The sequence below is a fragment of the Pinus tabuliformis genome, chromosome 7 (assembly GCF_031772625.1).
Source record: "Pinus tabuliformis cultivar Carrire ecotype Pingquan chromosome 7, CPIR1, whole genome shotgun sequence".
Taxonomy (NCBI): domain Eukaryota; kingdom Viridiplantae; phylum Streptophyta; class Pinopsida; order Pinales; family Pinaceae; genus Pinus; species Pinus tabuliformis.
In genome coordinates, this window is record NC_142293.1 from 1,689,811,560 (window position 1) to 1,689,880,819 (window position 69,260).

The 69,260-nt window shown below is 35.0% G+C and overlaps 2 protein-coding genes across 2 annotated transcripts; both read right to left on the reverse strand.

Annotated features, from left to right (window-relative positions):
- Nucleotides 1-24,441: 24,441 nt before the first annotated feature.
- Nucleotides 24,442-27,741, reverse strand: LOC149255006 (uncharacterized). Its single transcript, XM_089460283.1, has 5 exons — nt 27,424-27,741; nt 27,193-27,298; nt 26,377-26,442; nt 25,929-26,100; nt 24,442-24,699 (listed from the first exon to the last, which is right to left on the reverse strand). Exons 3-5 carry the CDS (start codon nt 26,437-26,439, stop codon nt 24,578-24,580), a joined length of 357 nt encoding a protein of 118 aa, XP_089316409.1. The 5' UTR covers nt 26,440-26,442; nt 27,193-27,298; nt 27,424-27,741; the 3' UTR covers nt 24,442-24,577.
- Nucleotides 27,742-55,867: 28,126 nt separating this feature from the next.
- LOC149255007 (endoglucanase 8-like) lies at nt 55,868-59,050 on the reverse strand. Its single transcript, XM_089454916.1, has 4 exons — nt 58,832-59,050; nt 58,144-58,356; nt 57,837-58,055; nt 55,868-56,095 (listed from the first exon to the last, which is right to left on the reverse strand). Exons 1-4 carry the CDS (start codon nt 59,048-59,050, stop codon nt 55,868-55,870), a joined length of 879 nt encoding a protein of 292 aa, XP_089311042.1.
- Nucleotides 59,051-69,260: the final 10,210 nt, after the last annotated feature.

Here is a 69,260-nt window from a genome sequence, read left to right on the forward strand (position 1 = left end):
CTAATAGAGACCTAGAGATACCACTTATAGATTCAATGGATCAACAATTGATGGGGTAAACAGAGTTTAAATTGGAAATTTATTGGAAATTTTCAAAACCAATATTCTTAGTATTCTTAGTTCACAATTAGATACATTGAAAATTGAGCAAAAGAAAGAGGAACATAAAACATATTTTTCTATTTTCTATCCAAAATTTAGAAAGAAACATATTTTGATAAAAAATCCTTTAAATAACATGAACATTGTCATATTGGTGTAGGGAAATGTGTAGAAGGGAATTTCCCTTCAATACTGGAACTTAAAGTAGTCTATGAAAAAGACAAAGAAGTTACAGAACAACTTTTTTTTGTTGCACCAAAAATACATTAGTAGTCATGAACATCAAGCATGTCTCAATACCCTACACAACAATTTAATTCTTATTATTCAAACCAACAATACCCTCAAAAAAATTGGATTCATCCTATGCCTTGGGAAACATGGTCACCACGCAAACTCAAAAATGAACTTGGAAATAAGGATGGTGAGGGTTTGCCTATGGGAAAATGCCAAATTGTCCATATTTTCCATAGCAATATCCACAATATCCTCTACAAACCAAACATCCCCAACAAGTTCAAGAATCCTTTCGTACCTAACCTCAATACCCACAAATTCATAATCACAATAATTACATTTACCATCAAACCAAATTCCTCCATGACCTACCGAGTTACTTGCATAACGCATTCCAAACCTCAACAATAAATTAGCTCAACCTGCTTACAATGTTGAGCTACAAAATTTTCCAACTTATATGATTACCCCTCTTGATTTAAATGATATTAATCTTATATTACGAAAAGCAATTCATAAATATTATCCTATTATTATTGAAGAAAAAGTTGAGAAGGAAAGTGTTCATCAATCAAATGATAATGATAGTTCTATTGCATCACCTCAATAAAGAAAGAGTGTTGAAATTCGCCTGGGGCCTAAGGGTATTGACTAACAATCATGCAGTGTATTTTTCACTATGGAAAGGATTGGAATCAATCTTTTCCAACAAAATTCGACAATTGAAGGTGTTTGGGGACTCCAATATTGCCATCCAATAGGTTATCAAGTGTCATGAGAAAGATGACCCATTTATCCCTGCTATCTTGCACTCGATCAAACTATTAATAGAGAAATTTTACATATATTTTTTATCATTTTAAAATGAACCTAAATGAGGAAGCTGACTGCATGGAAAATTATGTAGTGCTATTAAAAACATGGGAATTAAAGGTAGACGATGAGAAAATAATATTTAAGCCACTCCCTTAATGTTGAACAAGCAGTTAGAAATAATTGGGCTTACGATGCACATTAATCTTAGGATCAAGCATCAAATTTCGTTATTAATACAGGACCTATTGAATCAAGCTCCATAATAATTAAGACCCAAAAAGGTGTCATATTAACTTGGAGAATCATGCTTTCATGGCCACATGGAGCAGTGATGTAATCTTGGAGTTGGCACCAAACAAATGGATTAGAAAAGATTTGATTAATGGGGAAATTCAAATGTGTGAAACCATAATCTCTACACCATAGTACATGTTTGACCATGGAAAGTTCTTTGAAATTCAGAGGTTTTGTGCCCAATCCTTAATGGACCCAATGCAAGTGGATTTGATGAATGCATCATGCTTCAATGCAGCAGGTTTCCGGAATGTGGGAATGATGGAATTATCAACACTATATATGGAGAACATGGGAGCTTATGTTATCAATAAGAAGGTAGTTCAATTCCTCATCACATTGATTCATCAATTTCAGGGATTACAAGCAGAAATGGAAAGAATTGAGGGTGAAGTTGGTGAGGAGCTTGATGTTCACATGGTCAAGATAGCAAGGGAATCGGATTTCCTGATCGCAATAATCTCTTGTAATGTAGAGATGAAATTGATAGAAACTAGAGCAATCAATGAGTTGCTCTCCCATTAACCAGAGTTGCAGAAGAAAATTTTGGATTGTCTGCAGTTGGTCGTTGAAACGCCAGAGTTTTAGGTCAACAATTTAAGTAGGAGGATGGAAGAGAATGGCATGGCACACAAATAGGAAAACAACAAAAATCAGGAGTTAGCTATGAATACGGAGCATATGGAGGAGGATATGTTGTGGGGAAAAATATCCAACACGGAATGACCCTATCCCACTCTAAGGGTGATAGTTCCTTAGCAACAGCTGAAAGCAAAGCTATCTAAAGTTTCTTCTTTATGACATGCAAGAGATAAAAGGAAGAGATCCACTTACCGATGTCTTGCGCAAATGGTCGATCCAATCTCCTTTGATTGCCGCTTGCTCCCAGCTCCAAGTCTTTTCACGGGCCCAGCTACACGAGATCCTGCAAATAAGACAAGAGAAGGAAACTACAAGAAGCATGCATTCATAATCGATTCAAGGATTAGCATAAATCAAAGACGCAAGTAAGACAATACACTATTGAAACACATGCGAATAGAAGAAACCTCAAATGCTTTATTAATGTATGGAAGTAAGGTTCAGGCGGTGATACAACCATGAGAGGTCCAATCCAACATCACCTTCCCGACGGAGAGAAATCTCTTCTTCACCTCCCTCAAGCAATCACCCAATACTCTCAACTGTAAACCAACAGCAATTCTCTGCACAAAATTCCGGCCTCCAGATCCCATGGGATGAGATCCTTATATAGAGTTTTGGAGTGAAGATAAGTCAGCTTGATGTGTGACTTGTTGTCCTCTTCAACTCCAGTTGTTCTTCAGTCCTTCACTCAGAGTTTCTACCTTCCACTTGGAGCTTTAGAACCTCTTAACTCATCATTAGGCGAATCTTTTGATCCAAGTGTCAATTTAGAAGCTTCCTGGGCACTGGCACATTGAGAAAAGATTCCTCCACATGTCCAAGTACGCTCAGCGCAGGTAGCCTTTGTCCTACTTGCTATGCAACGCAGGTAGCCTTTGTTGTACCTGCTATGCAGCGCAGATGCCTAGTGGAGCAGCTGCAATGATCCAAAACTGACCTATTTTTGAGTGTTTTTAGTGGAGAACTGAACTGTAGTGCTGTGGTTTGCTGACCTTGTTCCTCTAGGGGTAGGAACAACATGTTTAGGGACTTTGGATCCCTCAGATTATTGACATTTCATGCTCTATGCTGTAAGGCACAAAAATGTCTATAAAAGTTGCCCCCTAAAGTATGAGGTCGTTTATCGGGTGAAATGCTTTATTAGGAGGATCCGAAGTTCATTCAATCGCCAGGAGGTGACCTGTAACAAAATACAATACAATACATTATCTTTTCATACTTTCTTTTCATGATCTAGCTGATGCGGGCATTTCCCATGCTCAGCTTTATAAATACATTTGTTGTACATAAACAGACGATCGTCTGACAATAGACTGATAATTCTTTGCTTTTAATTATCATCCTTTTAGTAGGATGATCATCTGCTGCACATGTCTATGTTTTTATCTCCTGAATATATATCGCAGCCCGGATGGATGAAACTAGATCCGGGGTCTTCAAACTTCCAACCTTCACTCTAAGTACAAGTCGATCCATGTGAGAATTTCTTGAAGTCGAACATGGAAAGACATCGCTTGATTACCAGTCAATAATGTAAACTGTTAACAAGCGCGAGAGGAATCACCGATAATGATGATGACCCTCAAGGTACTGCAGCACAATTCACGTGGCGTGAATATAGGATCTGACGTCGAACACCATGCAAAGTCTTCCGGTCGAAGGTCATTAATGTATACCTATCGCCGAAAGTGAGAAACTTGCCATTGAGGCATGCAAGCTTCAAAGTACTGAGGGGGTGTTCCTAGATCAACTTCTTGGATAATGAGCTGATGTCGACAAGAAGCGATCCGTCAAAGGAGGGCCTTAATGAATCCCACATCAGTGACACGGAACGGAGCTAGTGATGATGGTGAAAACGATCTGTGAAATATGATTCAGGGTGGCGGTCATGGAAGGATGAAAGATGATGTACGGTAGTGGATGGGACCCGGTTGACACTTTCTGAATGACATCTCTTGAACATATAACGACACTGATGTGATGGATCGGTAGCATTACCCCATGTATGGATGGTATGGCGAGACCATGGTGAAGGGACCGGTGAATGATAATAACCCAACCCGATATTTACCGAGGCAAAAGTGTCATGTTCAAGAGCGACCTGCTACCATTAAGCTTTGAGGTTCTTCCCAATTTTTCCCCAGTCATTTCTGACCAGTACCTCTTTATTTTTGTCAAGCTTGAGGAGGATAACATATGCTTGATCTATAACCTGCCCTTCGGGCAAGCCCATCGCTATGTTTTTAATGAGCTTAGCGATAGGGAAACTCGTTCTTGTCTAAAGACAAGTTTGTCGCTATCTAATATTTTTAATGAGCCCAGCGACAACGACAACTCGGTCCTTTTCACTTTTAGAGAGTTTGAAAAGGGTACATAAAGTGGACTCCAGGGGTCCTTTTTCGTCATCTAATCCCTTATGTCCGAAAAATTATAAAACAATACAGAAGGGATGAATGTTCGATATCTTTATCGAGCCGAACTAGACAAGCGCTCGATCTTTTTGTGCAATCATCCCTCAGGTCCAAAAAGATTAAAATCTAGAGGAGGGATAGCTCTTCCGGTCCTTTTAACGAGCTGGAAGGCCAAAACTTGGCAAACTTTTCATATTTTACGAGTGATTGAAAAGAGCTCAAATAAGACTCGTCTTTTGAGGAACGAATGATAAACAGGGATAGCAGCAGATTCCAGGTATAGGTTGGAATTTTCCAATCACGGCAGTATTACAAGGATGGATAAGTGAAATCACTCTTTGCAGCTGTTCCTCAAAATAGGTAAACAGTCAAGTGGATGTGAATGATCGGCCAAATGAAAAGTGGAGGTGACGGTGCACAAACATGACCAAGGCTTTTACGGCGGATGATTTTCAGGTCTCAAATGGTTATTTACCGATTCATTTTTTTCCAGTTTGCTTGAACTCTGGGGGAAGCTTGCTCACATGCTTAACATTTATTTTTTAACGAGCATGAACTTCTGCATTAAAACTGCTCGGATCTTGCGTTTATTTTTTAACGAGCATGAACTTTGCCAAAACTGCTCGTTTGATAAGATCAAATTCATATTTTACCATGACTAGCTTTTTCTTTTTCATAGATAGTACTGTATCATCAATTGCTGCAACAAACTTTGTTAGAAACAGATAATATGAAGTAAAAATACTAATATTTTACTTTGAACTACGTAAAAAGCAATTAAAAGATGTTTTTACCTCTCATTTTACCATTTCATGTGCATTTGGTTTGTTGGAGCTTTGGAGGTGCCTCTTGCTCTCGATTTTTCACCAGATGATTTCGGGAGATTCTGCGGACGATTTTCAGCGCCGTTTCCACCAGGTAGGAGCTAAACCCTAGCTCTATCTTTTCATGGTTCAATTTTTCAGTTTCATGCTTGTTTTCCTGCCCCCATGAGCCCCTGGGGTTTCTCTAGGGCGCTCTGCCATCAACGCAGGTGCCCTATATCGAAACCTGCGTTGGGGCCTTCATTTTCAAAGGCAGTTTGCCTCCCAACGTAGGTGAGGCCCTTCCCTACCTGCGTTGGGTGCAGAGAACATCTTAGTTGCACAATTTTTTCATGATATTTTTGCCATTTTCTTTACTGAGTCAGGGATCTTACTCCTCCTCTTGTTTGTTTTGCAGAGTTTATTGGAGCAGAATGACTCTTACGTGGCGAGAACGAGAGCATGAAGAGGAGGACATGATTGCCCTCCATGATCCTGTTACCATGAGCGCGTTGCAGAACTGTGGCTTTCTAAAATTCTTTCACATATCTAGCATGAGGGCACATATACGTTTACTGCAGTACCTGCTTGATGCTTGGGATACTGTTAACCAAGTGTTCCAGATTAGGGGCAAGTCCATCCCCTTGACCATAGTGGACATTTACTTCTTGACCGGGTTGTCAAGGCGGGGTGCCCCCATTTCCTTGTCCGGTTCGGCCCGAGGGAGTGATTCCGTGAAAGATTATATCCGTCAGTATTGCAGAGAGGGATCCCAGCCGAGCAGAGACGGCAAGATTTCTATCTGTGATATTACTGACAGGTCTCTTAGGTCTATTCTATACACGATTTGTAGGATGGCCGGTAGTGCATCCCCTCATGTTGCCAATAGGTCATATGTGCAACATGCCCTGGAGTGTCTTCAGCCGAAAGTTTTTAACTGGTGTGATGCAGTACTGGTTCAGATGAAAAACCAGTTGACCAAAGTAAAGGACAGGAGACTGAAGAATTTTGGCTTTGGTTCAGTTTTGACTGCCTTCGCTTTGGAGAAGATACCCCTGATGCAACCTCAGTACATTGTCCTCGACTTGCCATCTCCTACTGAGCCACGCATGCAGAGGTGGGTTGACCACATGGCTAGACATGCAGGTCAATCTAAGATTACTTTCACCGATGCTTTCTTTAGGTGGTTCGAGTGGCAGGATATGGCCTTTTCCGAGTATCCATATGTTGGCATGGATTTCCGAGGTGATCCGGATTTGGTGCTACCGGATGGCGAGCAGTGGGGTGATCTTGGTAAAATCTTGACCTTATCACTGTTTACCGTTTTTATTTGTAATGTCCTTGTGCTTTACTCTATCAAGACTCTAATCAAACTCATGTGTGCATGCAGATGTGGGTCCCGTCCGTCCAGCAGTTCGTCCGAGAGTTCCGGCCGCTGCCCCAGTAGGGGAGGCTCCTGGGAGAGCTATTCTACGTGACCTTGACTTGGCCAAGACTCTTACAGCTGTGCAGGAACAGGTCGAAGGTCTTACCCTTGGGATTCCAGATGTACGGATCGACGAGTTGCCTCTACGATTGCAGCGACATACTGCTGGTGTTCCTAGACGATGGTCTCGTCTTCTGCGCATGGTTGCACAGGCCGTGGCATGTTATCATGAGCATCACTAGGCTAGGGTTCCCCCCAGCCATTTTTGAGTTTTGGGGTCATATGACCGATTTTGTCTTGGTTACAGAACATTATATGTAAACCGTAAACAGTTATATATATTTTTGATTTTCGGGGTTTATTCCAGTTTTTATGTGATCCATGTATGAAACATCGATGATGCTTCTCTTTTTATCAATTTTACAAATGTCTATCTAACACATAGTTTGCTAATGAGTCGGTTAATGTGTTTAAGTTTCTGGAAATGTGTTGATATTGGATAAAATCAAACTGTCTTTCCAAGATTTTAACTCTTAGGAACTTGCGATAAATAGCTGGATTTCGGACAGAGTAGGTACCATTGAGCTGTAGTACCACGAGCTGTGAGTCTAGCCTGATGACTAGCCGACGTATGCCACGGGTGATGGAAAAGTATCACCAGTCTGTTGTGGGGAAAAGTATCCAACACGGAATGACCCTATCCCACTCTAAGGGTGATAGTTCCTTAGCAACAGCTGAAAGCAAAGCTATCTAAAGTTTCTTCTTTATGACATGCAAGAGATAAAAGGAAGAGATCCACTTACCGATGTCTTGCGCAAATGATCGATCCAATCTCCTTTGATTGCCGCTTGCTCCCAGCTCCAAGTCTTTTCACGGGCCCAGCTACACGAGATCCTGCAAATAAGACAAGAGAAGGAAACTACAAGAAGCATGCATTCATAATCGATTCAAGGATTAGCATAAATCAAAGACGCAAGTAAGACAATACACTATTGAAACACATGCGAATAGAAGAAACCTCAAATGCTTTATTAATGTATAGAAGTAAGGTTCAGGCGATGATACAACCATGAGAGGTCCAATCCAGTATCACCTTCCCGACGGAGAGAAATCTCTTCTTCACCTCCCTCAAGCAATCACCCAATACTCTCAACTGTAAACCAACATCAATTCTCTGCACAAAATTCCGGCCTCGAGATCCCATGGGATGTGATCCTTATATAGAATTTTGGAGTGAAGATAAGTCAGCTTGATGTGTGACTTGTTGTCCTCTTCAACTCCAGTTGTTCTTCAGTCCTTCACTCAGAGTTTCTGCCTTCCACTTGGAGCTTTAGAACCTCTTAACTCATCATTAGGCGAATCTTTTGATACAAGTGTCAATTTAGAAGCTTCCTGGGCACTGGCACATTGAGAAAAGATTCCTCCACATGTCCAAGTACGCTCAGCGCAGGTAGCCTTTGTCCTACTTGCTATGCAACGCAGGTAGCCTTTGTTGTACCTGCTATGCAGCGCAGATGCCTAGTGGAGCAGCTGCAATGATCCAAAACTGACCTGTTTTTGAGTGTTTTTAGTGGAGAACTGAACTGTAGTGCTGTGGTTTGCTGACCTTGTTCCTCTAGGGGTAGGAACAACATGTTTAGGGACTTTGGATCCCTCAGATTATTGACATTTCATGCTCTATGCTGTAAGGCACAAAAATGTCTATAACAGGATATCAAGAGCAATGATATTCCATGAGAGAGCCACAAGCATCCCATCGAGGATGATGATGAAGTCCAAGTCACTCCAACTAGGGAGGACTTGTAATGTCTTTTAAATTTTAATTTGGTTATATGTTTTGTCATTATGTAGTGTTTAATGGAGTTTTTTGGAGATTTTATGGGAGTAATGTTTTCAGTACAATAGTATGCAGTATAAAAAAAATCTTTGATGTAATGCGGTAGGAATTGTGGAAAACAACTGAAAATATCATGGCACATGTTGTAAAAGGTCTCAGCCTTCAAACCAAATTATTATAATCCAAAATATAGATTTTCCTTTAAAAAAATTGTTCTATAATTTGCAATAAAACAAACTTCTTCTCATGCAAATATCCTCCTTTTCTAGAAAGGTTGAATTTTAATAAGAATATAAAACAATTTGAATATGATTTATTGGGTGAATTAAAGAATGTTTGTATTAAAACTCGTTTAATACAAGAAATAAGAGATATTCTAGTCCATGCTAAACAGTTAGGAAATCATGCCTATGAAAACCAAGAAGAACAAAAAATACCCACAAATAATATAAGGAATTGGCAAATTAAAAGATATAATGTCGAGTAAAATATTTATAGAAAAATGTGTTGATCCTTGTAGCCTTATTATTAAGATTCACAACAATAACATTCTAATTGGAAACATGTTAATCAATCTAGAGTTGCAACTAATGTCATCACAAAGGAACTATGAATTAGTTACAGTTATCTAATCTTCATCACACACCTGCAGTTTTACAATTAGCATATATATGTACAATGAAACATGAAGGAACAATAGAAGATGTTATAGTCTCTTTAAATTATTTCAAATATCCTATGTATTTTAAATCTAATTTGGGTTGTCATCATTTATCCTAGGAAGACCATGGTTAACTAAGTTGAGGTGTTAATAAGTTGTAAATATGAGACATGAAATTTTCATAGGGAGATTTAGATAAGAAATTTATTTTTTATTCACTTACAAAATAATTAACTGAATTAGAAAATACACAATAGCTTGATGATGCAAATAGTGATGAAGAAATAGTACAACCAATCTTAAAAATTAACCAAGCTATGAATTTAAAAGAGGATCTTGAAAAACTTCTAATCACAAACTTTACTAATAATTTTGTGATTTAATACAATATATTTGGGGAAGTTTCTTTTGATAATATCTTAGATAAGAAATTTTAGGAAAATTGTACTATATATACTCTACCAACACTAATCGATTATATGTCTTATTAATTCAATATTAGAATCTGATAGTACCCCTCTTGAGATTAAACAAGGAAAAACTTTAAACATAAATTCTAAATTTGAGGAATCTCATAAAGAAATCTATTTCAAAAACTAAAAAAACATTTTGGTGCATTTGAATGGGAGTATAATGATATGAATGGAATCCATCCTAACACATTTATATTTAGGAAATTTCTCGACCAATCAAACAACCCCAAATATGTATGAATCCACTTCTAAAAAAATTGTAATGGAATTAATGGCCATATATTCTATTTTTTATAATCAATGGGTTTCACCTTTAGTAATTGTTCCTAAAAACAATGGTGAGTGGTGAGTTTGCATAGGTTGTTGTGAATTAAATAAAGTCACCTTAAAATACCATTTTCCTCTTCCATTTATAGATCAAGTTTTATATACCTTATCTAGAAAAAACAAAAACAAAACAAAACTTTTCTTGATGGATTTAGTGGTTATAATCAAATTCAAATCACTCTAGAAGATCAAGATTATACCACATTTACATGTGCATGGGGGATATATTCTTATAGAGTATTACCCTTTGGGTTATGCAATGCTCCTACTACTTTTCAACTAGTTTTAGATATTTTTTCTCACTTGACTCATAATTGTGTGGAGGTTTATAGGGATGATTTTACTGTTTATGGTAATTTTTTTGACAAAGCATTGGAAAATACTAAAAAAAATGATTAGGCATCAAGAAACTAATCTTTCATTAAGTAATGAAAAAATCCATATGTTACTTGCTAAAGGAATTGTTTTTGGTCATTCTATATTGTCTACAGGAATCAAGGTTGGTCCAACAAAGATAGAAGTCATTTCTAAAGTTCTAGTTCCAAAGACTAAAAAATATGTAAGGACTTTCTTAGGACATGCTGGTCATTATAGGAAATTCATAGAAAATTTCACAAAAATAGCATCACCATTTTTTAAATTGCTCATTAAATATAATGCATTTTTTAGAATATTTCTTGTTGAACTGCTTTTGAAATATTGAGAGAAAAACTTTCCACAACACCTATTTTAAGAGGGAGAAATTGTTCTGTCCATTTTCACATATCCATTAGTGCCTTGGATACAACTTTAGGATCAATATTAGGACAAAAAGAAAGCCAAATTTCTTATGCCATTATTTTATTAGCAAAAAATTAAAACATGATAAATTAAACTATACATTATTAGAAAAAATATTTACTGTAGTTGTACATGCCATAAATAAGGTTAGACATTATCATCGTTTATGGGACTTTTATTCAGAATGACCATTCAGCTATTTGATATTAATGAATAATCCAATTATAAATGGTAGAATAACTAGGTGGCTTATATTGCTATAGAAATTTAAGCTAGGTGGCTTATATTGCTATTCCTTACAACACTTATTTGCAATGTCTACTAAATCTCCTTGGTTTGCATATATTTCTAACTACTTGGCCATAAGAATGTTACTGTTACACCCTTGACCTAAAGAAAAGCACAATATTTTCAAAGTAGGATATTCGTGGATTTGACGTGATATTTTTCGTATAGGACTAGGTTTGATTATCCAACAATGTCTATGAAAATATGAAATGTTTGAAATATTAAAATCATTCTACAATGAACCATGTGGAGGTCATTTTGTCAATAAAAGATCTTATTACAAAGTCCTCCACCTAAGATATTATTGGTCTACTCATTTTAGAGATGTTGAGAAGTATGTAAGGAGTTGTTATCACTCTCAACACATGGGCCACCTAGTGCAAATGGTGAAATTCCATTACAACCTTATGTACCTATAGATCCTTTTTAAAATGGGTTTTAGATTTCATGGGATCCATCACTTCAACCTTAAGGAAAAGAAGATATATTTTGGTGTGGACAGATTTTGTTCTCCTCCGAGCTCTTAAATAAACAATTGTAGAATTCTTATTTGAATACATATTCACTCACTTCCTAGTGAAATTGTTTCATATTAAGATTCCCAATTTTACTTAAAAGATTGTCCAAACTATAGTATGGAAGTATTGAATCAAACATCAAAAATCTTCTCCAAACCACACACAAGATAATGGGTTGGTGGAATCCACCAATAAAGTTCTAGAAGCTTGTAAACATAAATTTCATTCATATGGTCAAGGTTGAAGACCACAAAAGAGTAGACTAAAATAGAATTAACGCAATCAAAAAGCCACAAGAATTCTTAATGAATTGTGAAGTGGGGCAAGAAGACTTACCTAGGAGAATGAAGGTTTGTTAATATCTATTAAATGGACCTTCTCCTCCAAACCCACACCTGAAATTTTATGTACAGCCAGCAAACAAGCAAAACATAGCAATATACTCAAAGAAAAATGGAATGCTTAAAATGGAGTAAATGATCAAAACAACTTAGAAAAACATATACTTAATTATAGTAACACCAAATTGGAACAATAGGAAAGAGTTTCTTAGTGATCAAATATAATAGTAATATATAGGTAAAGGTATCACCTAGTTCTCACACAAGGGACTAATTAGAACTATCATTACAATCCCTCTACCCTATGTCATTTACGGTCTCTTCATTGAATATTCCATGTGTTAAGCAGATAGATAAAAAGGCTCCTCTCAGGGATTGAAAGCAATAATAAGGTTTGAAAGCAAGAGTTTCCTTATTGGAAAAAGGGACTTAAAAGGCAAGGGAACTGTAGATAGTCTGTGGAGAAATCCCAAACATAAGGATTATTGATCAATACTTGTGATCTCCTCTTCCCATGGCATGAAACGAAACCCTAAAAAAGTGGTTATATTTGTTGGCATATGGGTTATAGGTGGGTCTTATTCAAACCAATGAACCTTACACATTTAGTCAAACCCATAAACCCTACTCCTTAAAGTGAAATAATGTGCATATTTTATTTTTTTAGTGCATTTTGAACATGTTGGTTGCTTTGAGGAGACTATTATATATACATACTTTTTCCTTTTGGGAAGTCATGTGCATATGCATTATGTAAAAACAAGAAGTGTGTATGTGAACTTAAATAGTGCTTTTTAAAGATTTCTTTTGTAAAAAATATCTGCAATTGGGTTAGGGATAATTAAATCAAGCCAATATGAGCATCTCCATGAAAATGTGGGAAAATATGCTATAAAAAATGCCCCCCAATGTGTGAGGTCAAAAGGGTATTTGATGGTCGATATACATTATACAAAATTGAGAGGAAGCTATCATATTCGCCCAAAATGATTCTCTAGATGATAGACAAAACAATACCTACAAAATGAAACTAAGTTAAGGCAACCCATTTCCCAAGTTGGGCATACCCACACTCAAAGACAGAAAAACATGGCCACCAAATAAAGTACATTGTGGATCCATGAATATATATGAAAAGTGATGATCATGGACATGAAGCGAATACACAATGGACCCATGTCAATAAATCATAGCCATGAAAAACACACAATGGAGATATATCTCAGTGTATAAAGCATGAGGGTATATGGAGCAATTTAAGTACCAAAAGCATGTGAATAGAAGTGGTATTGTCCAACAACTTGAATGTCAACATTGAAGACACCACTGAAGTGGAGAGAAACATAACCAGGAGAGTGTCACTAATAGAAACTAGTGATTTTGTCAGTCGAATAAATATGGTAACATAGCTCGAGGTCTTCATATCAATTGTCTAAGGTACAAAATACACCATGTAGATAGAAGCATTGGGCTCAAACATGGATGAAAAAAATTTGATTGTTGGTTATTGATGTATATTATTCACAAATACAAGAAAAAACCACCATTGATGATAATGGGTGTCAAGGTACCTAGTACATTCTAGCAAGTGTGAATAGATGTGTTGAAGTAGAATGCCTATAAAATCTATTGATCAGTGGATATTGATATATTCCCCCTGTCAATATTAATGGAATCTGCTATTGATGACTTCAAAACCCAAGGTACTAAATGAGACTTTTTTATTTATTTTTTGGTCAAGGAAAAAGTAAACCTTCTAGGGTATTGTTCAAGTTCCCTCGAAATTTTTATAGAGGTGTTACTCCTCTTTTAATTCACTAAGATATTCAAAATAAATCAAAGCACAGAATATGATCATTAGCACATTCACTTATGAGTGGACTAGGCATTTTAAAAGGATAATAAAATAGTAATATCATAAATAAATAAGATTGTTAATTCATTCCATGGTATACATGCATTCATACATTATGAGGAAAAGATATTTCAAGAAAATCAATAGATAGAAAGTAGAAAAATGGTCAGAATATTCGGATAATTATAAAATGATTTCATTCATTTAAATATCATAAAGAGTCATAAGAGAATATTCATGAGATTTCAGTTTTCATTTAGAAGTTTCAAAACCACAAATGACTTTGTAACACCCCACCCACATTTACCTACTTTAACTTGATCACTAGGATAAACATGAGATGAGAGTTACTATGCATGACCCAACTTCCAAAATGCACTTATGGAAAATGGAGTCCACATGTCCAAAACTAACTACAACACCTAGTGACACATGATCACACTATTATCAGCCTTACTTGACCCAACACTATTTCCTTTCAGTTTCATTTCCTTAAATTTAACACAAATTTCTTTTTTTGGCAGTTTTTCGGGTCCCAAACTTTCGAGGTCGTTTTGAGGACCTAAACGACATTTTCAAGAAAAATGGAGAGACTAGAAAAGTGTTATAATGCATATTATAGATTCATTTTTTGGCCTCGTCATGGAGATCTTCAAAACGAGCTATTATCATAATCAAATCGAGATCGTATGCCAAAGTTACGACCCCAAGAAGTTGGCAGTCCAAATTATTCATTTATACAAACACTTTGTGACTATGGTAATTGTAGGTCATGAATGCATATATGTTCATTGTTTTAATAGTTCATTAGAGAATCACTAAGAAGGCTCACTAACCTCTCTTACTAGCTGTAACAAACACATATTAGCTCATGCATTCATATAAAATAACCAGGAGCCTGTTAAACCATGGAATAAAACCATAAGAAGAGAACATTGTATAATGATAAATGTACCATGCATGTAACTAGCATTTAACTAGAATAAAACCATGAAAAAAAATTCATAAAATCACACAGTAAATCATAACTTATGCTCACTGATCATAGTAAAGAATAACACATAATAACTTATGCATAATGCCAACAAAGTGAGGGACTTCCATGTACCACCCAACCATAGATTGGGACTGAACCAAATCTTTCTTCCAACCCAATCACCTTTGTGCCACATTTCAAGCATGAATTTGGTATCACATGGGATAAACCCAAAACATAACCAAACAGGGAATCTAGAGGTTAAACTACCTCCAACCTCAAACACATTGATTTCACCTAAATTGGTCCAGAAATCACCGAAACTAACACGCGCTTGGATGCCTCATACTTTCTTCACCATACCCATAGGAATTTTCCATATCCACCCACTTTTCAAGGGCTTCCCGAGAAAACCATCTCCACCCCCAACCCTTGGTATTTTCTTGAGATCACCTCAACCAGATCTAAAATGTAATAGCCACAGGTTAAAAATCCATGATATAAAGTTAATAAAGGAAAAATAAGACCAAGGTCATGGGACACGTATTCCAAGCTGAATGTTGGGAAAAACATCCTAGTGGGTGTTAATTTGGTTTATTATGGATAAGGGGAAATTGAAAAAGGCAATGGCAAAGGCTTTGGAAAGGCAAGAGGCATTAATTAGCATTTTATTGATGGAAATAATGGAAAATAGGAGAAAACGAAGGTGAAATGTCACAGGTTGCATGTGAGGAGGAAAATGAAGGAAAATAATGGAAATTGAAGAAATTAGAGGCCTCATTAATAAAAAGGCTTCTAAGGATTAGTTCACAGCCTTTGTCAGTTCAGTTTTGGAGCTCTCTCTCTATTCTCTCTACTCTCCCATACTCTTGCACACTTAGAGTATTCTTGGAGTACTCTAGCATTGGAGAAAGGAATGCAAAGGAAGGACAAGGAAGGAAAGGGAAGCAAAAGATCAAGCAAGGAAGAGTTGGATCAAGTGTCTACAACAGGATTAGTGCAGGTATCGATTTTCATGTGTGATTTCATTGTTAGATTTAGCATGCATGGTACATGCATGTGTGTATTTGGTTCTCTTTTTGCCATTGGCATGGGTTTTTCCAAGTGTGACAGTGGTTTTCAGCCTTGCCTTTCCATTTCTGGATAGCCATGGTGTGATGGGGTTTCTCTTACTTGGTTGATTTGGATTGCAAGATGTTTTTGAAACTGAGTGAGGTGATCTCAAGAAAAATCACAAGGCCTAGGAATCCCTAGATCGGTAAAGGTGGGATTGCGGTAAATCCTGGTTTTGTATACCATCATTGGGCCTAGGAATCCTCAACCGGTAAATAGCAGGATATATGGTAAAGCTTAGAGGGTGAAGACGGATAATCCTCACAATTTAGGTGGAGAGATCTAGAGGCATCCATGCTTGTATAGACCTAGTGATACCTAGACCAGTGTATGGTGTGATTTGTAAAAAAATTTCAATCTAACACAACAGAAACCCCTACTGCAATATCTGGTTTATTATATCCTACTTGTTCTTTACATTAACAACTTATTTAATAATATAAACATCGAAGTAAACACAATTGCAACCTTCACAAATATATAGATCAACAACTGAAATAAACTGAGACAACACAAGTGACACCATTATTTTTGGACAATTGTCCCCTGAAAAACCCAATGTGGGAAAATTGATGCAGCATATATGAGGGTTTTATTATTAAGCATATTTCTGAATACAACTAGGCTACCAGAAATGGCTCACCCTTCAGAGAATTTCCTTGGCAGTAGTACCTCTCTCTTGACAAAGATATTCTGGCAAATCAGCAACCAGATGATCAACCCAACAATGACTCTGACTGGTCCTTGTGCTAGACAGTGAAAGCTGCTCCAAGCACTCCTCTAGAACTGTGTCACCCTCTCTATAACTGTGTCGCCCTCTCCCGTCTAATCTGCTCTCAGTCTACCCCACAGAACCTCCTTAGCACAGCCTCTTCAGCCCAGCGTCAGCCTCTACAGCTCTCTGTGTTATCTGCGTTAGCCTCTATGACATCCTATGTGTCTGCCTTTGCATCCTATGTGTCTACTTCTACATCCTCTGCACTGGCCTCCTTAGCCTCTGCATCAGCCCTCCTAGGCTCTGTGCTACATCTTTTGGCACTTTTTTGCCTCTCTGATATGTATTATTTAGCCTTGGATCAAAATCCCTTGTCACTGCACCTGATCTCTAACTCGATTTCCTCAGCAAACCCAATCCCAGAAAATTGAATTCTTGATCTCTATTGGTGTGTCTCCAACTGACCCTCGAGCCTCCTCTTATAATTTTCCTGTTGACGAATCAATGACCGAGATTAAGTCCCAGATCAACGACTAATATTAGATCTAGCTTGATCCTCGTCTCTTAGAACTTTCTCATCCATTTTATATTAATACACATTAATATTTTAATTTTCCTAAGTTTAGACTTAGGAACCCCATTAAAAATATTAATTATTTGAATATCTCCTCATCCGGGTGGAATTTCTCCAAACTATTTCTGGGTATTGGACATCTCATGCACCTTAGCCTCTCCACCAATTTTCATGGATAGAGCACATCCGATGCTACCAAAACTAAATGCTCCCTCTTAGCGAGGAATGTGCTCTAGCAACGCTTCACCATAGAAGCATCACACTGATCCTCCGCATCGGTACCTATGATGATGTTTGGCCTGTTGCCTCACATCCCCTACACTATTGCTTCCTGTACTACTGCCCATGACACTGCCACTGCCACATTTATACTACAGCTCCCTCTCAACATGCTATATCATGCCTCCCATAGCACTGCCACTGCTAACGATGCACTGCAACTCAGTTACCGAGAAGTAAGTAACTGAATTCACCCAAATACTAACATACTGGTCAGTCTGGAAGCTCGTGATGTTGAAGCCACCTTTTCCGCTATCATGTGCTCCCTCTGCTGCCACTACGCTGTTGCAACCTTTACTATGCCTCTCACACTGCTGCAACCTCCACTGTGCTGCTACAGACTTCTTCACTCTAGCACTTCCTTACCACTCCATCACACCTTTCTCCACCTGACACATTTCAGCATACCACTATCATTAAGGGCTCCTGTAGCCGTATGTGATCAAAGAGTTTAGGCGCCTCAAGGATCCTACCCCTGCATGTAGTACTCTCGACTATAACTCTATGTCTCCCCACCTCTTCTCTAGAGGCGTATGAACACTCATGGCATAATCGTCATCAGTCTTGACATCCTTCTCGGCCTTTGTCGGAGCTGCCTTTGAGTCGGAAGCTTCTCCCTTGCCTTTCTTCCTAGGGCACTCAGTGGCATAATGTCCCAGCTCCCCAAAGTTGAAGCACTTTACCTTGGAGATGTTTTTTTTCATATTAGCTTTATTCAATAACTTTGAAATGTATATGCAAATTCATCTTAACTTTATTCAATAACTTTGAAATGTATATGCAAATTCATCTTAACTTTATTCAATAACTTTGAAATGTATATGCAAATTCATCTTAACTTTATTCAATAACTTTGAAATTTATATGTGAATTCATCTTAACTTTAGATTTATAGTTGATTATTTTATGGTAACATCATCTTAAACAATATCCTTACGGTTCAAATTAGCATGTTAATTGTTGGAAAAAAAAAAAATTTCCAGCAACAACAAGATAGAATCATTTAATGGCAAGTCTCCATTGGACTTGCTCTCATTTGGTATAGTTTCCACCTAAAATGTTGGAATAAATTTAATATCGATTCAATTAGAAAAATAGCATTAAAATTTCTAAAATCTAGCTATCTGTATATGTTAGAAATATTATGTCTAATTACCTATCCTAATTGGGAACATGTGCATTGAGATAAAACACAAAAAAACAAATTAATTACAAAATTAAATTAAATAATTAATAAAATCAATAAAAGATTAAGCACAAAAAATATATTAATATTTTAAATATATATTTTCATTTAAAAAATAACATACATATTCTTGTATCCAATATGAAATATTAATTGAAAAATAAACTTATTGTGAAATATAAGAATATGGAAATCTTAAACCTTGATAGAAATACAAAATATATAACAACACATTGGCATAGAAGTCTTCTCCAAACATATATGATGTTTCAATTTATCATTAAGAAATTTATCAGTAAGAGTTGATAAAATTATACAAGCATCTGGAATCTAAATTTTCGATCTTTTTGTTTCTCAAAAGAACATCCTCTTAAATGGCATACTTAATAAAGTAAATTTATAAAGAATTGATAAAATTATACAAACTTTGGAATCTAAATTTTCATTCTCTTTGTTTCTCAAAAGAACTTCCTCATAAATGACATAATTCATAAAGTACATTCAATTTTATCTTCTTTTTGTTACAACAAATTCCACTTTCCAAGTCTAATTTTAATATTTATTATGAAAAATGTTGGATAAAAGCGTACGATTATTCCTTTCAAACAATGATGTCGATATAATTTTCCATTTTTCAAATTCTTATTGTTAGTAACAAATTGTAATTTGTTATACAGATATTTGTATTTGATTCAAGATTTTGAATATGTAGTAGTGTTTATTTGTATGCAAGTAGGTTTTTTTCTCCTTATTTTTCTATTATTTATTGTATTCTCTTATTCTTTATATTTTCTTTATCATTTAGATTATTTCGGTCGAAAAGATTTTCCAAATGTACAAAAAGTAATAGCTAGTATGTTAATAGTTAAATAATTTTATATTTACGTAAGTAATCATAAACAAATAATAGATTCAAATATTAATCCCATATTCATTGGGTGAAATGGTTACAAAGAGTTTATAAGTTACCCTTCACCTAACATAATTCATTTGCACAATATTATGCAATATGGACTACAATGTATTCTTTTAATCTTAATCATATACTAGACTAGTATACAAAAATTTGGGATCTGAAAATATGTAATGGATAGAAATACTATGGTAGATGACACATCAGCAAAAGCATGCTAGTGTCTTGTAGATTCCATACATGATTATCTTTAATAATCCATTGGTTAGCCCATGAATAGCTGAGTAGTTTTATCTAACATGGAGAAGAACTTCACAGGTAACATGGACTAAACAAAACAATTTGAATGTGAAAAACAAAGCGGATACCTCGGTATCCATAAGACTTGTATAAGGCCTATTAAATTTAATCCATATATGGATTGTCAATAGCCAAATACTTATATAAAATCCTTGATCCAGGTACTTGAAGTGGAAATGAATAATATGGAATTAGGAAGAATTAAGTGAGAAAATAAATGATTGGGATCCATATACAAATGGTACATATGAAAAACTTCAAAACAAATTCCTAGTTCTATATAGTTAGATAGAAAATAAAAACTAGAATGCATAACACACAGTAAATTCCATTAAATCATTACTTATCCAGATAATATGAATTCATGAAATCTGAATACTTTTAACACCTATGTCAAAACTACCATGTCAATGTATATGTCATCATATCAAGTCATTAGTATGCTTAATAAATTAAGTCAGTCATTGACCATATGGGATGACATGTAATATGACATGTCAACATGGCATGTCATATTACATGTCATCATAAATGCACTCAAAATTTGGTTAGATTCATTTCATTGTCCACCATGTTATTTCAAATCTATGAAATATTAGGTGAAAGAAAGCTTTGGATTTGGATATCCAGTGTCAAAGGATTTGGAAATTTCAAATAATGATATATTAGGTTTGATCGAAATCCTAATATATATGATCTAATTAATGAAAGTTTTTTTTAGACATAATTTACCTTATGGAGATCCAAATACAAATAATCTATCAACAATTCCTCTAGATCTAGATTTAAGGAATTGAGAGCTCATAAAATTATATTAGCAATGGGTATACATGATCCAGATTCAAATTACTTGCATCTGAATTTAATCAAATTCTTTAAAAACACCTATATGATCAACGCTTTGAACTCTTTGATTAGGATCTCGTTACCAATAATTTTTGAATAATTTTTTTGGCACTTTTATGAAATAATGGGAAACAAATTAGACAAAATGATATGAAAAATAAATAAATTTCGAATGGAAATAATTGCCATCAAATTAATTGGAAAGTATGCAAAATTGTAAAAATTCATTATATACAATCAAATAAAACAAAATAAAAGATAAAAACATTTACAAACTATATTAAATCAATAATAAATCATATCGTAGAGAAAACAAAGGCAAATCTATAGGAGGGTGTGGCCATACAGAGGAGTTGTCTAGTTTAGTTCTATCGTCTCTATTAGGACGTTGGTTAACACTAGGAGCGAGACATGTGTTGGTTGGAAACACTTGAATGGACCATATTGGTTGTATAATATAGGAAGTGCAAGAATTTGAATGAACCATGTACATGAAGGGACATCCTAATGAAACAAAGTACAATGGTTGGGTACCCATGATATCTAGTGGATGGTTGTTTCGCTATCTGGATGTCATTTTAGCAATGTCTACATGATGGAGTTACAAAGTAGAAGCATTGGTTTTGACTTGTGTGTAAGTAATTAGTATATGCTCCCCCATCTTAACAATGTCTATCTATTTATCACATACATATAATTTTATACACAGTGGTGATATCAATATACATTCTTTAAAAAACATAATCTAAACACAAAACAAAATCTATATTTCATAATGCTCATATAGTCTAATGTTTGTTATATGATATCTATGAATTCCCAACCTATATTCATGTGGTCCATCTCTCCCTACTTATATTTTGTACTTGAACCCTATTCTTGAAATTTCTATATCAGTACTAAATCTCTATTCTCCCATCTTAACAAAGTATATTTCTTTATTAGAATATCTATTTCTTTGTCACATTACATATACTTTTATACAACATTTATATCACTTGCATATTTTGTAAACTAAACGCAAATCAAAATCTATATTCCGTAATGCTCATATACTCCAATATTTGTTGTAGGATATCTATAAATTTCCAACCTATATTCAAATTATCCATCCTCCCTACTTGTATTTTAAAGTTAAACACCATTAAGAGAAACTATAATATATTCATATTATTTAAAACAAATATACATTATAACCAAGTGCAAATATATGGCTCGTGCAAATCCAAGAGCAATCTATACATTAATAAACAAATAAATCCTATGATTACACATTCCTAAATGCTCATATATCCTATGATTATACATTCCTAAATTCTCATATATAACATTATGGAACAAAAATCCTATGATCAAACATTCCCTATATGCTCACACATATAACACGATGGCACAGGAACCTATATGCTCACATATATAACACGATGGCACAGGATCTTCCGAGACTCTCATACACCATGTTCTTCTAAGCTAATATCACTACTATTTAAAAATAGAAGAATTTTCAATCTGCATATGGGATCTAAGATGTAAAAACAAGTCTTCAATCTGATTATAGGATTCAACAGGATGAAATGAAACAAAACAATTCTGGAGCCCAGAAGTACCAAAATTCATATATATTTCCATCGACTCAGATTTGCATATAGAATACAGACTTAGTAAAAGATATTACTAGCATATAACTTTTTGAACTTAAGTCTGTGATTCCATGCTGATGTTGTGGATCTTAGCCAGGACTCCCACAAGAGGATCATTGATATAAGTTGTGGGCTCAAGCTTGCACGAATCAGCCCTGTTATGTCGATTATTCCATGATGTTGTTGTGTAGCTTAGCCAGGACTCCCACGAGAGGAGCATTGATATATGTCATGGGCTCAAGCTTGGTGGAATCAGCCCTACTATCCTCGAACCCATCATAGCGATTAAGCCCTCCCACAACTGTACCTGTTAATTCATTTGGGTTTGGTGCTTCTCTGTTGAAACACAAAGTGAAACATTCGGTACATGATATCTTTTAGGAATCCTCGTATATCGAAACTATGTAGGACACTGTGTGGTGAGCTTGCTATGGTTATCTGTCACCAAAACCCACCATGAAAGACATACCAGTAGGATTCTTGCCCAAAATGTAATCCACCTGCAATTTACATATACAAAGTGGATTTGTTAGCTACTACTTTGCTGATTTTTTCAAATTATGATATGAAAAAACAAATCAAATTTTTTTAACTTTGAATCTCTTATACTCTGAGAAAGATGGAATGGATATACAAGTGTGCTTAATTCTTCACCTCATTAATTAAATATTTTGCAACACTTAAAAAATTATAATATGTATATGTACTTGTTGTTTGCCAAATGTAATAAGAATGCTTGGTTCATATGTTTGATTTCCACATTGCAGGTATTGCTTATATCGTGACAGTAAGTCACTCTAAACTGATACAAGGAATGATGTGCCTGTAACATATTGTGTATTTGCACCATCTTTGACAAACAACAAACCTCCTGTACAAGTGCAACAGATACAAACACTGTTAATGAGCTTAATTTTGAAACACAACAGATACAAACAATATTAATGAGCTTAATTTTGAAACTCGGAGCATGACAGGGAGAAACTTCCATTTACCTGGTGCGATGGAATTTTTGAATTGAGGACTTTGTGGAAGAACTAAGCAGAGGAACGCTTCTGCTTGGCCTCTCAAAACTTCCAGGTTGGTTTCTTCCAAGAAATATAGCTGCCAGGTTTATTAATTTTATGAAGATGTGGTGAGTTGAAGGTCAAGTGGCCACTCTTAAACTTTTTCTGAATTGAACATTTGGTGATTCATATGTTTATGTGAATATGGACTTACACTAGAAAGGTGGATTTGAACTCCTGCACATTTGAGATCCCAATTGAACTCATACTCATTGGAAGTACAAAAATTCTAGTGGGGTATGTATTTGGTATAGTATGGCAATCCAGTTGCTCTATATAGCCACACCACTGCAAATGCAAGCTCGTCCTGTAAGTTAGTTAGTAGAGGAACAAGGAAGGCTGTGAAGCAACTAGTCCCTGCACATAGTTCTATCTAGTCGCCTTTGAATTCGTGTACTCGGCAAGCCTCTACAAGGGTCATGTCTCTTTATACTATGTTTTGACGTTCAGAGATTGACCAGCAGCACTATATGCCGACAGTTTCCCAACTAGATCAGGAGATTCAGAGTTGATGTTTGAACGCAAATAAGCAGCTTGGTCAGATATTTTCTCATATCATACAAAATCATGGTTTTGTTATTGCCAATTTCATGTTGTTCAAGGAAGCATGTGGAACCATGAGTAGCTTAATTTCTCTGCCTTATTTGAAGAACATAATGTAATGGAGTTTGACTTATCAAGTTTCACTTTCAGAGAACATAATGAATAATAAATACGTTGATAAATGTTTACAAAACCAAGTACGAAATGCAATTTCTAAGATATGTAGCTCCACAAAGAAATCTTTCGACATGGGCTGTCGTAGGCTTTAATTTTTAAGAAGTGGTAGCAAGAGCTAAGAGCAAAATGCAGCTTCTGTATACCAGAAGTTTTAATTTAAACTTGCTAACATTTCACAATTAGATCATAACCCAAAGCCAATGAGAAACAACAATCGGGAGGCAATAAATAACCCAATGTCACCCATTAACAAAAGCATGGTTGAAATCAGAGATAGCAAAATGACATTGATTTTTGCTGCATCGAGTTGCTTTCCTTTGTTTTTCAGATTAATTCACAACACGGCTTAATAAAAATAGCTAAGAGCAAAAGGTAGGCAAAGCCTTAATGACAAAACTATTTCACATTGCAGTCGAACTGATTCAAGTTCTTATCTAACTTATGGAGTTATTAAGACACAGACATTCACTGTAGGCCGAGAGATACATGCTGTCTGCAGTCGAGCAGAGACGGTGATGGCGGACCCAAATGCATATTTGAAGCATCCGTTGTACACCTGTAATAGAGAAAGAAGCGGGGAAATAAGACAATGCGTAAGATAATGCAAAAGAGATGTTAATTTTTTTTTGGTTTCTTTTTTCTTTGTCTTTCGACTTTTACGATGTCAATAATCAGAAGAGTCATGAGAATAAGTGCTAAGAGAAACAATGCTGTGAGTTCAGTAAGTTGGCTTATGCTAATGGATTCCATGTTATGTGAAGCGGGGAGGTGTATGTGAATATCCAGGTGCAGAGGAGGCCAATTTATACAAAAGTTCAACGTGTTTGTAAGGTGGTTTTAAGTGTGAATGGAGCTAAAATACTTGATAAGACATGGGGAGCGAATGGCATATGGAATGATGTATTTGGCGGCAGAAGTGATGTATCTGACATCGGGAAATCTTGGTGGTAGATTGGGTGCGACAGGAGATCTATGTCAATATCTAGGTGCAGAAATAATCTTGAAGATCAGATTGGATCAGGCCAGTATTTAATGATGGGCATATCGATCTGACATGGGGTGAAAATGGCATATGGAATGATGGATGTGGCGGCAGTAGTAAATGCGAAATTAGGTGCCCCTTTGAGTCTGTGGCGGTAGATTAAATATGATCAGTATTTAATGATGGGCATATCGATCTGACATGGGGAGCAAATGGCATATGGAATGATGGATGTGGCGGCAGTAGTAAATGCGAAATTAGGTGCCCCTTTGAGTCTGTGGCGGTAGATTAAATAAACTTATGACTAGAGATTGGTGTATTCAATGGGTTTAGTTCAATATGCTTATAGCTAGTATACTCATTAAGCAACAGGTTTCATGTCCTTGTTGCTTACTCTATACTGGAAGCTATTACTCTGGGAAAGAAAAGTAAAATGCTTTGAATAGGCAACCCCTGTTGACATCAAGGGATAATAAAAGTAACACAAATCAATTTAACTGCATGTGCAAAAACAATGTAAAGCTGGAAAAGACACAATGCTTGTGCAACAGCTTTCAACATGTAACTTCTTACCAAGCGAATAAGAGATAGCATAAGACAAGCTACGATACAATAAGCGATAAGCAATGGTACTACTAAGATGAAACCGGACCCTATGATGAGCAAGAAGCTGTTTGCACTACTGAAGTAGAGTATATTGCAGTTTTCTTAGCAAGTTGAGAAGCAGGGTAGCTTCAAGATTATTTAATCAAGTACAATCATGATAATAAATGTGTGTGGAAACAGAGCAGTGAGACTCCTACGTATTTCTATGGTTGAGCTGTTGACATTCTCTCTGTCCCTGGATGAAGTTGGTGTACTTCTTGAACAAGCTTGGAGTAATTGAGAATGTGTCCCTTGGTTAATGGAAGTGTTGGTGCTGTAGCAGCTATGGGCCTGGATTGCTCCGTTGTTCATGGGGTTTATTGGAAGACGCTGTCCACATACCAGTAGAGTAGTTAAGAGAATAAAAATACAAAATAATTGACTGACTACAAGGCGAGACATGCAATAGTGGGTTAAAAATCCTTTTCTGTCAGTTACATGCATTCATCATGGAATAGAAATGAAGGGGCTCTAAAATGTACTATGTACAAGGTGCTTAGCAGACTAAGCTATACAACAGAAAGAATCAATTTACCAGTTTTGCCGTAACTTTGCTGAAATTAGCATATGTTTAAACAATAAACTATAGGTTATTGTGCTGCATACCGATGAAGGACGAACTCCACCAAGTGCAGTGTATAGAGATAATTTCCCTACAGGTATGCCCATACCCTGTCAGTAATGAAAACATGTGTCAAATGGATAATACAAACAAGGGGCAAAGATACAAGGAAATGTGAACACCCTAGTTAAAATAACAGGCATTTATTGAGTAAAGATGAGTTATAATAGAAACATCAGACAGGCAGAAAATGTGGAAAGATACAAACTAAGAATACACCCTAAGTTAAAATGACATGAACTAAATGCACACAGGTTCCAGTTTCTGGTTATTAAGTTTCCTTTTACCTGTATCCCTTCATAGATATGCAGATAAAAAGAACAAAAGCTCACAGTAAAAAACAAACTAAGACAAACATGGAAGGAGTACTCTGGTAACAAGGATTCAATGCACACCAGCATAATAGCATTTACTTTGTAACAAAAACTACCGCAAATGTGTTGATGATAAAGATAGAGGACCCTAACCTAATTGACAACACTAAATGCACACACATAATAGTTTTTATTTTCATTCATTGTATATTAATTGTCTTCTTTCCAAATGTATCTCAATAAAAGGATGAAAGAAGAAAATGAGGGGAAAAAAGGGGAAGGGAGACATTATGTTAGATCCCCTGGTAACATGTATGAAACAAATAACAGATTTCAACTTGTATAACATGCCAACAAAAGTGACAAGTTCAGAATAGATAAAGGGAAATTTGTGTTGTTAAATAATAAAACCATAGGCAAAGGGGGAAAGGCAGAGGAAACCCATGGATAGCAGGCAAACAAAAGCTAAGTAATTGTGAAATTTACCTGACATCCAAGATCCCCAAGTCCCAGAATGCGTTCACCATCAGTGACAACTATAACATTAAGACTCCTTTCACTCCAGTTCTTCAAAATTTCTAGGATCTTACCTCTGCAAAAACCATACCCTCGCAAGTTTTAACGCAGTGAAACAAATTTAAAGGATGAACCTAACAAAAAAGAATTGGAATCTAGACAATTGAAAAGAAAAACAAAAATTATATATAATGTATATACTTCTCTTTCAAGCTAATGTAAAGACCCTGTGAACGCCTGAAGATTGACCCATATTTTTGACAGGATTCGCCAACAGTTGGAGTGTAAACAATGGGAAGTAACTCTTCCACATTATCCACCAAGAGTTTATAAAACAACCTTTCATTCCGCTCCTGCCAAGAGAAATTGTGTAACCCAGTAAACTATACTGTCAAACATATTTTATGCAATTTCCTTCCAGTAGTATCAACCACTTGCTTTCTCAGTAACAACATTGACCTCAAAAATACAACATGCTAAAAGTAGCACCCTTATAAGAAGTTAAAAGCAGGCCTAAACAAACCAGAAACCACATGAAAACAAATACAGCCACTGAGGAAACACTCTGACTCCGATGGAAACACTCTGACTCCGATTGTCTACATACACCACCCTGAATTTGTGTTCCTCCAAAAAATTGTTTCAACTGAGAGAATCCCTTGCAATGAGCACTAAGCTTCAGGGAAAATAGTTTTTAGTGTGAACTCACCATATCTGGAGTAATATCTTTAGCAGTCGTCCCAGCAGGGACCATATGTTACTTTGATCATTATGTTGAGATTGTGTAACTATGCTTACTTAGTACTTATGAATTAATGGTAATAGAGGTGTTGTAGTTCTTAGTAATACTATTGCAATTATAAGGTTGAACTCATAGCTTGAACATGGTATACTCTATAGAGATCTCATAGTATGAAACCAATACCGCTATCATTAGTAATAACTATGAACCAATCCCATTAAGCTACGGTATCTCTTTTTGCGCTTGCATGGTGATTACAAATAAAACAAAACCAATGAGAGGACAATCAAGCTCACATTAAACAAGCTCTTTAATTTATCATATTCAAGCAAGAAATATTAATCGATTAACCTTTAAAATAAGAAGCTTCAAACCTGTCACATCACATGTAGACTGAGGTGGGATGACACCTGTATTGGGTCGTACACAGTACTTCTTTGGAGATGTAGTTTTCACCTGTCAAAATAGAATGCAGCAATAACCTCTGGTCATCTTGTTAAAACAAGTCTCTGAAATACCTAGACATCGATGCCTTTCATGTGTGCAGAACTGTAATACCTCGATGGAAATTGAAATTAGAGAAATGAGCAGAATATTTACAAAAGAAAAACAAAAGGAAATATGGCTACCTTAAATGCAACATCGAAGTCATTTAAAGTTATGATTCCTATGTTTTTACTGTATTTGGTATGTTTTGTCTAACAGTTTTTTTTTACTATTTCAATATGTAAGACAGTACACCTGCCAGAGCTTTAAAGGCTAGAACTAGAAGGTCAGAAATAGAGGATATCTGGCTGTTAAATTATGTGTTTCAGATTGTTGTCTGGTTTGGCTGCAGCTTTTTCTAATATAAAAGCAACCAGTTACAGTGAAAAAAATAGAAACTCAAGCCAGAGAGCTGACATACTACAAATTTGCCATTCACTAACCAGACATGCCTACAATAACTTCGAACAGCAGTGCAAATTATTATTAATGTGTAGCTTCACATTAAATTCTTTTCACCATGCTATAGATTATATAGCAACTTTTGCACCCAATTTGGTCAAAGATAAAGTATAGCTACATTAAAATTAAGCTGGACTAATTTCTTTCATTTTCACTACCTCGCTTACAGCTCCACACTGGATTCTATCAAGGATGTGACTTAGTTTCTCTACTTTTGATTAACTCATGCTTCTACTACCTTGCTTAACTGCATCTTGTGCTATAGAAATTAAGAGCTTCAGAATGCACTCTCCGAGGTGTAATCTAGGCAATAAAGAGCAACAGCGATTGCTCCTTCCTAACTGGAAATTGTTCAATACCTTAAGAGAGGATGTAGCCAGCCTACTCTTCTCAGGCAATACTCTTCGTGACTTTAGGAGAAGTTAGCAATGTTAGAACTTAACTTATATAACTTCCTCTAACATATCTACCTGTAATTGTCCATATTTATTTTTTCTGTTTGAACTAAAATTGGGCAAAGAAAAATGAATTTAAACAGGGATTTGATCAAGGGTGTGGCATTTTTAAGCCATCCTCAGTCTCTTAAAGCACAAGATCTTAGAAAACACTATACTAATTCTCCAGAACTCCTCATAAATTATGAAAATACATGACGAAATAACAAATATCAATCTGACAACAGCACTAACTGATTAATTCCCAATTAACCACCCTAGAAAATGAATTGTCCAACGAAGATACCTTGAACCATTGTCACCAAGCCCATGAAGCCACACAATGGTGGCCTGATGTTTCCCCTTTGGTTTGACTACATGTGTTCTCCCATACTCAAATGTGCGCCTTTGAGACCTACTTCCTGCACTCATCCATTCCTCTCATCAACACACGTACAAAAGATAAATTCCAGTTAAAAAATAGATAAAACTGTATATAACCCATTGTGATTGATCTTACAATTAGCAAGTGGCAAAAAGAGGTGGGTGAAATACTTCTTGTTAGAATGTTTTATAAGCTGGTTTTATGACAAATCTGTAGTAGCACATAAAGCTCTTCCTTGCTTTGTTATTTGGACTCTGTGAATTGCAAGAATCACAACTGTATTTCAAGGAAAGGAGAGAAATCCTATGCAGATTGCTCACGAGATATGATTCTTCTATGGTGGATCTTGGAACCCTGAAAAGGCAAATCCACAAAGAATCCTCAAAAAGCCTGAAATTGATTACTCAAAAGTGTGGGGTTTTTTGATGGACCTTGTCAAGGAATACCAGATATGTATGGTGCACGGGGTATATTATTCTTATCTTAAAAATATATATATTTTTCCTAAGCATGCAGCAGGCCAGATATCAAATAATAGGGCTGAGTTCTATGATGTATGATTAATAATGAAAGGTACTACAGACACAGCCATTGCAGGTTTCTAGAGATTCAAAGCTCCTTGTGCACTGGGGAAATGGCATGTGCCAAATTGAGAATTGGTTCTATTTCCACTCACGAATAGAGTTCTTGATATAAGGAAAAAAAATCAGATATCTCATTCAGACATATTTACAGAGCATATTTTCAAAAATGGAGAACTCCATCTGGAAACGGTTCTTTCCCTTTACTAAATGCCATTCAATTGATCTCTGTTTTTGGAAAATGAAGTCGTGTTAAGACCCGAAAAGGCTTGTTTGCATAATTTGGTGTTCTGATGCACAAAATGAGACCTTCAATAGCTGAGAAAGACTGTAATAGGCAGACGAAGAATCTGTTCACAATCTGAGGGTCTCTTTAAAAGTAAAGTAGAGAGTCTTTTAAGGCTCAAAAGGTATCGTAAATACAGACCAATGAATATTCTGATTTCAGCTCTGAAATATCAAATATGAAAAAAATCATGGACAGACAATTAAAAAATGCAATTGATCTATGAAAGAATTTATGATTAGAGGTTCAAAAATTGCTCTTTTGCCACGAAAATGAAGTTAATAGATGATCTGGTGGGAAGAAAAAATAATCAAATTCATTCAAATGTAAACAGCCCTTCCAATTGAATAAAAACTGATAGATAATTGTCACTTCTAGAAAGCTAAATTAATCAAATTCATTCAAATATAAATAACCCTTTTAAGTAAATGAAATATGACAGACAATTACAGTCTGCATAACTACATGTAGCTAAGATCCCAGAATTAGCAACTTCCCATAGCATAATAACCCTCGTGTTAAAAACCCTCGCGTGAGTCATAATCTTGACATTATCCAACGCTAAATTGGACAATATCTCAGGGAAAAAAAGGGAAAAAAACAAATACAGAAGCAGAATGCTTACCAGAGCTAAAATTGGAGGTACTTCCGCTACTCATTGTGAATTTCCGGATATAATTTCCCGTACTGAACAGCGAACAATAGCTCTTCTTGCCCACCTGAGATAATACAGACCTGATTTACAAAACGCAAAACCAAGAACTATATAAATAGCTTTAAATTTGTTACAAATCTAGTCCGAATCGAAGAGGGTTTGTTCGATTTCAGAGCCACTTCGGGACTGAAAACGACTCGTTTTTCACAAGCTCCCAGGGAATCAGCGCATAAAGCTGAATGACAAGCAAAGGGCCTATAATTATTGATATTCTTGTACAGGAGCTGTCGTACAATAAGGCAAACTATATTAAGTTTTGAATGTTCTGAACTGAGTTCTCGCAATTTCAGAACAAACACGGAAATCAGACAAATACCTATATCTGTGGGGTAGGAAAACGCAGATTTTTCGGAAAAACTGAGTGTAAATGCTTTGAATTTGCAGCTCGGAAAGAAAATATACTTACATGTATCTCATAATATTATGGCCGGATCCTCCTCCGCTTGTCCGCCCCTTCACAGATTTATAACATGCCAACAAAAGTGACAAGTTCAGAATAGATAAAGGGAAATTTGTGTTGTTAAATAATAAAACCAAAGGCAAAGGGGGAAAGGCAGAGGCGAAGAGTTAATCAATGGGGCAGAACCCTGGTAAGCTCTCAACTGTACCAGTTCTCAACTAAGAAACGACAATGCAACATGAAATTTCAAATTTAAATAAAAATAAGAAAATCAACCGATGTCAATAAAAATAAAAATGAAAGTCGAAACATTTATCCACCTTGTGGGTCTTACATGATGGCCATGTGCCTAACACCTATCTCCTTAGCATAACACATGCAAGCTCTACAGCAGGCCACCTAAGGTCGCATCAGGTTAACAGCTGTGATCAGGGAGATTGAAACCTGAAACCCGAGCAACAAGATTCAAACTAGTGTAACATCTGTAATCAGGCTAACATCTGTGATCAGGGATATTGAAACGGAGTGATTTCTGTGTGCTTTTCTTGTCCACCTCCCCGACCACGCCTGCGCTCTGTAATCATCACTGCTGCAAACATTCAGTAGAGGACCTTCGCTCGAATCTGCTAGCTTTGTTGCTTGCTCCTTTGCCTTAGTCTCCAGACCAGATATCATGAAGCGGCATGAACTGACCTTAAAACACACGCAAAGGCCTTTTGAAGTCATTATTTGCATTTCAGAAGGAGCTTCTGTTCGTGATAGAGATCCAGCCCTAGGTCCCACCACTCCTGTGCCAGTCCCAGATACGGGTGATTGAGATGATGACCTTGAACCAGAACCAGCACCAACCTCAGAGGACCCGCCCCTATTTTCCCTCAGTCTAATGGAGATTCCAGGCCGAAGTGCGGGTAACCAGCATCACCCCTATTCACACTGCCCTCACGAAGAAATCTGATATAGTCTTTAGCCAAATCTTAGGGCGAAAGCTTCGAGCAACCTCTACCTCACTAATCTCAGAGATGATATCCGCCTCCTCCTCAGTAGGACTCTCAGGACCCTTATCTTGGCCATCTCTAGGCTCCTAAACCCCCTAAACAGGTATAGCTCTGTCCATATATCGAATGCCTAATTTCTGAGCACCTGCTATGCGTCGTCTGGCTGCACCCAAGCGCTCCAGATCTCTGAAGTCTGGCTGTTGTGGTTCGCGCTGATAACAGAAGAACAAGGACCCTGTCGAGGCTCTGAGAGAAACCAGAAGAATGAAATTGGTGCCCTGTGTGAGTGTCGTTTGTCAGAGTGTAGGAGACGAGCGAACCGAACGGGGTTTTGCGCACAGAGGTGTTGATATTGGGGACTCTGCTGAGCCGGTAGGCGGACACCTCCCGCCATGCAACCCTTTAGCATATGGCGGACACCTGCACAACAGCAACCTTAGCATATGCCTGTTCGGATATAATACGAATTAACATTAACCATTAACCAATTAATGTTAGCATTAATAGCAAACCGCTCACGGTCAGGCACAATGAACTGGCCTAAATAGCAATTTAGGCTATGGTCGGGCCTCTTCCGCCTCGGGAAGAGGCCAAATAAGATGGCGAACGCAAGGTCAACTCCGAACTTTACAATAAAACTGCAAATAACATACGAAAAACTTGCAAATTAATGCTAACTCGGCTACGAACGGTTACTATAGTCCCTGCCGGATGCCAGATGGCAGGGACTAATAATAAAAAGACTTCAAGAAGTTACTCGCTCTGTAGTTTAAATAAATAATAGTGTGAAGTGAAAAAGGAAGTAAAATTTATATACATCATAGCCTGAGACAGAGCAATAGAAAGGGCACTCTCCATGATATGTTCCGCGGTACTGGTCAGCAAAACGAAAGAGCTGTACTAAATGACATATTCAATTACATGAGTGTCATAAAAAGTTGGAGAAGAAAACTCATTAAATTAACTTTCAATTTTGAATCTAACACATGAACAAAAGAGCTGTACTAAATTAATATTCAATTATATGAGTATTTTAAAATGTTGGAGACAACAATTCATTAAATTAATTTTCAATTTTGAATCTAAGACATGAATTTTATAGACATGTTAAAAATGGGCATTTTTAAAAGATTTTGGGAATATTTTGGAATCATAAGAAACGTAGGCAACGTCAAATAAGTAATCTCACCCATGTTGGTCTGATCCCAAAATATTCCAAAAATGGAGACACAAATTAAATTTAAAATAAAAGTTATAAAAAACATTCATCCACAAACAAATACAAATATGACCTATCATATGTTTTAATTACTAAAACTATCTAGATTGTAAATTCTAGGAATAGAATAGAATAGAACAGTGAGAAGAAATGGTTTCCTATCACATGTTTGTTTTTAGTAATTTTTAATTACTAAAGTTATCTAGATTGTAAATTCTAAGAATAGAATATAATAGTGAAAAGAAATTAAACGATTAATAGGATTCTAAAATATCTCAATATCTCTCAAATCTGCAATCGCTGGTTTAAACCAATAAAACAGTATAAGTGATTTTAGAATACGCATAATCTTATACCAAAGTAGCTCTTTGGAGTAGGAGAATGGAATAAGGTTTGTCAACGGCTGCAAAGACGACGGAGGAAGCGGCCAATGCTGCAGCAGTCTCTGCTGCAATTTCTGTCCCGTGAGTGGATGTATCTATTCTGTACAAAGTCCTTGGAGTGTCCATCCTCTCTGGTTTCTCCCAACAGTTATGGTCTCCAGTTGGATCTCCCACCTAAAAACAAAACCATAACTAAATTCATAATTGCTATTTGTTGTGATCCTTAGTAAATTTTGTCGTGATTCATGAGTAAATTTAGTTGGGATGGTAATTAATTCACCTGAACCCACAGCTGGTTTTAGGTGGCGTGATGAAATAATCAATTCCCAATTTAGTGGCATCCCTAACGTTCTCCAACTCTCCCGCTGCTGCAAGTTCATCTCTGTACTGAACGGCTCCCCATGCCAACATGGTAACGGTGAATGCCATCGGAAACCCATACTTCACATTATCCCCAGCGTCGTAGTAACCGCCCACCAAATCCACCTACATAAATACACAGTAAAAGCCATGTTGAACATCATTGTTTCTTTCCAGACTTCTTGAAGATCTGCACCAAATAATCAATTCCTAATTTATATGGAGAGAGAATGTTGATAGAAATCAAGCTGTTGCAAACTCATAAATCATAATATTGAAGTAAGAATTCACATTGTATAGGATCTCTAGGTTAATAACTTAATTGTATATCTCCAGAATATCCTGAAATCTGATAGTGCTGAGAAATCAATTCCGAGAGATCAATCGTTTGATCTAAATAAGTTGTGGGTGGAGTATCAATTGTTTCGCCAAAATAGATACCCTCGTTATTTTCGCATTGATAAGATCAGCGTCGTTATTTTTCCGTTTTGGGTATGATTAACAACACTTCTAAAACATTCAGGAAACATCGTTTCTAAAACAATTCTAAAACATTCAGGAAACATCGTTTCTAAAACAATCCGGAACAGATGGCAATACCAAAATGAGAAATATTGTTATTACATTTTGGATTTGTCCGTCTGTTAGAGCAGAATCTCCTCTCCAGCTTATCCTGTTGCTACTGCTGGACAGGAAATTTTCCTGAATGTTGAGCCTCCCGAAACAGAATAGATTTATGCAGAGCATCTTTGTAGTCAAACTCACCCAACAAAAACTGATGATGAGCAGACAGCACAGTAGCAAGAATTATACACACAAACCTTTCCACGGTAAGCCTGTAACCCATTTCTGCTGCAATTGATCAGTAAATGGTTACAAAAATAAATATCTGCAAAAGTTGATGCGTATATATATTTGTAGTCTCACGCAACCAACGTGTAGTGAGGAATAGAAACATAAAGGGGATTCGGTCTCTTTGTTTGCATGCATGTTTGATGTGGGGATTATAGAGGTTTTGCAGGACAAAGAAGTCTTGCATGCAGGTTTGATGCGGTGCTTATTTTGAAGGGTAGAGAAGTCTTGTGGGTGTCAGTTGGACATGAAACGAGGGAAATTCCAGAAAAATATTAACTGAATGGTAAGTCAGTGTATAAGGTTGCCTCATCACCATTTCCTCACAGTACTATTAACGAGTAAATGTTAGATTTTCAAGAAACACAAGGAAGATAACGAAGTTAGTTTTTCTACACAAACCTGAATATTTATTGAATATTTAATTTTTCCGCACAAACGGAATATAAACTAACTACCGTTGCCTATAAGATCGGCACTATGAGCGTTTCTATTAATATACAAAATATTACCTATTTCAAAACCCTTAAAATTAAAGAACAAATTTAAATGTATGTAATTAAAGTTATAATTTTGTAAATTAAAAAAATAACAAATTTAATTCTAAAATTCTAATTGATTTAATATATATATATATATATATATATATATGTATGTGTGAGAGAAAAGATTAGCTATAAAGTTTAATTTTTAAAATTTAAAGTTTTAATATACATTCTATTAGTCTTATAAAGTTATAGAGAATAGATCTAAGGTTTAATTTCAAAACCAGAAGCTTTTATATACATTCTACTAGTTTTGCAAATCTGATAGAAAATGCAGATACCATGTAATATCTCATTCCATATTTTATTTAATGTTTTTTTACGAATTTTTATTTAATAAATTTTATAATTAAATCATTTTTAGGCTTGTGTTTTAAGTAAAGTAATAAGTTCGAAGATATTTAACATTCCAAACGCCAAAACTCCTAAAACTCTTGGCATATTCATATAATTGTAAAAACAAGATCAATAACATAAAGTTTAATAACATATTATAGAAATAATTTCACTCAAAAAGAAGTTAGTAAAGCTTAACATTTGAATTTGAGTTCTGATTGTTTAATAATTAAAAGAAGAGGATATAACAAGTTATTATACGTTTATAGAGATGTATTCTTTTAGACATACCATAATCTGATATGATACAAGGATTATAAACAAGTAATTGCACCACATGTTGCAAATGAGACTCAGCAAAGGAAAGAGTAGTAGAGAAAAAATAAGTAAAATTTTTATGATTTCCATTTACCATGAACAAAATTAATACCGTACCAATGGGTCACTTGTGAATACATAAATTCATTCTTGCACAGTACGATTTTTCTCACCACATAGAATTCTTTATTAAAGAATGGTGTGGAGAGCTCAATTGCTCCATGAGTTTATGAGGTATATACCAAAACAAACTATATGTGAGACAGCTCAGAGATCCAAGCTTTACCCAACCATAAACTCATCTTCCATCAACATGTGCAGTAGGAATTAGTGCCACTTATTCATATAGATGAGCTACACTTGACCCATCACTGATCATTCTTTTGCCTTGGAACTTTCCATCTCCCTAACAATCAATATAGTTGATCAATTCATCTGATAGTAAACTATGGAAATGATTACTAGAGGACCAACATGGATGTACACAAAATCCAAACTTCGGCCAAGAGAGAGAGACTTCAACCATTTAGGAAATAAATACAAGTTGTTGGCATTTGGTTTGGAGAGACCCCATACAAGACCATACAAATTCTGGAAAGAGAGTTGGAGAGATGTAATTGTCTTGTGGGGAGATTTATTAGTGATGGACATAGCATATCTATAATACATTTTTCTTTCTATTATTCCAAGAACTTGTCTGCCTCTTCCAAATGGCCAAAATATTATTCTCTACAAAATGTGAGAAATAAATCATAATCAATATTGTCTTTTGTTGTTTGGCCAAAATTGAGTTTGTTCATTCTATGTCACATTGAAAAATTGAAGTATTAAGAAAGTTGTGGTAGCCAAAATTTAATCTTGGGAAATCCTACCCTGTGGGGAAGTTGCTACTCGAGAGCTCTCTTTGGGTGTAAGAGTGGGCTTTGGCTTAGGATTTCTCTTCTGAGTTAGATCATGAGTTGGATGAGGGGATCATGAACCTGATCCACGCTTAGGAATAACAACTAGAATAAGAAACCATTAGAACACCACCCCTACCTTGCATTCTATGTCACACACACAAAAATTACAGTTTTAAAAGCATTGTTGGACTATTTTTATGGATTTTTTGTCTATTTCAGTTAACTCCTAATGATAAACCCTACTTATCAGTTTTGAAAATTAAACCATTTATGGAAAAATGTATTTTCCATGGATTACATTATTCATACAGTAATTACACAAAATACAAATTCATGCTGAAGACAACTATCAATCAAATGAGGTGAAAACAATGAAGCCATATGGCTACATGATTTTTGGCTAGTGAATCTTAAGAGATCCAATCATTCCAGAGAATACACAATAGAAATTGTCTGATCATGCAGTTTAATCAAAACTAATCATGTTACAACACTAGTAAGAAAAGGTTCACTTGGAGTGGCCATATCAAAATATATATAATATGGTTTCAAAAGTTGAAATTGACTAGCTAAATGGACATCTCTAGAAAAAATTGAATATTTAAAAAAGCTCTAAAAATGGGCTTCAAATATGAAGGTTATGTCATTAAAAAAAAGGCAATAATGATAAAAATAACCAAATGGTAAGTAGAAGTTCACATGTATGGTTGTAGATGATGTGAAAATTTAATAATAAAAAGACCCTCACTAACTTTATCTATAAGCTCACTTATACAAATACATTACTTTATGAAGTCACCTACTTTTATAAAACAAGTGATAAACACTTTTACAATGAAGTTACTTTATAAATGAAAATTGCATGTAAAATATATATAAGCAAAATGCATTTGATCATGCAGTTTAATCAAAACTAATCATGTTACAACACTAAGGAAAAGTTCACTTGAGTAGCCATATCAAAATATATATAATATGGTTTCAAAAATTGAAATTGACTAGCTAAATGGACATCTATAGAAAAAATTGAATATTTAAAAAAGCTCTAAAAATAGGCTTCAAATATGAAGGTTATGTCATTAAAAAAAAGGCAATAATGATAACAAATAACCAAATGGTAAGTAGAAGTGCACGTGTATGGTTATAGATGATGCGAAAATGCACGTTACAATAAAGTTATAAAATAAGTTAATCTTACAAGAATTGTAAAATGTAACTTAAAAAGAGAATTGAACTCAAGACCTCTTACTATATAAAGTAACTTTTAACCAAGTGAGATAGTGCAAAACACATACTAATGGTAGTGGAGGATAGGATTGTTGGTGTTGGTGTTGTTGGAACTTTGCGTCAAAGTGCATGCTTACATAAAAAAATACTTATCCAAAATCAAACATTTTTTTGTTAAAAAAAAATAAAAAAAAAATCTAATTCTTAACAACAATGGGGTTAAATATCAATTAACTTGCCTAAAAAACACAAGTTTTCCCTTTATTTTTTTATTTTTTTCAGATCACATAGAGCACACTACAAAGAGAATATGTAGTTGAGAAAAATATTTTCAACACTGCTTCTAATTTGCCAAGTTTTTATAGAGTGCAGATAAAAGGGAAAATGTAAATTATAAAGAGTATCAAACTAAGAATATGTAAATTATAAAGGGTATCAAACTAAGAATATAAACATAAAAATGGAAAACGGACTCTATAATTATTATTTTTAAGTGTAATTAAATTGTATATCTCATGACATAATGAAAAAAATTGAATCTTGGGAAAATAGACACATTTTTTAATGAAAGGAAAGACATTATTAACTAAAACCAATTCAATAGACATAATGGAATAAATTATCTAGGAAAAAAAAAATGGAAATAATTAATATTAGAAATGGCAACACAAGCTCAAGATATCGATCAACAAAAAGAGTAGCCCTTTGAACATGCTATGATACATGTTCAGGAGGATAATTCATTCCATATAAGACAAACACCTTCAATAACTAGTCACACAACTAGATCAAATATCATAGCTCTAGTATTTTTATGTGGTTGAAACCCTCAAAGAGGGAAATACTCCACATCCACAGTCAGTGTGGCCACTAGAGGTAATTTAACTAATGAGAAAGGAAAGAACTTTACATAAGATATTTCTCATGAAATCATTATTAACAGAGACCCCCCATGCTCTTTAAATTGACATTATGGACCGATTGGGTGTTATGTCATGGATCAATAGTCATTAATATCGAGGAGAATGTAAGCCATTAGATTACTTTATGTCTAGAATACATCATGAATTATGATGCAAATAATGCATACTAAAGAAACATGATTCTACCTAATAGACACATTAGACCACATTGAGCATAACTAACTCCTAAGTGTCTAAATATCCTAACATAAATTTATAATTATAACCTTTAACTTAATAACTAGGTGAACTTGTGAACTTCACTTCAAACATTTTCATGTTCCAATAAGTGTCAGAATCCTATGAATGTAGTGTGTTATGTATTTTGGTTACATGTTGTTGATTTGGTTACAATGATATTGCAGATAAGTTAGGCCCAAAATGTCCCTCTATTATCTGACTTGCTAATTCAAATTCATGATACCATTTAAAGGAAATTTATGGTATGATCAATAGGAATAAATCAATAAATATTGGATATTTGACTAAAATTTACCACTAAATAACAACTTCCAAATATAGTTAAATAATTACGAACCTTATTTAAGGCATCCTAAGTAACTGTGGACCCATATTAAGGGTTTGTTCCCTCAAATGGTTTAGTGAACTTATGAAATGCACCAAAAAAATGACCGAATGGAAAAAAATGAGTCAAACTGGAAACCAAGGGTATGATACCAATGGGGTAACAAGGAATCAAAGAACTCGCCATAATGTTAAACATCCCAATGGTGTCCCATGTCTATACCAGGGAAAAACTAGCTCTTGGAAGGTGATGTATAATTTGAGAGCTACAATATAATCATAAGGTGGGTCAAGCATGGGTGAATAGTTCCAGGAACCTTCTAGGGTATAATCATATGTGAGTACCAAAGTTTAAATTCCATACTATACACGATTATTTTTGGTGAGTGAATTTAATGAAAGTCACTAAACACCAAAGTTAATTTTCATCCCTTTGATAGAGTATAAATGGCGTACAAATGATATAACATGAAGCATCTCTTTCTTAACCTAAGAAATGGAGAATAGAAACTTGGATTATGGGTGTTTATTATACCAACATTATTTTAGGTTTACCCAATCTCATATCATATCTTAATGCTTTCTTTAGTTTAAATTATATGCTAGGTGGGTATTATTAGGCCAACTTTGTTTTCCATTGGCACTCAAACTTATCTCATTTTAATATACAGTATCAATTTTTTTTCTATTTTTCATTAAAATAAAGCATATCATAAGAAACACATCATAAAAATGAACTAGCTAAATTTAGTAATGAATAGCATAAAAGAACAATATTAATTAGATTTTTTCATTAATATAGTACAACAACTAAACTATTTGCGAGCTTGGATATGTAAGAAACACAAATAAATGGGTAAAACATGTTTATATCCAATTGTGATTGAAAATGATAAAAATAATATTGAATTATATAATTTAATATATTATAAATACATAGTTTTAAATATGAATATGCAATATTGGGGTTCATTAGTCACCCACAAAGGGTCCAAAGGGAATCTATCCCAAGTGCATGTTATGGATCAACACTAGCTATTTTGAATCTTTCATGATGAAGGCATAATGACTTTAATGGAATTGTTTAGCTCTAATATTGTATGCCGAGTTGAATTAAAATTGAATTAAATAAGTTGGCATGAGAAGATAGAAGCTATAAATTAATTAAAGTCTATGAGATGAAACTATTTATATAGAAACATTGGCACACATAATTGAAATTAAGACCATACTCATGATACAAAAACTAATTTGAAAAGAATAAATGCATGTGTAATTTCCCTCAAAATGTTTTTATATAAAGATATATTTGCTACACAAAAAATCCAGTTGAATCTAAAATGAATTAATTGGCATGGCAAAGCCAAAAAGAATCTTCTACATTCAATACGACTTATAAAAATGACCATCATGAGGTTTTTTATATTCTTATTCTAAACGTCTTTCTAAGTACATATAATGGATTTTGATGTCTTAAGGGATGACACTCTACTTTGACTAAATGAAAGAGGAATTTGTGATCTAAGATGGTAGTACAACTATATGGACTCAATAGGAGTTTCTAATGTTTCCTTCTAAATTTCTACCTCTAAAACATTTTGTTTTTATAGATAAATTTTAAATGTAAAGGTTCTGTGAAATAATAAATTCGGTATAGCATTTGTTCTTTGTTGGGAATGATTGAGTGTCGTTTCCTATGATACATAGAAGAGATCAAAATTTGTTCCCATAGATCAATTATATTCACTAGAATTGAAAACAAATAATGTTCATGTCCAAGCCCCAAGGGTTAGCTCAAATATTTGAGTCCCCTTTGTTAAGTACCTCCCCGATCGGGAGGTCACACAAGCAATTCTCCTCGACGCCCTTGGGGTTAGGCCCTGCTAGTCTCACTGACAGGCTTTAAAAGATTCCCTTCAGGGTTGATCTGCCCAAATTTTTCCAAGGGAAAAAAACTAATGTTCATGTCCAAGGCATTGATAATAAGGCTATTCATTCCATCACAACCATGATAATATATTACTATTATTAAAAAACACAATTAGTAAAGGGTTATGCACTCCATATTTTTCAAAGGGAAAAAGACTAATGTTCATGTCCATGGCATTGATAATATGGCTACTCATTCCACCACAACCATGATAATATATTATTATTACTAAAAAACACAATTAGTGAAGGATTATGCACTCCATATTTCATTTTCCCAGCAAGAGTAAAAGTTGCACTTTAAACATGGTATAGCAGAGATAGATCTGTAGTGTATTGTAATCCTTATAAATTCAATTGAAAAATAAAGTTCATAAAATTTGACTTTTTCATCATCCATAATAGTCATAAGAAAATAAACGCACATAAATCCATATAAATCTCAATCTTTTAGTCGCAAATAAATTGGTGTTGCAATTGACCTTTATTCCACTTAGTGATTAATAGATGTAAGATGGATCTACATTAGTATTAATAACATACAATCATACATAATCACTTAGTTTGTTTGAATATTTCTATAATATTTGTATTTTTGTTATATATGTGTGTGTGTGTGTTAAAAATTGTACTCCCAATAAAAAATAGCTTGAATAACATGCAATAACTTTGAAATGTATATGCAAATTCATCTTAACTTTATTCAATAACTTTGAAATCTATATGCAAATTCATCTTAAGTTTATTCAATAACTTTGAAATGTATATGTGAATTCATCTTAACTTTAGATTTATAGTTGATTATTTTATGATAAAATCATCTCAAACAATATCCTTATGGTTCAAATTAGCATGTTAATTGTTGGAAAAAAAATTCTAGCAAGAACAAGCTAGAATCATTTAATGGCAAGTCCTCATTGGACTTGCTCTCATTTGGTATAGTTTCCACCTAAATTGTTGGAATAAATTTAATATCAATTAAATTAGAAAAATAACATTAAAAATTCTAAAATCCAACTATCTGCATATGTTAGAAATATTATGTCTAATTAACTATCCTAATTGGGAACATGTGCATTGAGATAAAACACAAGCAAACAAATTAATTACAAAATTAAATTAAATAATTAATAAAATCAATAAAAGATTGAGCACAAAAAATATATTAATATTTTAAGAATATATTTTTATTTAAAAAATCACATACATATTCTTATATCCAATATGAAATATTAATTGAAAAATAAACTTATTGTGAAATATAAGAATATGGAAATCTTAAACCTTGATAGAAATACAAAATATATAACAATACATTGGCATAGAAGTCTTCTCCAAAGATATATGATGTTTCAATCTATCATTAAGAAATTTATCAGTAAGAGTTGATAAAATTATGCAAGCTTCTAGAATCTAAATTTTCGATCTCTTTGTTTCCAAAAGAACATCCTCTTAAATGGCATACTTAATAAAGTACATTTATTAAGAATTGATAAAATTATACAAACTTTGGAATCTAAATTTTCGTTCTTTTTGTTTATCAAAAGAACTTCCTCTTAAATGACATAATTAATAAAGTACATTCAATTTTATCTTCTTTTTGTTACAACAAATTCCACTTTCCAAGTCTAATTTTAATATTTAGTATGAAAAATGTTGGATAAAAGCATACGATTATTCCTTTCAAACAATGATGTCAATATAATTTTCCATTTTTCAAATTCTTATGGTTAGTAACAAATTGTAATTTGTTATACAGATATTTGTATTTGATTCAACAATGATGTCAATATAATTTTCCATTTTTCAAATTCTTATGGTTAGTAACAAATTGTAATTTGTTATACAGATATTTGTATTCGATTCAAGATTTTGAATATGTAGTAGTGTTTATTTGTATGCAAGTAGGTTTTTTTCTCCTTATTTTTCTATTATTTATTGTATTCTCTTATTATTTCTATTTTTTTTATCATTCAGATTATTTCGGTTTCAAAAATATTTGCCAAATGTACAAAAAGTAATAGCTAGTATGTTAATAGTTAAATAATTTTATATTTACACAAGTAATCATAAACAAATAATAGATTCAAATATTAATCCCATATTCATTGGGTGAAATGGCTACAAAGAGTTTATAAGTTATCCTTCACCTAACATAATTCATTTGCACAATATTATGCAATATGGACTGCAATGTATTCTTTTAATCTTAATCATATACTAGACTAGTATACAAAAATTTGGGATCTGAAAATATGTAATGGATAGAAATACTATGGTAGATGACACATCAGCAAAATCATGCCAGTGTCTAGTAGATTCCATACATGATTATCTCTAATAATCCATTGGTTAGCCCACGAATAGCTGAGTAGTTTTATCTGACATGGAGAAGAACTTCACAGGTAACATGGACTAAACAAAACAATTTGAATGTGAAAAAAAAAGAAAATACCTCGGTATCCATAAGACTTGTATAAGGCCTATAAAATTTAATCCATATATGGATTGTCAATATCCAAATACTTATAAAAAATCCTTGATCCAGGTACTTGAAGTGGAAATGAATAATATGGAATTAGGAAGAATGAAGTGAGAAAATAAGTGATCGTGATGGGGCCAGCCCACGTGATTCGCCGCCAACGTATTCCACTGCGGGTGTACAGGCAGGTAATAAGTAAACGAAGATTTCTTTTTACCTATACAGATTGTTTAACCGGCATTGAATTAAATGATGGGTCTGGTGATTAGTATGATGGTCTCTGTTTGTTTGACAACTGTCCCTCCTTGGGATTCCCCGAGCCCGCCGTGGTATAGGTGTTCACAATCTCGTGCCCAGACTATTCACTCGGTCATTCTCCCAGTTCTATATGCTGTGTGCTCTCGGCGGTTCTTCACAGCTTCAATGTGGGTTTTTTTTTGGTTGCGTTCCCCTGTTTCGGGCTATGACCTGGAACTTCTTCCACTCGTCTAGCAAGGGTTATGTAAACCTAGTAAGGTTCGGCTCTTTCTTTGTTTCCTTTGCAAGTGTCGGCTGTTGTTGTGTGTTGGTAATCAGGTGTTGTGTCCCTGCGCTCCTTTCTACTTGTTATGCAGTTCTGGTGCCTGTGCTTTCCACGGTTGTTGCAGTCATTTGCTGGTTGTGTTGCTTCTGGTAATGGTTCTTCGGTTCCAAGTTCGACTTCTCCACGGGCTTGGCAGAACTATGGTGACGAACTCCTTCGGTTCCTCCACCACTCTCTCAGGGTAAGTCCGCCTGTTCTTCGCTATCGGCGTCTATCCCTTTTCCCTCAATCGCCCAACGTTTCAGCTCCTTGTGAGAAGGGAAAATCTGGTGGAGTTGTTACAGTTGTGGCTTGCCTTCATCAGGTAAACAAACCAACTATATTTTATTTGTTCTGTTCAGTTTCGAATCTTCTTCCCTTGGTTTTACCAGCATTCATTCTGTTTGTTGTTTTTTAATTGCAGGTATGGTTGCCCGAGGGTTTTGGCGCATGGAAACTTGTCTGCTCCAACTGAGCACGGGTAGTGTCGTCCTCTGTGTGCTAGTTGTTTCTGTTAGAATTCATGCTATGACTGTAGGATCAGTGTGTTGTTATTTTACGGGTCACTATCTGTACTCGGGTCCTCTGTAGGTTGTCACTACTGTTTAGCTAGAGTAATGGGTCGAGGGTTATTGGGTCTAGTTCCCACTTTGTCATAAGCTTGGGTCATATATATTTATGGAGTGGGTTCTTTCTTTTCATTACGGATAGAATGTATATTCATAAAGAAACATAATGTTGTCTTTGCATTTATATTGATTCAATTATGAAACTATGTGGCTATATATTCGCATACCTGGTGGTTGTAGAATTTAATTGGTTGTCTAAACTCGTTAACTCCAACTTCGTGACTTTTGTTTACACAAACGATTTCAAGTCTATTTGTTTGGTTGAATCCGCCTGCAACCTGTGCGCTTACGCTCCTCCTCTGTTTGTTGTTATCAATCCAGTCGCATTATAACCTGTAAGGGTTTTACCAACAATCTCCATAAACATAATTTCATACAAATCACAAACACATTATTAAGGATGCTGAAGAGGTGAATATGCACAGAAAGCTACCACTCTTCCTCTTTCATTTCTCTGACAGTCGAACCTTTACATTATGTTCTGTCCCTCTTTTAAGAACAATGTTCTCAAACTATTACTAACTGTTGTTCGTTACGTTCAATTGGTTACATCAGTTATTTCTCATACAGAACTTTCCATTTTCGTTTAGCATATTTTTTATGTTTTTACAAAAGTAATTAACTGTCTAGAAACAATGAAACTAACTAATTCCTACTGTTCCTAATTACAATTCACTAAATTAACTTAGGCAACTTAGTAAAAGAGAAAACATAAGTACGTTATCCATTCAGTGAATTAACTCCTTCGTCCCCTTCAGAGACCATACCACCTTCATTTTTTCTTTGTCCTGTCAACCAGATGCTCCTGCATCAGGCTCCTGGGGTAGAGAAAAAAAAAATCATGGCTCCGTTCCATGAGCTCCTCCACAGAATAGCCGCCTTCTGTATTTGCACCGCGTCGAGCCACGAACTGTCCTCAATTGGACGGTTTTTCCATTTGATGAGGTATCGTAGATTCTCCTTCCTGCGTGTCTTCTTGGCTACCTGGGTATCAAGAATCCCTTCAATCTCATGGGGCTGAGCCGAAGGCATATGCCTCATCCAAGAACTGTCTTCAACTTGGGTGTCCCGTTCTGGCCGTACCACACTGTCTTCCTCTGCATGGGCAGTATATGGGAACAGGTCCGCCACATTGAAAATAGGTGATATGCCTATATTAGGTTGCAGCTGAATTTCCTAAGCGTTGGCTGAGAACTTACGCAAAATCTTGGAGGGACCAATCTTTTTAAATTTTAACTTATTATATGCGCCCTTAGGAAATCGTTCTTTGCATAATTATACAAGGACATCGTCTCCAACATTAAACTGGACTTCTCTTCGCCTTGAATCTGCTTTCAGCTTATATTTTTGCATGTTGTCCTGCAACTTTAACTTTACCCGTTTGTGTAGTTCATTCATCGCTTCAGCAAAATCTTCTCCATCCGCGCTTCTCCGCTCCAATTTTCCCAAATCTCACAGTTCATGTATTCCTCGAGGATGCATGCCACATAAGATTTGGAATGGGCTGTGTCCAGTGCTACAATTTGGCGAATCGTTATAAGCAAATTCCGCCTGAGCGAGAGCACGATCCCATAACCGTGAATTTTCCCCAGTCAAACTCCATAACAAATTTCCCAAACTCCTATTCACTACTTCCGTTTTTCCATCAGTCTGTAGATGATACGCAGTGCTGAAATTCAATTGCATGTCCAACTTTTTCCATAGGGTACGCCAAAAGTGTCCTGTGAATTTTACGTCCCTGTTAGAAACGATAGATCTGGGTAGGTCGTGTAATCTAACGATCTCTGTGAAAAACAGGTGAGCTACATACGTGGCATCACTAGTTTTTCGACAAGGGATAAAATGCACCATTTTTGAAAACCTGTCTACCATCGCCATCACTGAGTCATACCCCCACTGCGTTCTAGGCAGTCCCAAGACAGAGTCAATGCTGACTGAGTCCCATGGCCTGCTTGGAATAGGTAGTGTCGTGTATAGTCCAGTATTCTGACTATGTCCTTTCGCAAGTTGACAGACTTTACACCTGTTCACATATCGTTGTACATCCCTGCGCATTCTAGGCCAGTAATAAAAGTGTCCGAGATGCTCCAAAGTTTTTTCTATGCCGAAATGACCGGCTAGACCTCCACTATGTTTCTCCCGTATAATATTTTCCCTCATTGAACAGTCCGGGATACACAACTGGCCACCTCTAAATAATAATCCTTCCTGCAAATTGTAATCCAACCATCGGCTTGTATTTCTCAGCACGGAATTTTGGCAGGCTTCAAAGGCTTCCTTGAAATCGATGTCGGTCTGGTACAAATCCTTTAGATGTTCAAACCCCATCACCTATATTGTACTTTCCTGTAAGAGCAAAGCTCTTCTACTCAAGGTATCTGCCACTTTATTGGCTTGCCCACTGATGTGTTTTAGCATGAAAGTGAAACTTTGCAGATATTCTACCCATTTGGCGTGCTTATGGTTTAATTTGTGCTGTTGCATTACATATTGCAGCGCCGAATTATCAGAAAATAATACAAACTCGTTGCCCAGCAGGTAGTGTCTCCAATGCTTTAAAGCTTGGACCATCGCATAAAATTCCTTCTCATATGAGGAATATTTCTGCCTTCTTTCGTTCAATTTTTAACTAAAGAACACCACTAGTCTATCTTCCTGACTGAGCACAGTGCCAATAGATATTCCACTTGCATCACATTGAACCTGGAAAATCTTTTTAAAGTCGGGCAACCTTAAAATTGGCCTCTCTGTAATATTTCGCTTCAAAAGCTGAAAGTTGTCCTTCGCTGCTCTAGTCCAACAAAAAGGTTGACTGGCCTTCTTGATGGTGTCTCGCATTGGTGTGCAGATTTCACTAAAATTTCTAATAAACTTTCGATAAAAACTTGCCAATCCGTGAAAGCTATGTACCTCAAACAAGCTCTTTGGCGACGGCCAATTGATGATTGCTGCGATCTTTTCTGGATCCATCTTCAATTCATTTTCCGCGATTACAAACCCCAAATAAACCAGTTCCGTCTACAGGAAAGTACATTTTTTTAAGTATATCAGCAGTTTGTTCTGCTGTAACTTTTCTAGTACTCTTCGAACACGCTGCAGATGTTCTCCCTTTGTTCTGCTGAAAATCAAAATATCGTCAAGATAGACTACCACAAATTTTCCAATAAATTCTTTTAACATCTCATTCATCAACCTCATAAAAGTACTAGGAGCGTTGCTCAAACCGAACGGCATGACTAGCCACTCGTACAACCCTTCATTGGTCTTGAAGGCTGTCTTCCACTCATCTCCTTCTATGATCCTGATCTGATGATATCCACTCTTCAGATCAATCTTCATTAAATTAGCTGCTCCGCTGAGACAATCCATCATATCATCCATTCTGGGTAAGGGAAATCTGTACCGAATAGTGATTTTATTAATAGCTCGCGAATCCGTACACATCCACCATTCTCCACCCTTCTTAGGTGCGAGTACTGTTGGTACCGCACAAGGACTCAAGCTTTCTCTGATCAGCCCCTTATCCAACAGCTCTTGCACCTGTTTACGAATCTCTTCATTATCTTTCGGGCTCATTCGATACGCTGCCTTATTTGGTAGGCTTGCTCTGGGTATGAAATCGATATGATGGCTGATGCTCCTCTTGGGAGGTAACTTGTCCGGTAAGTCATCAACTACAATGTCCTTAAATTCTTCTAACATCCCCTAAATCTCTGCAGGCAATTATGACATTTCTGTGTTCAGCAACACAGTCTCATTTCTCCTCACGACCGCGTAATTCACCTCGTTTTCCTCAATCTGTTTAATAAACTATTTTCCTCCTACCAATAATGCTTTTGTTCCACTGGCTTCTGCTATATCCTCCTCTTTGATGGGTACAAGTGTATGCTTGACTCCATCTTTCACAAATTTGTAACAATTCGTCTTCCCATCATGCATCACTTTCCTATCAAACTTCCGCGGTCTCCCTAGCAATATATGGCACACATCCATTGGCATAATATCACATACAACTTTGTCCTGGTATTTGCCAATGTGAAATTCAACCTTGCACTATTCATCAACTAATAGCTGGTGGCCTTTCTGCAGCCACGACACCTTGTAAGGTGTGGGATGCTTAAGCCGCTTCAAACCCAGCTTCTCCAACATCTCGGTGGCAACTAAATTGTCTGTACTCCCACTGTATATAATCAGTTTACAACACTTTCCATGCGATTTGCAAACTGTTTGGAACAATGCCTTTCGTTTTGTTTGCTCAGCCGTCTCCTTGACCGTCTTCAACAATACTTTATTTAAAACCAGCGCCTCGCCTATTTCTGCCACATTTTCAACCTCCTGGGGTGGTGCTTCAGCTTCCTCAGGCTGTGCAACAAATGTTCCCCTCTGGCCAGCATGCTCAGCTTCTGGGCATTCATAGGATCTGTGCCCCCACTTGTGGCACCTGTAGCACTAGACATTAGCTCCCCTTCCTTGACCATTTCCTCTTCCTCGCTGATATGGCCGTCCTTCTCTCGTGTTATCCCCCTTCTCTGCTATTCTTGAAGCTCTGGAGCTGCTGCCTTCCTCGCTGTTAGTGTCATTTCTTCCTCTGCAATAGGACTGTCCTCGTCCTCTGCCATTTCCTCGTCCTCTCCTGTTATTCCGTTTCCTATTAATTTTTTCCTCAGCCTTTACAACACTCTGAAAGGATTCTTCTATATTCCGTGGAGAGAGAATATTGATCTCATCCAATATTTCCAGCCTCAAACCATTCACGTATCTCGCTGTCTTCTCTGGAGTATCATCAGTATAACCGGCCCGCAAGTTTACACGATAAAACTCCTCTGTGTATTCCTTTACGGTCATACCCTTCTGTCTTAAATTCTGCACCCATCGGTAAAGCTCAACCTGATAATCTTTAGGCAGAAATCTACCTTTCAGTTTTGCCACCATCCTTGGCCACTTCCTTATCAGTAGCTTGTTCATTCTCCTCCTGTCCGCCTGGACACTATCCCACCATAAAGCAGCGTGTCCCTTTAACTTGGTTGCAACAAATCTAACTCTTTTGTCCTCACTGATCTCTTCGTTTTCAAAATACTTATCTAACTCACTTACCCAGTCCAACAAAACATCTGCGGACAAACTGCCATCATAGTTAGGAATCTCAGGTTTGGGTTTGTTGCTCGCTAGAAATACTGATCTCAATAGTCTTAATTTTGGGGTTTCTTCATCTGATCCATCTGTAGCAGTTACTGCCTCCTCTTCACTGTCATCTCCAAGTTCTGGGTCTCTCCTCCTACCTGCCTCCACTGCTTCTAAGCGAGCAGTAAGGGCCCTTAATTCTCCCCTCAAGCCCTCATCTGCTGCCCTGTGCACACCTCTTCCACGTCCTCGTCTTTGAACCTCCATACCCTGATTTCTTCAACCTGCTCTGATACCACTTGATAGGGCCAGCCCACGTGATTCGCCGCCAACTTATTCCACTACGGGTGTACAGGCAAGTAATAAGTAAACGAAGATTTCTTTTTACCTATAGAGATTGTTTAACTGGCATTGAATTAAATGATGGGTCTGGTGATTAGTACGATGGTCTCTATTTGTTTGACAACTATCCCTCCTTGGGATTCCCCAAGCCCACCTTGGTATAGGTGTTCACAATCTTGCGCCCAGACTATTCACTTGATCATTCTCCCGGTTCTGTATGTTGTGTGCTCTCGGCGGTCCTTCACAGCTTCAATGTGGGTATTTTTTTTGTTGCATTCCCCTGTTTCAAGCTACGACCTGGAACTTCTTCCACTTGTCTGGCAAGGGTTATGTAAACCTGGTAAGGTTCGGCTCTTTCTTCATTTCCTTTGCAAGTGTCGGCTATTGTTGTGTGTTGGTAATCAGGTGTTGTGTCCCTGCACTCCTTTCTACTTGTTATGCAGTTCTCGTGCCTGTGCTTTCCACGGTCGTTGCAGTCGTTTGCTGGTTGTGTTGCTTCTGGTAATGGTCCTCCGGTTCCAAGTTCGACTTCTCCACGGTCCTAGCAGAACTATGGTGACGAACTCCTTCAGTTCCTCCGCCACTCTCTCAGGGTAAGTCCGCATGTTCTTTGATATCGGTGTCTGTCCCTTTTCCCTCAATCGCCTAATGTTTTGGCTCCTTGTGAGCAGGGAAAATCTGGTGGAGTTGTTACAGTTGCGGCTTGCCTTCGTCAGGTAAACAAACCAACTATATTTTATTTGTTCTGTTTAGTTTCGAATCCTCTTCCCTTGGTTTTACCAGCATTCATTCTGTTTGTTGTTTTGTCGTTACAGGTATGGTCGCTCGAGGGTTTCGGCGCATGGAAACTTGTCTGCTCCAACTGAGCATGGGTAGTGTCATCCTCTGTGTGCTAGTTGTTTCTGTTAGAATTCATGCTATGACTATAGGATCAGTATGTTGTTATTTTACGGGTCACTGTCTGTACTCGGGTCCTCTATAGGTTGTCACTGCTGTTTGGTTACAGTAATGGGTCGAGGGTTATTGGGTCTCGTTCCTGCTTTGTCATAAGCGTGGGTCATATATATTTATGGAGTGGGTTCTTTCTTTTCGTTACTAACAGAATGTATATGCATAAAGAAATAGAATGCTGTGTTTGCGTTTATATTGATTCAATTATGAAACTGTGTGGCTATATATTCGCATACCTGGTGATTGTAGAATTTAATTGGTTGTCTCAACTCGTTAATTCCAGCTTTGTGACTTTTGTTTACACAAACAATTTCAAGTCTGTTTGTTTGGTTGAATCCGTCTGCAACTTGTGCGCTTACGCTCCTCTATTTGTTGTTATCACACTAGTCACATTATAACCTGTAAGGGTTTTACCAACAATCTCCACAAACATAATTTCATACAAATCACATACACAGTATTAGGGACGCTGAAGAGGTGAATATGCACAGAAAACTACCACTCTTCCTCTTTCATTTCTCTGACAGTCAAACCTTTACATTATGTTATGTCCCTCTTTTAAGAACAGTGTTCTCAAACTATTACTAACTTTTGTTAGTTACGTTCAATTGGTTACATCAGTTATTTCTCATATAGAACTTTCCATTGTCGTTTAGCATATTTTTTATGTTTTTACAAAAGTAATTAACTATCTAGAAACAATGACACTAACTAATTCCTATTGTTCCTAATTACAATTCAATAAATTAACTTAGGCAACTTAATAAAAGAAAAAACATATATACGTTATCCATTTAGTGAATTAACTCCTTCGTCCCCTTCAGGGACTAGACCGCCTTCATTTTGTCTTTGTCCTGTCAGCCAGATGCTCCTGCATTAGATCGGGATCCATATACAAATAGTACATATGAAAAACTTCAAAACAAATTCCTAGTTCTATAGAGTTAGATAGAAAATAGAATCTAGAATGCATAACACCACAATAAATTCCATTAAATCATTACTTATCCAGATACAATGAATTCATGAAATTTGAATACTTTTAACACCTATGTCAAAACTACCATGTCAATGTATATGTCATCATACCAAGTCATTAGTATGCTTAATAAATTAAATCAGTCATTGGCCATATGGGATGACTTGTCAACATGGCATGTCATATTATATGTCATCATAAATGCACTCAAAATTTGGTTAGATTCATTTCATTGTCCACCATGTTATTTCAAATCTATGAAATATTATGTGAAAGAAAGCTTTAGATTTGGATATCCAGTATCAACGATTTGGAAATTTCAAATAATGATATATTAAGTTTGATCGAAATCCTAATATATATGATCTAAGTTATGAGAGTTTTTTTTAGACATAATTTACCTTATCCAGATCCAAATACAAATAATCTATCAACAATTCCTCTAGATCTAGATTTAAGGAATTGAGAGCTCATAAAATTATATTAGCAATGTGTATACATGATCCAGATTCAAATTACTTGCCTCTGCATTTAATCAAAATCTTTAAAAACACCCATATGATCAACACTTTGAACTCTTTGATTTGGATCTCGTTACCAAGAATTTTTCAATAAATTTTTTGGCACTTTTATGAAATAATAGGAAACAAATTAGATCAAATGATATGAAAAATAAATAAATTTCGAATGGAAATAATCGTCATCAATTTAATTGGAAACTATGCAAAATTGTAAAAAATCATTATATACAAGCAAATAAAACAAAATAAAAGACAAAAACATTTACAAAATATATTAAATCAATAATAAATCATATCATAGAGAAAACATAGGGAAATCTATAGGAGGGTGTGGCCATTTAGAGGAGTTGTCTACTTTAGTTATATCATCTCTAATAGGAAGTTCGTTAACACTAGGAGCGAGACATGTGTTGGTTGGAAACACTTGAATGGATCATATTGGTTGTATACTATAGGAAGTGCAAGAAGTTGAATGAACCATGTACATGAAGGGACATCCTAATGAACCAAAGTACAATGGTTGGGTACCCATGAAATCTAGTGGATGGTTGTTTCTCTATTTGGATGTCATATTAGCAATGTCTACATGATGGAGTTACAAAGTAAAAGTGTTGGTTTTGACTTGTGTGTAAGTAATTAGTATATGCTCCCCCATCTTAACAATGTCTATTTATTTATCACATACGTATAATTTTATACACAGTGGTGATATCAATATACATTCTTTAAAAAACACAATCTAAACACAAACCAAAGTCTATATTTCATAATTCTCATATAGTCTAATGTTTTTTATATGATATCTATGAATTCCCAACCTATATTCAAGTGGTCCATCTCTCCCTACTTATATTTTGTACTTGAACCCTATTCTTGAAATTTCTATAGCAGTACTAAATCTCTATGCTCCCATCTTAACAAAGTATATTTCTTTATCAGAATATCTGTTTCTTTTTCACAATACCTAAACTTTTATACAACATTTATATAACTTGCATATTTTGTAAACTAAACACAAATCAAAATCTATATTCCTAAATCTCTATACTCCCATCTTAACAAAGTATATTTCTTTATCACAATATCTGTTTCTTTTTCACAATACATATACTTTTATACAACATTTATATCACTTGCATATTTTGTAAACTAAACATAAATCAAAATCTATATTTTGTAATGCTCATATACTCCAATATTTGTTGTAGGATATCTATAAATTTCTAAAGTTAAACACCACTAAAAGAAATTATAATATATTCATATTATTTAAAACAAATATACATTATAACCAAGTGCAAATTTCTGGCTCGTGCAAATCCAAGAGCAATCTATACATTAATAAACAAATAAATCTTATGATTACACATTCCTTAATGCTCATATATAACATCATGGAACAAAAATCCTATGATCACACATTCCCTATATGCTCACAAATATAACACGATGACAGAGGATCTTCCAAAACTCTCATACACCATGTTCTTCTAAGCTAATATCACTACTATTTAAAGTAAAAACAAGTCTTCAATCTGATGCGCAATCTATACATTAATAAACAAATAAATCCTATGATTACACATTCCTAAATTCTCATATATAACATCATGGAAGAAAAATCATATGATCACGCATTCCCTATATGCTCACATATATAACGCGATGGCACAGGATCTTCTGAGACTCTCATACACCATGTTCTTCTAAGCTAATATCACTACTATTTAAAAATAGAAGAATTTTCAATCTGCATATGGGATCTAAGATGTAAAAACAAGTCTCCAATCTGATTATAGGATTCAACAGGATGAAATGAAACAAAACAATTCTGGAGCCCAGAAGTACCAAAATTCATATATATTTCCATCGACTCAGATTTGCATATAGAATACAGACTTAGGAAAAGATATTACTAGCATAACTTTTTGAACTTAAGTCTGTGACTCCCACAAGAGGATCATTGATATAAGTTGTGGGCTCAAGCTTGCATGAATCGGCCTTGTTATGTCGATTATTCCATGATGTTGTTGTGGAGCTTAGCCAAGACTCCCACGAGAGGCGCATTGATATACGTCGTGGGCTCAAGATTGGTGGAATCAGCCCTGCTATCCTGAAACCCATCATAGCGATTAGGCCCTCCCACAACCGCACCTGTTAATTCATTTGGGTTTGGTGCTTCTCTGTTGAACCACAAAGTGAAACCTTCGGCAACAGGATTCTTGCCCAAAATGTAATCCACCTACAATTTACATATACAAAGTGGATTTGTTAGCTAATACTTTGCTGGTTTTTTCAAATTATGATATGAAAAAACAAATCAAATTTATTTAACTTTGAATCTCTTATACTCTGAGAAAGCTGGAATGGATATACAAGTGTGCTCAATTCTTCTCCTCATTAATTAAATATTTTGCAACACTTAAAAAGTTATAATATGTATATGTACTTGTTGTTTGGCAAATGCAATAAGAATGCTTGGTTCGTATTTTTGATCGCCACATTACAGGTATTTCTTATATCGTGACAGTAAGTCACTCTAAACTGATACAAGGAATGATGTGCAACAGATACAAACACTGTTAATGAGCTTAATTTTGAAACTCAATAGATACAAACACTGTTAATGAGCTTAATTTTGAAACTCGGAGCATGACAGGGACAAACTTCCATTTACCTGGTGTGATGGAATTTTTGAATTGAGGACTTTGTGGAAGAACTGAGCAGGGGAACACTTCTACTTGGCCTCTAAAAACTTCCAGGTTGGTTTCTCCAGAGAAATATAGCTGCCAGGTTTATTAATTTTATGAAGATGTGGTCAGTTTAAGGTCAAGTGGCCAGTCTTAAACTTTGTCTCAATTGAACATTTGGTGATTCATATGTTTATGTGAATATGGACTTACACTAGACAGGTGGATTTGAACTCCTGCACATTTGAGATCCCAATTGAACTCATACTCATTGGAAGTACACAAATTCTGGTGGAGTATGTATTTGGTATAATATGGTAATCCAGTTGCTCTATATAACCACACCGCTGCCCATGCAAGCTCATCCTGTATGTTAGTTAGTAGAGGAATAATAAGAAGACTTCAAGAAGTTACTTACTCTGTAGTTTAAATAAATAATAGTGTGAAGTGAAAAAGGAAGTAAAATTTATAATGTTAAGGAAAGATACATCATAGCCTGAGACAGAGCAATAGAAAGGGCATTCTCCATGATATGTTCCGTGGTACTCGTCAACAAAACAAAAGAGCTGTACTAAATGACATATTCAATTACATGAGTGTCATAAAAAGTTGGAGAAGAAAATTCATTAAATTAATTTTCAATTTTGAATCTAACGCATGAACGAAAGAGCTGTACTAAATTAATATTCAATTATATGAGTATTTTAAAATGTTGGAGAAGACAATTCATTAATATTCAATTATATGAGTATTTTAAAATGTTGGAGAAGACAATTCATTAAATTAATTTTCAATTTTGAATCTAAGACATGAATTTTATAGACATGTTAAAAATGGGCATTTTTAAAATATTTTTGGAATATTTTGGAATCATAAGAAACGTAGGCAACTTCAAATAAGTAATTTCACCATATTTATCTGATCCCAAAATATTCCAAAAATAGAGACTTTAAATTAAATTTAAAATAAAAGTTATAAAAAGACATTATCCACACACAAATATGACCTATCGTATGTTTTAATTACTAAAGTTATCTAGATTGTAAATTCTAAGAATAGAATAGAATAGAACAGGGAAAAGAAATGGTTTCCTATCATATGTTTGTTTTAATTACTAAAATTATCTAAATTGTAAATTCTAAGAATAGAATATAATAGTGAAAAAGAATTAAACCATTAACCTTTCTCCTAACAGTAGGATTTTAAAATATCTCAATATCTCTCAAATCTGCAATCGCTGTTTTAAACCAATGAAACAGTATAAGTGATTTTAGAATACGATTAATCTTATACCAAAGTACCTATTTGGAGTAGGAAAATGGAATAAGGTTTGTCAATGGCTGCAAAGACGACGGAGGAAGCGGCCAATGCTGCAGCAGTCTCTGCTGCAATTTCTGTCCCGTGAGTGGATGTATCTATTCTGTACAAAGTCCTTGGAGTGTCCATCCTCTCTGGGTTCTCCCAACAGTTATGATCTGCAGTTGGATCTCCCACCAAAAAACAAATCCATAACTAAATTCATAATTGCTATTTGTTGTGATCCTTAGTAAATTTTGTTGTGATCCATGAGTAAATTTAGTTGGGATGGTAATTAATTCACCTGAACCCGCAGCTGGTTTTCGGTGGCGCTTGCTTTGATGAAATAATCAGTTGCCCACTTAATGGCATCCCTAACGTTCTCCAACTCTCCCGCTGCTGCAAGTTCATCTCTGTACTGAAGGGCTCCCCATGCCAACATGGTAACGGTGAATGTCATTGGAAACCCATACTTCACATTATCCCCAGCGTCGTAGTAACCGCCCACCAAATCCACCTACATAAATACACAGTAAAAGCCATGTTGAACATCATTGTATCTTTCCAGACTTCTTGAAGATCTGCACCAAGTAATCAATTCCTAATTTATATGGACAGAGAATGTTGATAGAAATCAAGCTGTTGCAAACTCATAACTCATAATATTGGAGTAAGAATTCACATTGTAGGTGGGTTGCAGGGGATCTTTAGGTTAATAACTTAATTGTATATTTCCAGAATATCCTGAAAACTGATAGTGCTGAGAAATCAATTCCGAGAGATCAATTGTTTGATCTAAATAAGTTGTGGGTGGAGTATCAATTGTTTTCGCCAAAATAGATACCCTTGTTATTTTCGCATTGATAAGATCAGCGTCGTTATTTTGCCATTTTGGGTATGATTAACAACACTTCTAAAACATTCAGGAAACAACATTTCTAAAACAATCCGGAACAGATGGCAATACCAAAATGAGAAAATATTGTTATTACATTTTGGATTTGTCCGTCTGTTAGAGCAGAATCTCCTCTCCAGCTTATCCTGTTGCTACTGCTGGACAGTTTTCCTGAACGTTGAGCGTCCAGAAACAGAATAGATTTATGCAGAGCATCTTTGTAGTCAAACTCACCCAACACAAACTGATGATGAGCAGTCAGCACAGTAGCAAGAATTATACACACAAACCTTTCGACGGTAAGCCTGAAACTCATTTCTGCTGCAATTGATCAATAAATGGCTACAAAAATAAAAATCGTTGATGCGTATATATATTTGTGTCTCACGCATCCAACGTGTAATGACGAAGGGAAATCGGTTTTGCAGGACAAAGAAGTCTTGTAAATGTTTTGCATGCATGGTTGATGTGGGGCTTATTTTGAGGGCTAGAGAAGTCTGTTGGATATGAAAGGAGGAAAATTCCATGAAAACATTAACTAAATGATAAGTCACTGTATAAGGCCGCCTCGTCACCATTTCCTCGCAGTACTCTTAACGAGCAAATGATAAATTTTCAAAAAACACAAGGAAGATAACGAAGTTAGTGTTTCTACACAAACTTATGAACTGGCTGTAGTTTTTCGACACAAACTGAATATGAACTAACTGTTGCCAATAAAGCCGGCATGATCAGCGTTACTATTAATATACAAAATACCGGCAAAAATTAAAGAACAAATTTAGATGTAAAGTAATTAAAGTTATTATTTTGTAAATTAAAAAAATAACAAATTTAATGCTGGATTGGTTTAAAAGATTATATAATTTAATGAAATGTTTAGTGAGAATAGGTATAAAGTTTAATTTTAAAATTTAAAGCTTTAATATGCATTCTATTGGTCTTGTAAGATTAGAGAGGAGGTATAAAGTTTAATTTCAAAACTGGAATCTCTTTCATATACATTCTATTAGTCTTATAAGGCAAATACCAAGCAATAGCTCATGAACCATATTTTGTTAAATGTTTTTTTAATCAATTTTTATTTAATAAATTTTATGGTGAAACAATTTTTAGACTTGGGTTGGGTTTTAATTAAGATGTAAGCTAGAAGATATTTAACCAAAAAATAATAATAAATTATTGTCTTTTGACTTAGACATTTAAGTACGAATATGTTAAATATTCAGATAATTGTAAAGATGAGATAAACCATGTAAAGTTTAAAAAAATAAAATGAAAATAGTTTCGTTAAAAGAAAGTTTAATTTTTTGATTGCTAAAATAAATAGCTCGGAAGATAAGATGAACGATGTAAAGTTTAATAAAATAAAATAGGAATAGTTTTACTTAAAAAAAAATGTTTAATTGTTGAAATAAATAGCCCTTTTATGTAGTATGAATTAGTGAAACTTAAAATTTGAATTTCAATTCTGATTGTTTAATAATTGGAAAGAGAGAATATAACAAGTTATTATAAATTTATAGAGATGTATTTTTTAAATATATTATAATCTGAAAGTATTATATACAAGGATTATAAGAGATACAATGTCTCTTAAGCTTACCACTAAGCTTTTTTAGTAGAAGCTATAAAAAAATGCATCTATTATCATTGAATCATTTATTAGGAAAGTAACATCTATTACCATTGAATTATTTATTAGGAAAGTAACTGTAAAAGTAATTGGATTACAAATGTTGTCGCCATATGAAAGAAGAGTGATGAGACAAGTTTGTGAGTGGGTTTCCAAATATTAATTTAGAATCTGAGAAGAATAACTATCATGTCTCACTCATGGAACAAACTTTATAAATGTTCACATGTTCTAAAATTTTATCTCTCCTTTATGGATTTTCAATGAACATGGATGTCGTTATCTTGGATGAGGATCAATTGGAAACCTCTTTCAAGACTAAACAAGGTACACATGCATTCAAAAGAATCCCAATATTGTTGAATGTCATCAACATTTTTCAATGCATGATGGACATGGATTTTATGGGCCTTGTTAACTAAAGATTAGTTGTCTACATAGACAATATCATGATCTTCTAAAAAAAAACTCCAACCAACTACTATACTTAAAAGAAAACATTTGATAGGTGCAAGACTTGTGGAATCTATTTAAATCCAAAGAAAATGATATTCATTGTGGTAGAAGGAAATCCAAAGAAAATAATGGTAGAAGGAAAGTTACTTGACCATGTCATATTGAAAAATTCAATACTAATAGATTTGGAAAGAATCAAAGCTATCACATAAATGCCCCACCTCATAAGAAGAAATTTGTGCAATCATTATTTTGGAAGATTAATTTCAGAAGGTTATTTGTCTTATATTCAGTTAAAATCATGAATCTTGTGTGAAAGGTCATTAGTGGACAAAGGTTGAGAGAAGGGCATTCAAGAAAATTAAATTGGCCAGTGTTTCCTTCCCATCCTTATCCAATCTAAACATCATTAAGGATTTCCACCTTTATGTATTTGCATTAGATCACTCCCCTATTGTTATCCTCATTCAAAAAGATGAGGAAGGGAGAGAGTTTTCTATATATTTTATGAATATGGGTCTTAGGATTTTAAACTAAATTATCCAAGACTTGAGAAACAAATTTTCACCATGGTCAAAGAAATTGATTAATTCAAACCTTGCATCTTGAAAATCCATAAAAAATTAATCCTTACTCATGTTGTTGTAGATCTCTCTTTATATAAAAGGAAATTGGTGAAAGGCAAAAAAATTAGATGAGTGCCATTCAAGTGTTAAATATTTATGTTAAGCATTCCATCATTTTTCTTGGAAAAGACCTATGTAAAGTAGTAGCTAACAGACAAAATCATGTGGACATTGAAGAAGCACATTAAGATGTGAAAATAAAAATATCATTAGGACTTAAATGTACTCAATATAAAATTTTCAATGGTATTATTTCTAGGGAACGCTATGTTGATGTGTTATTGAGATGCCCTAAGAAAGACAAGGGAAAGAAAGTGTGGAATGATTTTCATGATAGTCCAACTAGTTATCACTTCTCTATAGATACCATTTCTCATAAATTCTTAATGGTTGGACATTATTCTCCCACATTTTTCAAACATGGGCAGGAACAAATCAGTACTAATAGATATGGAAACATGCATATATAGAAAAAAGAAGGAAATAAATCCCTTGTAAGCTATTGCTAATGAGTATCCTTTCAAGAAATGGAGCTTTAATGTCATAGGTGAGATAAATGCTCACTATTTAAAGAAATGCAAGTACACAATCATGGTTAAAAAATACTCTAAAAGAATATAAAATATGGTTACAAAATACACTATTATGTACCAAGATTATAAAAGATATGATGCCTCTTAAGGTTACCACTAAGCCTCTTGGTAGAAGCTATAAAAATGCATCCACTATCATTGAATCATTTATTAGACAAGTAATTGGATTACAATTGTTGTTGTCATATGGAAGGAGTGATGAGACGAGTTTGTAAATAGATTTCCAAATATTAATTTAGAATTTGAGGAGAATAACTATCTTGTCCCACCCATGGAACAAACTTTATATATGTTCACATGTTCTAAAATGCTATCTTTCTTTCATGAATTTTCAATGAACACTCATGTCCTTATCTTGGACGAGGATCAATTGGAAACCACTTTCAAGACTAAATGAATACATATGCTTTCAAAAGAATCCCAAGATTTTTTAATGTCATCAATATTATTCAATGCATGACGGATATGGATTGTGTGTGCCTTGTTAACTAAAGAGTGGTTGTCTACATAGACAATATCATGATCTTTTCAAAAAATAACTCCAACCAACTATGATACTTAAAATAACATATTTGACAGGTGCAGGAAGCATGGAATCTATTTAAATCCAAAGAAAATAATATTCATTGTGGTATAAAGAAAGTTACTTGACCATATCATATTGAAAAATTCAATACTTATGAATTTGGAAAGGATCACAGTTATCACATAGATGCCCCACCTCATAAGAAGACATTGTTGCAATTATTATTTTGGAAGATTAATTTCATAAATTATTTGGCTTGGATTCCTTTAAAATCATGAATCTCATGTAAAAGATCATTAGTGGACAGAGGTTGAGAGAAGGGAATTTAATAAAATCAAATTAGTCAATGTTTCCTTCCCATCCTTTTCCAATCTAAACATCATTAAGGAATTCTACCTATATATATTTGCATTATATCACTCCCTTGTTGTTATCCTCACTCAAAAAGATGACGGAGTGAGTTTTCTATATAGTTTATGAGTATGGGTCTTAGGATTTTGAACTAAATTATCCTAGACTTGAGAAACAAATTTTCACCATGGTCAAAGAAATTAATTAATTCAAACCCTGCATCTTGAAAATCCCAAAAAAAGTAATCCTTCCTCATGTTGTTGTAGATCTCTCTTTATACCAAAGGAAATTGGTGAAAGGCAAGAAAATTGGATGATTTTCATTCAATTGTAAGATATTTATGTTAAGCATTCTATCATTGTTATTGGAAAAGGCCTATGTAAAGTAGTAGTTGACGGACAACATCATGTGTACATTAAATAAGCACATTAAGATGTGAAAAGAAGAAGATCATTAGGACTTAAATGCACTCAATATAAAATTTTCAATGGTATTATTTCTAAGGAAAGCTATGTTGATGTGTTATTGAGATGTCGTGAGAAACATAATGCTAAGAAAGTGTGGAATTATTTGCATGATAGTCCAACTAGTTGTCACTTCTCTAAAGATAACATTACTCATAAATTCTTAACGGTTGGACATTATTGTCCCACATTTTTCAAACATGGGCATGCACAATTAAGATAATATTAGATATAAAAACATGCATAGATAAAGAAAAGAAGAAAATAAATCCCTTGTAAGATATTGCTAATGTGTATCCTTTCAAGAAATGGGGATTTAATGTCATAGGTGAGATAAATGCCCACTATTTAAAGCAATGCAAGTACACAATCATGATTATAGAATACTTTATTAGATGGATAAAGGTTATTCCATTGACACATGTGAATGGTGAAACAATGACCCAATTCTTGGAACAACACATTATCACATGTCATGTTCATGTTCGTATTTGATAACATGTCATATTTTTCATTTATGGATTTAACTAAGTTGTCTTTGGAGAAAGTGATTGTTTTAAGCTATTTGCACAACTATTAATCTTGAGGAAATGATATTGTTGAGTAGAAAAACAAGAGGTTAATTTTAATTACCAATAACATTGTGGTTGACCGTGATTAAAATTAGCACAATGTTCTCTAAAATACATTGTGGATGGATCGTGTTTCACATAAGGTAGTAAATTCGGCACATCGCCAAATTTTTCCATCTGTGGAAAAGAAGCAAGTTTACCATCAAAAATCTCCTTATCCTCTTTGAAATGATATTATGTTTGGTACCAATCATAATTAGTCGAATATTTCCATGATTTTAGTTCCTCCCTTTTGTTGTTTTAAATTGGTTCGTTTAAATGTATTCTACTAGAGAGGAAACATAGATAGGTTATATTAGAAATAGAATGAATTGCATCTTTCATTTTCACAGTAGTTGCATATCATTGAAATCATGATATACCAAGAATGAACCAGGGTATAACAATAAACCTGAGGGAGCCAATGGAAAGATGAGTCATTATGAGAGGATTATCCCTTGTAATGAAAAAATATTTTAAGAAAACAAGGTATTCCATACATGATGAACAACATAAGTAACCACTCTTACAAATAGATCAAATATCATAATGTCAATATTTGTACATGGTTAAAACCCTCAAAGAGGGAAACAATCCATGTCCCTAGCCAATGTGGCTAGTTGAGGTAAGTTTATTAATGCAAAATAAAAAACATTGCTTAAGAGAGTTCTACAAAATGCTCATCAACCATGACTTTCTATGCTCTTTAAATATATATCATGGATCAATCAGGTTTTAAGCCATGGATCAATATCATTATTATCAAGGAGAATATGATTCTTCATATCACTTTATGTCTAGAACATATTGTGACCATTGGATTACAATGCAACTAATGCATACTAAGGAAACACACAATGAAACTCATTGTTACCTAATAGACATATTAAAACAAGTCGAACTTAATTGACTCTTAAGTGTCTAAATATCTTAACATCAACCTTAAGAGAAACTTGAAATAGGATTTAAGGATATAAAAAGATGATTAATATGGGAATGAAGGAAACACTACAACTCATCTCCCCTTAATCACAAATTCTTGAACTCCTAACATAGATTGAATTTTAAAAAGCTCTGCTTCTATAAAAGAATTCATTAAAATATATGCAACTAGATCATTTGTAATGAAAAAGAGCACTTCAAGGTAACTTGATCATGAATGATCCTTCCGATGAAGTGCATTTGTAGCTCAATGTGTTTCCTATGCTAATGTTGAACTAGATCTTTGGCTATCTTTAGGGCATTGTGATTGTCACACCAAAGGGTGGTTTGATGATGTTGTTGGAAAACTATGAAAATATCTGTCAAAGCCAAGATACTTCTTGAATTGCATTAATTATTGCTTAACACTCTAATTTTTTGAAAAATGAGTGATATTCCTATGCCTTTTACAATCCTAAGTGATATGTCTGGAACCAATATTGAAAACATAACCCACATTAGAATTATGATCATTAGGGTTTCCAAACCAATTTGAATTGGTGAAACAAACCAATAAAAGGGTTCCCCCTTATTAAGACACAACCACTAAATCAAACTTCTAGACTAAGAGATTTTCATCAAATTTAACATATATTCTAATGATTATTTCATTGAATCGAGGTTGAATAAGTCTATAACCTTTTACGTCTTTAGAATATCCAACAAAAATAGAATTCTCTCTTTTAGGTTTTAAATATTTCATTTTTTAATTAGGAGTGTGAGCGCATTCTGGTGACTACCAAAGACACAAAGTGGCTTACATCTAGCTTAATTTTAATCCATGCTTCTTTTGGTGTTATATTTTTTATATCCTTTGTGGAAGTGAAATAATTTGTGAATTTATTGTTGACATATTCACCTGAATTATTTGTTCTTAACCTTTGTAGTTGATTTCTATATTGTTTTTCTACAAGGGCCTTTTAGGCCAAGAACAAGTCAAAAACGTATCCTTTATGTTTTAAGAAATAAACCCATGTTTTTTTAGATAAGTCATCAATGAAAGTTAAGAAGTAATTGAACATGAAGAAAGAAGTAGAACAAAGTGGACCTCAAAAACACTATGGACAAGCTACAATGGGGTTGTAGTGTGTCAAGAGACACAGTTGTCAAAACTATCATACTGATTTTTTCCAACATGACCAGCATAAATGTCATCTCAACAAGAAACAAGAAGAATACCAATCACCATATCTTGATTACAAGGTTTCTGCAATAAGTGATAGTTTAGATAACTAAATCACTTATGCCAAAGTTTGCTCAAGTTATCACTGTGAGAAATAAAAACTGATGGAAAATAGGATGACCCAAAGTTGCCAAACTTGTACAGCCTAGTAATATCAAACTATTCCAATGGAAAGTATGTGCTTAGGATCTTTTAAATCCTCAATTAAAAATTGGTGAGGTGAAAACTTTGTTTTTTCATCTTCACCTTAATGAGTGATATGATTTTAATACGAGTTTTCAAGAATGACTTGAAACACCTAATAAATCATTCAAATGATAATATCTACTTGAATTGTTCCAAATCCTATCAAATTAATAGGTATATCATCCATAGTTTTAAAACTCCGACTCCGACTCCGACTCGGCCGAGGAACGACTCTGACTCCGACTCCGAAACGGTAATGACTCGGTCGGCTCGATTTCAATGACTCGGTCGTTGTAAAAAATACATTAAATATTTACTTTTTTTTATTAAAAAACATAATTTTAAAGATTTTAAACATAATTTTAAAGATTTTCATTCATGTTTCCAAACACACGGCATTATAATATAGATGGAAGACAACATATGATCAAAGTAGGCTCATGAACCAATCCATTATATCAAAATGGTACCCAATGGCAATACATAGTCAACTGTCATAGATGATCAAAGACTCAAAACAAAAAACACATAACCAAGGAGGCTAGAAATGGCCTCTACAACAAAGGTAAACTGTGACCAAACTCCAGTACTAGTACTACAGCTACTAGCTAGTAGCTACTGCCAGAGGAGCCAAGATCATGTCAATCGATCTCTGGATCATCATTAGAGTCAAATAGGGGGCCCCATGGCTCCTCCTCATCATCATCATCTCCAACTGCAGCTGTAGAAGTGGTACCACTAGCAGGCTGTGCAACTGCAATAGATGCAAGCTGAGATAGAGTAGATATACGGCTGCGCTTCTGTCATGGCTGAGCAGAGGAAGCACCTACAACTAGAGTCCTTGCTAGCTGTGAGACTGAGGCTGGTGGATCGGGATCGGCATTCAAATGAATAGCATGTTCAAGTGCAACTAATGTCTCGATATCTAAATCTAAATCAAGATCCTCATCAAGATCAAACTCTGCTGGACGACTCTCCACTACCCAATCTGATGTTGGATCAATGTCTTCCAACACAACGTGATCTGAATCAGGTCTTTTGTTCAGCAAATGGTTTCGTCTGAGCCGGAGGTTGTATTGGACATAAACTAGATCATTTAGCCGTTTTTGATCCAAATGGTTTCTCTTCTTTGTGTTACTTGGGAGCAGCAGCGAAAATGGGAGTGGGAGCGACATTTTAAGAAGCTCCTGGTTTGGGAGCGAATCCTAGAGGAGTTCGACAACCAATGTCACTAACATCAAGGTAAATAGAGGGATTGGTGCTCTTGATTAAATACGAGTTCCATACCCTAATACATGACAAAATTCAATGGAAACATTGCAATCCTCCAATCGTGAAATCCTGAAAAATTGATAAGTCTGCTGGATTTTGAATGAAATCTAAAATTCTACTTTCTCCATATGAAATCCAATGAGGTCGAAACCACTCTCAAACATCCTGAGTCATTACATGGTAACGTTAAAAATTTAAGTAAAAGGATGAAAATGAAGATTAAGGAGAATGTCACTTTTACTTTAAGGATTTAACATTACCATGAAATTTGAATAGCATATCAATAGTAGAGAGAATTTGAGTGTGTTAAATAGGGTTTGGGAGGGGGAAATGTACCCCAAATAACATTTAGCTAATTCATAAAACACCTTGAAGTCCAAACCAATCAGCAAACCCCTTAAATTCTCATTAAAATAATGTTAAATCGTTGTTTTAGTGGGTTACGGGCCACTATTTGTGACTCGGCCGAGTCAGTACGGGAAACGGCCGAGTTGGCCGAGCCGTTTTTTGTACCGAGTCACTCTAGAGGGCAATGGAACGGACCAACTCAGCCGTTTCCGTTTCGTAATGGCCATTTTTTAAAACTATGATATCATCACAAATAAGTATTTCTTAAGTGTTTTAATCATTAAGAGTATAAAAAAAGGCTTTATTCTTAGCCATATGATAAGATTCTCTACAATCAATAATCCACTCATTAGAAGAAGAAGTATAGATTGCTTTAAGGAGAAACCAAAAGCATAAAGTGCATGTCCATGAGAGGAAATGTTAGAAGAAGAATCAAGATGTAGGTTGTGCTTCTTTATTGCTTCCAAGGTCTCCATCACTTTAGAACATTTTAACTCCAAATTGACCATTTTTCCCACAATCATTGCAATGTCTATCAATCTTCTTACTCTTTTCATTTTGGTCCTTTGTGACCATTGGCAGTAGAAGATGTTTCAAAGGGTTTTGGGCCCTTCTTTTGCTTATTTTTGCAAGGATGTTGCTTCTTTGGATGCTTGGTTTTATATTTCTATTAGGCCACCATGGCCTTGTTAGATGTACCTATAGTGCTAATCACTCCAATATGTAAGAGCTTGTATTACTATCTAACCATAGAATGAAAAAAATATTCAAGAGAAGGTTTTTGATATGAAACCCTAGAGCTTCTTTAGTGGATAACATGTAGATAAAAAATATATGTAGAACCAAGCTTGGAAAAGAATAATATATATGTAGTTCTCATCATATAGATCAACTTGATAGTCTTTATTTAAATTTCTAAAAGTTTTGAACTTATATATATATAATTTTCAATGCAAGGTAAATCATTAGGACTTAATGTCATGATTTGATTTTCAAGTTGATGAGATCTAACTTCCAAAATATATTTTTCATCTTTTCTAATACTTCTTCAAAGTCAACCCTGAAGGTTAGCTCAATTGATCAAGTCCCCGACATTAAATCACCTTTGCTATTGAGATGTCACGGGTTCAATTCTCTCAACACCCCTGAGGTCATGCTTCGTGGTTGAGCAAGTAGGAAGTGATCCCTACAGGAGGATTTGCCTAGTGAAAATATTGCATGGAAATAGGGGTCACTGATATCCAAAGTCCATGAACCACATTATAAAACAAACAAACAAACAAACAGAAACTT

Bases quoted from the DNA above. Each gene is read 5' to 3' on its own strand.
- LOC149255006 (XM_089460283.1), bottom strand. From the start codon at position 26,439: ATGGGCATACCTGTAGGGAAATTATCTCTATACACTGCACTTGGTGGA. The intron at 26,101-26,376 runs GTATGCAGCACA...GTATGTGGACAG, and splicing joins GTGGAGTTCGTCCTTCATCG to CGTCTTCCAATAAACCCCAT. The intron at 24,700-25,928 runs GTAGGAGTCTCA...TCTCTATTACAG, and splicing joins CAGCTCAACCATAGAAATAC to GTGTACAACGGATGCTTCAA.
- LOC149255007 (XM_089454916.1), bottom strand. From the start codon at position 59,050: ATGAGTTTCAGGCTTACCGTCGAAAGGTTTGTGTGTATAATTCTTGCT. The intron at 58,357-58,831 runs GTAATAACAATA...GTATTTATGTAG, and splicing joins CAGACGGACAAATCCAAAAT to GTGGATTTGGTGGGCGGTTA. The intron at 56,096-57,836 runs GTATAAGATTAA...TGTAAATTGTAG, and splicing joins TACTCCAAATAGGTACTTTG to GTGGATTACATTTTGGGCAA.